The sequence below is a fragment of the Momordica charantia genome (assembly GCF_013281855.1).
Source record: "Momordica charantia cultivar OHB3-1 chromosome 10 unlocalized genomic scaffold, Mcharantia_2.0 BLBB01000010.1, whole genome shotgun sequence".
In the NCBI taxonomy this organism is placed as follows: domain Eukaryota; kingdom Viridiplantae; phylum Streptophyta; class Magnoliopsida; order Cucurbitales; family Cucurbitaceae; genus Momordica; species Momordica charantia.
Window position 1 is genome coordinate 22180288 of NW_028275158.1, and position 61033 is coordinate 22241320.

The 61033-nt window shown below is 34.0% G+C and overlaps 6 protein-coding genes across 11 annotated transcripts; 3 read left to right on the forward strand and 3 right to left on the reverse strand.

The window, feature by feature from the left end:
* Positions 1 to 8770: 8770 nt before the first annotated feature.
* LOC111014867 (zinc finger B-box protein) lies at positions 8771 to 11525 on the forward strand. Of its 2 annotated transcripts, none has more exons than XM_022289726.2 (4): positions 8771 to 8929; positions 9667 to 9809; positions 9890 to 10177; positions 10679 to 11525. In XM_022289726.2, the coding sequence occupies exons 2-4, from the start codon at positions 9669 to 9671 to the stop codon at positions 11327 to 11329; spliced, it is 1080 nt and encodes a 359-aa protein (XP_022145418.1). In that variant the 5' UTR covers positions 8771 to 8929; positions 9667 to 9668; the 3' UTR covers positions 11330 to 11525. The 2 variants fall into 2 exon arrangements, with proteins under 2 accessions (XP_022145418.1, XP_022145417.1); XM_022289725.1 differs by lacking the exon at positions 8771 to 8929 and adding an exon at positions 8936 to 9105.
* Positions 11526 to 12217: 692 nt separating this feature from the next.
* Positions 12218 to 16881, reverse strand: LOC111014848 (replication protein A 70 kDa DNA-binding subunit A). Its single transcript, XM_022289699.2, has 2 exons — positions 16373 to 16881; positions 12218 to 14865 (listed from the first exon to the last, which is right to left on the reverse strand). Exons 1-2 carry the CDS (start codon positions 16666 to 16668, stop codon positions 12615 to 12617), a joined length of 2547 nt encoding a protein of 848 aa, XP_022145391.1. The 5' UTR covers positions 16669 to 16881; the 3' UTR covers positions 12218 to 12614.
* A 1318-nt stretch (positions 16882 to 18199) lies between these two features.
* LOC111014820 (exopolysaccharide production negative regulator) lies at positions 18200 to 24893 on the forward strand. 2 transcript variants are annotated; one of them, XM_088118455.1, is made up of 5 exons: positions 18200 to 18606; positions 19156 to 19376; positions 22765 to 22890; positions 23053 to 23180; positions 24400 to 24893. In XM_088118455.1, exons 1-5 carry the CDS (start codon positions 18393 to 18395, stop codon positions 24710 to 24712), a joined length of 1002 nt encoding a protein of 333 aa, XP_087974581.1. In that variant the 5' UTR covers positions 18200 to 18392; the 3' UTR covers positions 24713 to 24893. The 2 variants fall into 2 exon arrangements, with proteins under 2 accessions (XP_087974581.1, XP_022145339.1); XM_022289647.2 differs by having other exon boundaries at positions 18207 to 18606; positions 19156 to 19286.
* A 709-nt stretch (positions 24894 to 25602) lies between these two features.
* On the reverse strand, positions 25603 to 34215 carry LOC111014835 (protein CYCLOPS). Of its 4 annotated transcripts, none has more exons than XM_088118447.1 (12): positions 33772 to 34215; positions 32742 to 32975; positions 31308 to 31360; positions 30216 to 30353; positions 29971 to 30019; positions 29840 to 29892; positions 28204 to 28898; positions 27566 to 27609; positions 27414 to 27459; positions 27020 to 27068; positions 26536 to 26664; positions 25603 to 26111 (listed from the first exon to the last, which is right to left on the reverse strand). In XM_088118447.1, the coding sequence occupies exons 2-12, from the start codon at positions 32925 to 32927 to the stop codon at positions 25988 to 25990; spliced, it is 1566 nt and encodes a 521-aa protein (XP_087974573.1). In that variant the 5' UTR covers positions 32928 to 32975; positions 33772 to 34215; the 3' UTR covers positions 25603 to 25987. The 4 variants fall into 4 exon arrangements, with proteins under 4 accessions (XP_087974573.1, XP_087974567.1, XP_022145368.1 ...); XM_088118441.1 differs by having other exon boundaries at positions 32742 to 33183; XM_022289676.2 differs by having other exon boundaries at positions 32742 to 33326.
* Positions 34216 to 38390: 4175 nt separating this feature from the next.
* On the reverse strand, positions 38391 to 43809 carry CLPP4 (CLP protease P4). The gene is made up of 2 exons (XM_022289660.2): positions 43319 to 43809; positions 38391 to 39087 (listed from the first exon to the last, which is right to left on the reverse strand). Exons 1-2 carry the CDS (start codon positions 43717 to 43719, stop codon positions 38604 to 38606), a joined length of 885 nt encoding a protein of 294 aa, XP_022145352.1. The 5' UTR covers positions 43720 to 43809; the 3' UTR covers positions 38391 to 38603.
* A 1212-nt stretch (positions 43810 to 45021) lies between these two features.
* Positions 45022 to 47668, forward strand: LOC111014872 (Ribosomal L28 family). Its single transcript, XM_088118644.1, is given in 5 exon segments — positions 45022 to 45181; positions 45281 to 45343; positions 45434 to 45564; positions 45566 to 45735; positions 46980 to 47668. Coding segments are annotated over 3 exon segments (666 nt in total). The 5' UTR covers positions 45022 to 45181; positions 45281 to 45343; positions 45434 to 45537; the 3' UTR covers positions 47449 to 47668.
* Positions 47669 to 61033: the final 13365 nt, after the last annotated feature.

Consider the following 61033-nt stretch of genomic DNA (forward strand, 5'->3'; position numbering starts at 1 on the left):
GATTATTAGTTGTAGCTACATTGTGACAACCTCGTTCAATAATTTTTTTGGGGCGGAGATGCATCTCCGAAGTTGAACCAAGAGATTCCTAATTTCCATTTTCTTTGGTACTCCATTATATTGAGAATTCTTTCATCCTTTTTTAACCTTTTATTGAAGGAATCTGAATGATATTTTTAATGATAGAGGGATAGAAAAAGGCATAGCATCCAATCCTAATTTTAATAACTTTACCAACTTGATTATCTGTTCAAAAATATTCAGAGGGATATTGGTGACTGAATTGAACGTTCAAGAGAACAAAGTTTCCAGAATGATGGGAGAGAAAAAGTTGAATTATAAATATATAGTCTTAATTTAGGATTAAGTAAAAAACTAAGACAGGTTAGTTTTTAGTTGATAAAAGAAACTTAGGGACCAATTGTAAAGGTTTGGCCAAAAATAAGAATCAAATTAAACCTTTAAAATATAAGACTAAAATTAGACTCGCCAACATCAACTTAGCTCAACGATAATTGACGCATGCATCTGACCAAGTAATCATAATTAGAATTCTTTAATACAAAGTTAATGACTAAGTTTAAAAAAATTTAGTGCGTAAAATGTCATGTTAAATTAGGATCGAAACAAATAAGATAAAAATAAAAATGAAGGGACCAAAATTGTCAATTTTTAAATGTACCTGAACGAAAAATTGATGTTTCGAAAGTACAAAAACTAAAATAAACCAAAGTTGAAAATATATTGACCAAAATAGATATTTTAAACCAAAGTCAAAACATAATAGTATTTGAAGTTAAACAAAAAAATTAAAAAGGATAAAATACATTTCTCGTACCTGATGTTTGGACTTTGTTTTTATTTGGTCATTGTTCTTATCGAAAAAGTCGATAGTCACAATAGATCCTCGAGAACACTCTAGAATTAAAACCTGCAAAAACAAGTCAGCACTCCAATGATCTAGTCAGTCTTTATGCTTAAAAATAATAGAAAAGTATGTCTTTACCCGTTTTTGCATACCAGATTTATTTGTCTCCATGGTATTTATAAGAAAATGGAGAAAGTAACCGTTGTGGATTATGATTCCCCATTTGAATATAACGGTTCCAACTCCAGAGATATAGGAAAATTGCATGTTGAGTGGGAGAACAGTTTGACCACCACGTGAACGTGGATAGCGGAATAATCGTTCGGCTGGATGCCCAATTCGGTTAAACGTCTAGTTCGATTGTGATTCGACCTAATACGGTTTACTTCCACTGAGTGTTCTTCCTTGTGATTAAGTTGACACAGTGACGTGTCCTTGGAGACCGAAGGTTAAGCAGTCACTTATTTTAAAAATCCATCATTTTTAGTCCATACCAAATAAAAACCAAAGTCCAAATATTGATTAGAAATGTATTTTAATTTTTACCTAGTTAAAAAAAAAATAAAAAGTTTCATGAGAGAGATTGGCACGAGTAACGAGCAAGCGAAGGTTCCTCCGGAAGGTGGTGGCACCACGTAATTACTACTTTTAGGCACACGCGTCGCCACTCTTTCGAAATCAATTTCTACACTAAAGTTTTTATTTTATCAAATTAAACATAAATTCAATAAATGTAATACCAAAAAAAAAACATAAACAATTAATTATTGCAATTTTTAACTGTCTTTTTTTTTAATATCAACTTCTTTCTTTCTTAGAGTACTTTAACCCATGTACTAAAAACTTTAACCCGTTGTAATTTTTACCTTCTAATATACTTTCATTCAAATAATTAATAAAATATATACATATAATCGTGTGCATTTAATTAATTATTTATATATGTGTGTCCCAGTTTGAAGATACCAAATTTTTGAAGGGAACATAAACAGTTTGAAATTTCGTAAAGGTCAAACTGATATAATGTCGTTGGTCGTCGAGAACTTACTAAAGATTGAGCCAACAAATGAAGATCTCAATAGCTCACCCTCGTACGAGATGAGCAGAAGGTCAGTGTATTGTTTGTCACGAACCTACAACTGTTTATCCAACAACGCGTCATGATTTATGGGGCGGTCGTAATCGTTCCTAGGTGATGTCCTAAAACTAAAGCCTATAAATAGAGACCACCAGTTCATTTCTCAGGTACGTTAAATTATCCTTACACTGAGTATAGATCATATTTGAATTGACTTTAGCATCTAAGCTTTTTCCTTTATCTATGTAGGTTTCGTCGTTCATAGGCCATACCTGAGTCCAAACTTTACATATTTGGCCAGTTTTCTAATAATATATATCGATATATATAATTTTTAAGTAAACATCCATTAATATTTTAAACGTTGAATTAACGTTGTAGAATATGTAACAACTTAGCAATTAACAACCCAATTTTACCTTAAAATGTCTTCTTTCTCCATTGTCTACCCAATTTTATTATAATCCCCCGTTTAAAAACGATAGCTTCTTCCACATATCCTTTCTTTTTAAATTTGTCAAGCTTCCATATTAATTGTCAGGTAAATCCATATTTTTTTAGGTCAGCTTTTCATTCAAAATATTAATGAATGCTTGTTCAAAATGTATTTTTAAAACGTTTAAAAATGATCAATGGTAGTATTGAAGCTTTTACAAGGAGGTTTAGGACCCACTTTATTACCGAGTCTCATATTTAATTAATTTAAAATATTTGGAAGTCATGGTTCCTAATTTATAAACATTGATGTCATTGAAAATTAGAGTGGGTTTTGGAGTAGTTTTGATTCTTTGTCATTTTTTAAAATCACTTTTATTTTATTGTCAAACATTAAAACATGTTTGAAAGTGATTTTTCATGATCAAAATCATTTTTGTCTATCATCGAAATTGTTTTATTTAACATTATAATATTTAACATAATATTTGATAATGTCTACAACAATACAAGTTATTTATAATGTTTTTGAAGTGACTTTTTCTTTATAGCAAGTTTTTAAGTGATTATTATTCAATAATTAACAAAATGCATATTGGAGTATAAATGAATAATGATTTAAATCATCTTATTTTGCTTATTCAACTTTTAAAACCTATTTCCTTTTTATTTTTGAACTTTTAAATTTATTCAACTTTATTCTATAAACTTTCAAAATATAGGTTTAATTTAATTCTTACCGTTAGGTTGCAGTCTCGTTGGATCGGTGACAAGTGAGATTACGTTAGTCCTATCTTATTTTTAGCCTGAACACGTGTTTTCCTTGACGAGGGCCACATGACGTGCCCTAGTCTTACTCCTAACACTTACTGTTATTATACTTTTTAACAAATAGATTTTGTGACTTCCAAGGTATGTATTAACGTGGACAAGTATTTAAGTCGCATAGGTTGATTGGAGAGAGAATAGTATGTGAAAATTTTTAAAATGACTAAAATAAATATTTTAAAAAATCATACAAAAATAATTATTTTAAGTTTGTAAGTTAAAATAAACATTTTGAAAGTTCAAATCGACTAAAATTATAATATCTCCTAATCTGAAACTAAAATGAAAATATAATCCTCCCATAAACTTAATAAAAGCCATAAAGTAATATTTTATAACATACGATACGTAGTTATGGAAAGTAGTTATTGATAGAAATATTACATATTTATTGACATAAATAGCATCAGTAATGAAGACCATAAAGAGATTTATCTGGAGACGGATTCGTTAGAGATGGAGAAGTTGTTGAACAACGCCGACACAGATATCATTGAAATTCATTGGATTGTTGATGAAATTAAATCCCTCGTAATGGAAAAATTGATGGTCTCTGTCATTTTCATCAGGAGGGAAGTAAATTTTTTGGTTCACAGGATTGCTCGTCGGGCTTCGACAATGAGGGTTTCTATTTGGCGTGGAATTACCCAACTTCCCAGGTGGTTGAGGTACCCCTTCAACATTTAATTTTAATATGTTTAGTTCCTTTATGTCAAAAAATATATATATAAATATAAATATTACAAATGTGAGATAAAAAGTGAAAACAACCATAAAAAATATTATTAACATTTTAACAAATTAAAACTATATTCTAAGTGACGTCTCCCTAAAATTTAGGTTTTTGTTATTGCAGTCTAATTTTTGTTTACGTTAGTTTAGAAATAATATTTGTTAATATATATATAATATATATATATCTATATATGTACACTTTTTTTTAGCCATTGTTAGGGTGGAAAGTCAAATTAACCTTTAAAATTATATTTAAATATCTACTGCACTCGAGCTATACTTAAATTGATTTATATATAAGTAATTTTTAATTACATGCCTATTTTAAAATAGAAATAATTTTGATATTTGTCCAAGTAATTCTAACAACAGGAAAATATAGTTTCATACCATGTCCTAATTTTAAATGCTTTTATGTTATTTAATTGATTATATCGTACTATGCAACATATATGCTTGTGAGTTTGGTGCGTGCCACGTCATGGGCAAGTCAATTCCAACGGTAAGGATAAGCATCCTACGAGAGGATAATAATAACAACAGCACTTCCTTTACGAAAAAAACTAATAATAAAAGCACTTCTTAGCAACATAATAATAATAATAAAGTATAAAAAAAAAAGATAAAATACATTTTGTATCTCTCATTTTTTGAATTTAATTCCTACGTGGCCCTGTTACTGTTATTATTTTTGATACGTGAGATTTAAATATAGTTTCAAATCGATAATTGAAGTTTTAAAAGTGGCATATTCGCTATGATCAACAGATGTGCTAACTGTCATATCTCATTCTATTTTTTTTAATAAAGTGGTAAATTTGACTTTACTATAAAGTAATTAGGAATATATATAACATATAGATTTGACATAGCAACTACTTGAATTTCATAGACCATGATTACTTTTTAAAATTTTAAACTTAAAAAATATTTTCAAAACTCTAACCAAAATGTTAAAATCAAGAACTTTCTTGTAACGATATCCAGATTGAACTTACAACATCTTGATTTGAAGATATATGCCAATTACAATTGAGCTATGCTCGTTTTAACATCTTCATTCTGTTAGATCAACTAATGGTCGATTCAATTTAGAGACAAATTAAAAAAATCAAACTCAAATCTTATAGGGATGAATTGAAAACCAAATTCAACTCTCATAGACCAATTAAAAATTCAATTCAAACTTTAAGGACCAAGTATGTCACTTTTGATACTTGATAACCAAATAAAAATTGAATTTAAATCCTAAGACAAAAAATGATGGGGTTTTAAAGTCAGAGAACTAAATTAAAACAAAGTTTAAACGTTATGAACCAAAAATATAATTTTACCAAATAAATTATCATATCTTCTCGTCCTATTATGAATAATATTTACCTATAACCTTTTAGTAGAGACCAGGAGGGAGATTTTATTAATTAATACAGTCAAATTTGCAATATATGTCTACAAAATAAAATAAAATATCACATAATAAGGACAGTGTGCATACCCTGGTGTAGGGGTATAAAGGTGAAATGGACGCCAACTCCTGGATTATAAAAAAAATATATTAAATTGTAAACGGAAGAAGTAGGTAAGAATAATACAATAACATTACTTGCCACGTTTATATTTAGCTTTTTCCTCAAATGAAAATATAAAATAAAAAATAGTTGAAATACTAGTTTGGTGTATACAATTTGAGTTTTTGTTTTAATTATTAGTACTAGAAGAGGATTTAGAAGAAAAGTAATTCTTGTGGGTGAAAATTACTTGAAAGCAATTTCAACATGGTTTCGGTGCTGCATTGTATGCTTGTCACTTGATTCCCAAAGTTGACACAATTTCGAATTCAGGTGTGCACTCACCGAAACCGAATGAAATCGAAAAAACATGTCCATAGAAATTTGTTCAAAGTTTTTCATCGTATATCTCTTGAAGAATAAGACTCGATTTAGTTTTAAAAAGAAAAATAAAAAATATTTTACTTGAATTAATTAATTAAAACGTAACAAAATAGAATGAATTAATTAATTATAACGTTAAATAATTAATTCAATAATGTTTAAATAATTAAGTAAAACATAAATAAAGTATTTTCATTCAAAACTTTAAAATATAAGCAATATTATCTTTTTTTTAATATGCATTTTTTCTTTTGTCATTCCCCACATTAATTTTAATTCTAAAAGTTTCAATTTAGTCCATGAACTTTTAGTTCCTGTCTATGTTAATCATGTGATTTCAAATTGTTTGTTCTAGTAATTATATCTCCATTTTAGATATTGTATTTTTAAAATGACAATTTTGTTCGGTTAATTTTTTTTAAAATATTTTTTTTAGTAGAATATGTGGAGTGAGTGTTTGAATTCATGAACTTTTGGTGAGAGATAGATGACTTATGTTCAATTTGATTTTTTTTTAAACGTTGAATGAATCAATAACTCATTACACATATAATTAAAATTTCAGAACTTATAAAACACAATTTTAGAGGGACTAAATTTGTAATTTTGAAAGTTGGGTGTAATTTATAGGTACAACCAAAGATTTGGAAATGTTCTATTTCTAATCTTCACTCCAAAGATATGATCACATTTGGTGGTCCACCGTGTAACTGCCACCACTTATTTTAAAAAATTCAACTTTTCTTTTTGTTTGAATTTGAAAAAGAAAAAAGGCACTTCAGTTAAAATATTTAGTTTCATTTATTATTTGCCAATAAATATCCACCACTCAATTTGTAGACAATATAAAATTTATGTGAAAAAAGAAATAAAATCTATGTGAATATTAAGAATAACAAAATGAAAATAAATTATTACAAATTTAGAAAATCACACGTTTTATTTCTAAAGAAATGAACGGTTAATGTGACGGGAAAATGTTTAAACACGTGTTGCCCGAACCCATTTTCGAGGGGGAAAAAACAAAACAAGAACCAAACATGATAGCTCATTTTGGAATGTTTTTATTTTTTTATTTCTTACCCTTTTTTCATTTCTAATTTTAGAAATATAAATATTTAGAATTGTTTCTATTTCCTGTTTATAAAATATTTTTAGAATGATAACAAAAATTTTGAAAACAATAAAATCAAATTTATTGTTTAACAATAAATTTTAGTTTGTAGGTTTTTTTTTCAAGCATGGATAAAAGTTTTTTTTTAATCAATTTTTACCTTAAAATACATAGTAAATATAACATAAAATTTCAAGTACTTAATTTTAAAAATAAAATTTCATATAAAATTTTTATTTTTTCTAATTTATAATTTTAGAGAATAGAAAAAAAATTATTAACAAGCATGTTTTTGTTTATTTCTTCCATAAAAACATAAAAAAAACACTCATTTATGTTTTCTATTTATTAAAAAAGAGATAACAAGAAACAAATAGCAATAAATGATAAACAATAACCTTAACAAACGGAACCCTAATTTATTAATCAATAATTTACTGATTTTATTTATTATTTTATAGTGTCTACTTTAGGAGTCTTTTCTTATTATTTTAAAACTATTAGAATAATATCAGAATAATGAGTACATAATAGCCACTCTTTTTAATTTTATTTTATGAAAACCATAATAGCCACTTTTAATATATTAAAATCTTACAAGTTTCTTAATAATCAAGTGTTGCATGGTCATCCAATGGAAATATAAAATTATAAGAATTCAAATGGATTAATTGTCCGTGGCTACCTATCTAAGATATTAAATTCTACTAATTTATTGACAACTAAATATTGTAACATTACACTCCTACGAGATTTAATGAGCTTAAGCCGACCCAAAACTTAGAGTAAAAAATGGAAATAAATAGAAATTACCTGAAAAATCTATAGACATTACAGATCAACTTGAAAATAAGCTCTAATTTGTTAAGGCACATACTCGAAGTTGGATGTTCAAATCTCTACTCACGTGTGTTGCTGAGCTTTAACAGAAAAAATATATTATGGAACATAAATTAATGAACAATACTTATATACTTACGAGTCAACACTAATCTTCTATCTTCCTACTCATTGTTGACCCGCCACCAAAATATTTAGAGGACTTTATTTTTAAAAGATATTATATACATATTTCATGGGTTTTTTTTTAAAAAAAATTTGTTAATCTCTATCCCTATATTGTGCCAAGTCGAAAACAAAAGGTTTAAAAATACATTCGGCTTATGTACTTTCACTAAAGTGATGATTTGGTCTCGAAACTTTACTTTGTAATGATTTTGTACTTTCAAATTAGCAACAATTTAGTATTTGAATCTAACAATTTAGTTCATATAGTTTAACATTTGTAACAACTTAGTCTCTACTATGAAAAACCTCATCAAAATTAAGTGTTGTTTTTATCATATAACAAACACATTTGGTCATTAATCGATTTATCGATCTACATATATAATAAATTTAACAAAAATTTCCACCTTATGTACTAATTCGTGACAAACTTTAAATTATTAAATATTACCTATCAAAGCTTAGAAACTAAATTATCACCCATTTAGAAGTATATAAACTAAATTGTTAGAAACTAAAATTTAGGAACTAAATCGTTATTTCACACAAACCAAAGTATCCGTTGACTCCAATAAAATGTCGTTGAACCATATGGTCATTAATCGATTTATCGATCTACATATATAAAGAAATTTAAAAATATGTACTAAATCCCGATAAACTTTAAATTATAGGAACTAAATTATTAGTTATCAAATTCCGAACACTAAATTATTACCCATTTAAAAGTAAACGAACTAAATCGTAAATAAACTATAGCCATAATGAAACGGCGTCGTTGCGTATCATTAGTTAGTTGCACATCAATTATTGGGGGTGGTAGCCGTAGGCGGGTATTCTAGAAGAGGAAAACGAAGAAAAACAGGACCGTTCGTCTGCGACCGTGACCACCACACGTCTGAAGAACCAGCTCCCTCTCTCTTCTTCGCTGCGATTTTCCGCCTTCATCACTCCAAATTTCACTTTCTTCAGTATTTTCTCTCCTTCCAAACGCATCGAATTTTGTCTTTCCTTTAATTTTTTTAATTATTTGTTTTCGATTTCGTATTAGGAGCTTCTTCAATTTCTAGCTCGAGAAAATTTTCGATTTGTAGGGTTACGTATGATCAGATACTAGTTTTCCGAATTCTCCCGCTTCGGAATTTCGGTGTGTTTCTTTTCTTTGTTATTATCGCGATGATTGTCGTGAAATGTGATGTGGAATTGTGGATTACTCTTTTGTTGCCGGAACATGCTGTAATTATTTTACTGTTTGACAGATTCATGCCGTCTTGTTCTTGTTTTTGCCGATCGGTACATTTCTATTGAATTTTCCAGATCTTATTTCCGGTGTTTGGTTAATGATTTCAGAAGTTTAATTTAAATGTTTGCGGAGTTCCTTATTTGGTTATAATTGTCTACCGGCCATCAATTATAATTGTCAAATTTTGATCGAATTAGTCTTTTCGATGGTGCATTTTTTTCTTTTAACGAGTTTTTGAGCCTGTATTATCCTCCTTGAGAGGGCGGGTATGCCGTGCAATTTAAAAGGATGTAATTCTAACATCTTCTATCTGAAGAAGAACTATAATTTGAAATGAACTAATATTTTATTTTTTTGCGTTGTCTTCGTTTATTAAGTTTCCATGTGTGTTCTTGTGTTCTAAAATATGGAAGTTTATAATTCTTTAACCTGGATAGCATTTTGACTAACCTTTTTTTTGCGCAGCAATGGAATTTATATTGAAAGGAATGAATGATGAGGCATCTGAGTGCTCCTCTAATGAAATGGACATCCAGAGATGTCCTTTCCTGAGGAATATTAATAAACCAACCTGCTTTTCCTTCTCCACCATGAATTTCACCTTCCCGGTACTTACTTATCTGCTCTCTAGTCTCTACCACTTCACGATCGCAATGGCTTATCTGATTTATTATTTCTGTTTTTCCAGGTTCGTGGAGCGAAAGGGCCAATTTTTGAGGATGGTCCCAATTTTGACACTGCGTTTAACCTGTTTCATGGTAAAGATGGGGTCGTCCCACTATCTGAGAGATCTGGTTTCCAGAGCAAATTGGCAGAACCGGAGACCGCTCCTCATTTCAACCCCTTGGCAGCGAAAGCTGCAACCATCAGTCTGTCAGCTTTTGGACCAGGAGGACCATTTAGCTTTGGTAACTTCTCTGAGAAATGGAAGAAGCAGAAGTCTGAGTCTTCCAACAAGAAAGATTCTTCGTCACAGGTAGATTTGCATTCTCCTTAAGCCTTAGACTTAGAACGCAGAGTTGGATCATCCATATCATTTTTTCTAAGAGATGGTTACTTAAATGGAGACTCAATTTCAGAATTCAGTATAATTCACTCTCAAAATTATGATTGTTGTTGGCTTTTGTTGCTGGGGTAATATTTTGTGGGGAGAAAAGGAAGAATTTGAAATCTTTAATCTTGCATAGTTGTGAAGGAAAGCTTGAAAATATGGGACTTGGTTACAACTTGTAACCACAAGAAAACAACACATGTTAAATCGCCAACCCAAAAGCTTTGAGCTAATGGATTCCGGTAAATTTAACTATTGTTTCATAGTTTCAACACATGTGGGAGGAGATTATCTGATAATATGATGTTTGGAAGACTTATTGTATTATGGTTGTCGTGTGCTTCTGCTTGATTGATATCGGCAACCCTTTGCTGAGGGGCATTTTTCCTGGTTTTATTTCATTTCGCTTTCTTGCATGTTTTCCAGAAAAAAGGAAGTTCATCTAAGCATGAGGCCCTGGGAAGTGAGTGGTTGGAAACAGGAAACTGCCCAATTGCGAAGTCTTTTAGAGCTGTTAGCGGAGTCCTTCCACTTGTTGCATCAGCTCTTCAGCCACCACCTGGTATGAAGCTTAAGTGCCCGCCCGCTATAGTTGCTGCGAGAGCTGCCCTCGCTCGTACCGCATTTGTCAAAAACTTGCGTCCTCAGCCACTTCCTTCAAAAATGCTTGTAATTGCGGCCTTAGGCATGGCAGCAAACGTTCCTCTGGGTATATGGAGGGAGCACACTCAGAAGTTCTCATTTTCATGGTTTGTGGCAATTCATGCAGCCGTACCCTTCATTGCCATGCTTCGAAAATCTGTCTTGATGCCGAAGACAGCTATGGCGATGACCATTGCAGCTTCTGTACTAGGGCAGATTATTGGCTCGAGGGCCGAACGTATGCGACTGAAAGCTGTTGCTGAGAAGGGAAAAGCAACAACAGTGCTACCTACTGTAGGTACCAGTCCAAGCTACGAGTTAACCCAGGTCGATACCATCGTAGCAGGCAGTCGATGTGGTACAGAGACAATGATGTTTGATCCTCTCCAGAAGGATGGTCGGCAAACATCTTCCCCGGCGAAGATATGCTCGTAAGGCGACTTCGTATAGGTACAAGCGTATACAATGAAATAAATAAAGTGCCATTGGCATCGTTAATGAAACTAAACCTGATATGGAATGTAGATTTAATTGGAATTAAACCGGTGGCATGTAAATTGTATAATGTTATGCATTATGCTTTTATTATACTCTTTTGCTAAATATAAGATTAAAAAAAAACCTTATTAAAGACTGAGTGAAGAAAATCTAGTATCTTTATGTTATTTCACTACTACATCTCTCTTAGGGTTGTACACATAAATAATCTCCTTCACAAATCAAACATATTTGACGGTAAGCACATCTCATGTCCTATGGCCTTTGATGGCAATTGATATTCATAAATTAAATTGATCAAACCCATCCATTTAAACTTTTGAGTTGAGTGGTGGTTTATTCATCCTTGACATTATATTAGAGTTGGAGGTCTCGTATTCGAATGGTTTATTCATCCTTGACATTATATTAGTATTGGAGGTCTCGTATTCGAACTCCTACATTGTTGTTTCCTCTCCATTTACTATGATTTCCACTTGTTGGGTTTTGTTGCAATTTTCCAAGCCCACAAGTGATGGAAAGTGTTGTGATAATCCTAATAAATGAATGAAAATTTTTTTAAGGTAATTGTTTTTCGCCTCTCTTAAGCAATAACAAGCATAACAGCCCAATTGTTTCGATGGAGAGGAATTAATTTTTTGGAAAATTTTCGAACTGCCAACCTCATACCTTCTTTGACCGCCAACACTTTTGCCAGGTTCACATTCGGAATGTTCGTAATTTGCCTTATGATTATAAGTATAATCTAACCATTTGAATCCCTAATGATAATACACAAACTTGTAATTAGAAATTATGGCCGATAGGAAGCATTCGTGTTCAATAAGCAAGCAGAATTTTCACCAACTATTTATTTGATCAAGACTTTCACGAACTGTGACTAAAACTATATACCATAGAGCATTTGAGGTAAGAAAATACAAGCAAAAGAAACCTAAAACAGTTTAAAAATATTACGTTAACTTATCAAAAAATAAAGCGCAGCCATCAACAGAAAATAACAGGAAAAAAAAGTGGGCTAAAAAAAAACTATGCTTACAGATTGTCTAAGATGCAAAACACAGTTTCCAAGCAACAGCTGTACAAGAAAATTTCAGTAACTGAGGCCCCAAAAACGGCTAGCAAAAGTTTGTCCAAACTTTCCACCTTGGTGCTTCTCTTCTCCTGCCATATATTTTCTTATGAAAAAATTAGGCATTCAGAATTTAGAAACTTGCCTGGATCACCTGGCTGTGAATCCACTGCTACCATAAGCGGGAGGGACAGAGGCCAAACCAGGGCAATCCCTAGCCCAGTGCCCTGTCTGATGGCATTTGAAGCATTCACCAGAGGCACCACCAGTAGGGCCAGAAGCTCTATTTGAATACATCCCCCCTCCAACGGGATGCGTAGGACCGCTCATGATACTCGGGCAGTTCATAGAGCTGTGACCGGAGCTCCCGCAGCTGTTGCAGTACATGTTCGAGTTAAGCGGCATGGATGGAGTGAGCCTAGAACTGTTGTACTGGTTCCCGAGCTGAATACCTTGGTTTGGAGTACCATATTCTCTGCCAACATTGCTACTATTTCGAATGGGTGACACGAACTGTCCACCGCCAACATTCACTGCTCCAGGGTTGTGAAGTCCGGGTTCTGCCTTTGGGGTAATAGAACTAGGGTTCTCTGCCCTATGCTTTTCCATCAAATCTAGGAGAAACCTGGACTCTGTTGAAAAATTTACACTATCTGCTTTCACCACTGTTGACTTTACTCGCGATTCATCACTGAAAGTCTCTTCCTTTATTTTCAACTTCATAATGAATTTTGTAAAGAGGACCTTACGGATGATTTCTGCAAATTTCTCATCATCTTGCTCTTCGTATTTCAAAAAATACAGTCTTTTTGCAGGTATGCCCATGATCTCCTCACCGCCTTCTTGAAATGCAGTTACCCAAGTTAAGCCAGTATGGTCCTGTATTTGTAGCTGGAGTATGTACCTGTAGTCACATTCCTCAACGGACTGATCACACCTATCACATCTCCATTTTCCATCTCCATTATTCGCAACCTTTTTGTTGCATTGTCGGTCCCCAATCAGGATAGGACATGCCGTGTAACAGAAGCTGTCGACCTTGATGAATGAAACAGTTGCACTAACAGTAATCCAATCTGGCTTCTCAGAGGTTCCTAACCTCTCATCTTTGATTTGAGATATGGTCTTACGGACATCGGTCCTGCCCACAGTAGAAACTTCCCTCGATAAAGAGACAGAAGGAGTACTCCTCCCTTCCTTCTCAAACCAGTCCCTCAGCCTACGAGCCTCGGGAAAGTCTGGCTCAACAAAAAGCTGACTGGTTGAAATGGTCCCCACTGCCTTCCCATTGAAGTCGCTCACTCTACTAGATTTCACAGCCAAAACTGGGAACAGCCCCGAGTCACACATATTCTGCAATCTTTGCCCTTCTGCTTGACAGAAGTTTCCCCACAGAGTTAACTCAACACTTCGGCCAGACATATCCTTCAACTGAAGGGATCTCTTCTGAGTCTCAATACCATTTTTTCTCATTAAAGAAGTTGAAGGATTAATGGAGGAAACAACACCAATTACATCTACAACAGTGTTGCTGTCCATGCCTTCAATCTCACTAATCTGACGGAAATGGAACTGTTGTTGGGGGATTGATTGGTCATCCTCAAAGCAAGGTTGGAGTGTTGATGTGCTCTCAAGAAATATTTCTAAGTCGTTTTTTAGATGATTAAAGTTCTTTTGAGCAGGTTTCAAAGTTCCATTAGAAATGAAGTAGATTTTACCAGATTCGATCTGGTTGTAAAACTGATCGGCTACTGTATTGAAGCATGTTACCCGTATTTCTCCACCATAGGAATCAAGAAGATCAAATGAAAACACTTTCCCCTCCCCACGAGGATTATTGTAGTGCTTAAGTTCTTTTTTTGATGTAACTCGAGCCTTTATTGTCCACCTTCCTTGGTAAGGGTTCAGAGCAGCAATAGGCATTATCCTTGGGGTAGCTTCGTTTTTTGCTACTGGTCCTCTATTACTGTACATTGGAGGTGGCTGCTGATATGTTGGCTGAGGACGGGAATAAGCATTTAGAGGAGGCCTTGGAATATCTGATTCATTGTTTTGATATGCCATCTTCTGATCACCATATGACCCACTTAAAGAAGATGGCCCGTTAAACCTTGTTCCAGGATCCATATTAGAGTAAAGAGGAGGTGCAATTGATGCAGTGTATCTTCCAGACTCAGGATTGTTAGAAAAAGAGCCCACATGCGATTGAATCACGTTGGGCTGTTCAAAAGACACACCAGATACATTCGTCTTACCAACCATTCCACCGTTGGGTGAAGGACCCACAGAGGATTGGGGATTTCCACTTGCACCTGCTATTACTGACCTCGTTGCTTGTACAGGCTCGCCAATAATTTCACACACATCCACTAGAACATCCAACTTGATGACAATTATAATCCTGCAATCAATTGATAGCAACATCATGAAGAGTTCCAAGACAAAGTTGCACACTATAACTATCTAACAGAATCAGACAGCAACAAAAAAATAAAAGGATAAAACCCAAATGTCTCATTGCATTTATTAATTTACACACATACGCAGACAAAGATAAAAAAAAAAAATTAAAAATTAAATAATAAAATAAAATAAAACTAACATGAGAACGAAAAGAATGGACAATGACATTCAAAGGTTAGAGACGAAACATATGTATAGATGCAGGGAGCAACAATGGTTAATTTCATGAGCTCGAAATAACAAAGAGGCCAAAAGATCAATCCATCTCTAATAAACTTATAGCAACTTTGAGTGAGTGGGTTCTCATTTTAATGCCAATACCTAAGGAACAAAAAAGCAGTTTTATTCACTAATCAAATTTAGAAACAATTGGTACAAGTCCTTCAAATATTATTTTCCATAAAATAAAATGTGACATGAACCACTATTTTTAATCCAATACATGAAGATAGGTCGAAAGATCCTTAAAAGTACTATCATTTTCATTATTTATTTTACAAAATTTACAGATAAATGACCATGAACAACCCAAACCAATCCAACCTGCATTGTAAGGTTGGGTTGAGTCATCCATCACCTAACTAGAGTCATTTGGGTTAGAAACTCAAATAGAAATGTTCCTCTTCTTTCCAACTGGAAGTGGAGATTTACTTGAGAGGAGAAAAGCCTTTGGAAAAGAGTAGCCGTAGTATTCATGGCGAACACACGATACCATCAATCAATTTCCAAATTCTTGCAGGTTCATCAAGGGGCAGTTAGCCTACTGTTAGTTTCAAGATGATGATGAAGGAGACCTTGCTCAAGCTAGGAAATGGATTGAGAATCAGGTTTTCTGAAGACAAGTGACTCCTTCACTTCCCACTTAACATTTATGTCCCAACATGTTCTTCCTCACGAACTCAAAGAAGATCTTGATCGGTTAACCAATAAGTAGGTCGGAGGTGGTTTTGAACCATAACGAGACTATACAGAGTGGATTTTTTATACTTTGAAGGTTATTCTTTAAGTCTTCCTTTCCTTCTCTCAATGACTCTTCCATAAATTAGAGAAGTAACTCGCTGGGCTAATTTGGATGGAGGAGGCTCCTAAAAAGAAATCAAATTCCTCATGTAGTCCCTAGCGTATAAAAGTTTGAACACACAACATAGAATGCAGAGGAATCAATAAAGAGAGATTTCTTATCTGCTTTGTTGCTTCTCTGTAACTCCTCTTTATATATATATAAAAATGGTTTCTTTCTTATCCAAATAAATAAATAAGGTAAAAACAGAAGGGTAAACTTCAAGCATACATGTACATGCACTCAATTCATTCCCAGAAATCAAATTACGAAATCATGGAAAATTGACTTCCTGCGCTTTACACTGCACATCAATTCTAAACAATCATATGTCGAAAGCAAATAAATGTCGAAGTAAACTGATTCAGTTTGTAGTAATACGTACAGGCGATCTTGAACGGGGTTACAAACATACTGCTTCAAATGAACGACAGAACCTTTCTGTAACTTCCCAGATTTAACCAATCCATTGAGCTGAGTGCCCAGCATTCCTTGTTGGAAATGGGTTCCATCAGAAAGCAACAATCTATACCTCTCGTTGCCTGACTGCTGCGAAGTGTTAACCAATTTCAACTCAAATACTTGAACAATCGGCTGGAACATCTCTGCTGTCGGCTCCCTCTTGCAGATCACCATCACTGCTCCGTCCGTCAGCTTATACGGCGCCATTAACGCTGCCATTTCAAGAAATAGTAACGGAACCCGAACACTCTACGAAGAATTTAGCTCGTTCGTTGAAGATGAAACTTCGATCGGAAGGGGAAACGAATCCGAGATTGTGGAATCAGCGGGAAGAATAAGGGGGAGAGAGAGCGAAGGAGCATCAGTTACAGAAATTTAAAAAACCCTAAAAAGAAAGTGGGAATTGCTATGATTTTGCGAGGGAAACCGCGAAATCTATTGAAATGGCAAAAATAGCGTTCGCTTTTATAATAATTCCCAGTGTATCCCTTCGGCTTCCACGATACGCCTCTCCACCGTGGTCCCACGTGGCACGTACTCAATTTCTGAGCCTTTTCTTTTTGTAAATTATCAATCCATAATTGACTCCATCATCACAAAAATTAATTAATTGGTCCATTAATTGACCCGTCCTCATGAATCGTGATTCAATTATATATTTATCCAAGGAGTTGTAAGTTGGATCTCCCATCCCACATGTTATATTAAAAAATGACATTTTATAATTATAATTTTTTTATCACGTAAATAGTTTGATCCAACTGTGGTATTATATTGAGATTTTTTTAAGCATGTGATTGTGGACTAAAGTGTAAAATTAAAAGGACGCAATCAAATCTAGGTCTAGACTCAATTTGGTAATTTTAATTTTTGTAGGTAAGATGCACTTCTTGTCCCTCCAATTTGATATTGGCTTCTATTTGATCATAAGTTTCAAATCCCATTATTTTTTGTCATTAACATTATATTTAGTTTATATTGAGTCTCACGAATTGATTGATCAAATGAAATAATGATGTGACAATTAATATATGTTGATTAGAAAGCGAAATATCTATCAACTAATCAACACGAACGCCAATAAATCTAGTTGGCAGTCGAGTTAACATATGTTAACTCTTACAATATCATTTCATATGATCGACTTGAGGGAACAATTAAAGCCAAACCTCTTAGACAAATTTAAAACTAAGTTCAAACTTTATAGATCGAGACATGTGACTTGACTTTTGTAATGTTTTTTTAGTACAACGTATGGGAGTGGGGATCAAACTCACAACGCTAAACAAAACGGTAAACAAAAATAGGAAGAATTTTATTTTTAATTTTGGAATCCCAAATATAATTATAATTAACTTGAAAATTTTATTTATTTGTATAATCAATTCATACCTCAGACGATCACTAATTTAAAAGAATAACTAAATTGGATTAAATAAATGTAATAGGATCAAATAAATTAAGGATATTTTGAAGACAAAATAATATTATTTTAGTACTGAAAATCTACCAATGTAAAAAATTAAATTGGTGAAATATCATCCCTGTTTGTTTTAGAGCAATTTATGTACTTTTTTTTTCACCCTAAAATTAGAATAAAAATTAATTTTAAAAGCAAAACATATGGGGAAGTTTGAAAAAGCCACGTGTCTTTGCGGATTACAATATGTAAATAAATATCTTATAATCCACTGTCCAAACGTCCAGAAAGAAAGTCAAAAAAATTAAAAAAATTAAAAAATAATAAATAAATAAAAAGTTGATACTTTCCTCTCTTCTCACTCTCGCAGAAAAATAAAATTTCTTCGTTCCTCTGGTCAAGGAGACTCCGATCACCGGATAGATGTTTCCGGTGGCCGGAGCTATCGTCCCTTTTAAACCTAAAAGTTCGTGCCGTTCATCCAAGAAACCAGAGTGATTAGCCTGCAATTTCAGTATTCTCGATGGATTCTGTGGACGACGAGGTTTCTACCTCTGAAAGGACGACGAAGGGGCGTTATCTAGCTTTAATTGTGCGATGGTGCGCCGTGCTTATGCTTCCAGTAGTTTTATTCTTTGTTGTGACCTTATCGTTGAGTTTAGTTGCCGTTCTTGTCGCCAATTCGTCAATTCCTAATTCCATTTCTTTGCGCTCTCAGTGCAAGATTGTTTCCAGCAGTGAGTTTTTCTTTTATATCTTATATTTTAGTTCGTTTCAAATTTAATTTTGATATGTTTTTGTTTTCGAATTGGTTAGGATATGCTACTGAATCAGTTTGAGTCTATATCTGATTGATCCCTAGATGCTTTGTAACAAGTCTGGACTATAAATTTTCTTGTGGACCTAGTGACTACGAATGGGACAGTTTGTAAATTATGAACTTGTTCTCGTGTTAGTGGATGAAGTGATATATATACGAACTTAACTTCGAAATTAGAATTGATTCCAGTTTGTGGATCAGCTAAAAACTAAGTCGGATGTCAATGACACATAACGACTATGATAATATCATGAAATTAATTCATTCTCTTATTGTTTTTTTTTTCTTTTAAGTTCATCATTCTCTTATTGATTAAAGGAAGTATGAATTGAGTTTGGAACTTCGATGCATGATGTCTTGGTGCTTTAAGTTCCATCAACTCTCATTTTTAAGTATTTTTCTATTCTGTTGATCTTCTCTGAGAAAAGGAAAGTAAATCTAAAGAGGTCCATCTTTCTTTTGGCAGGTGTGGACCTTAGGTCATCTAAAGTTTGTGAACTTGGACTACTGAATTATAAAGCCAAGAATGTTTTCTACCCCTATGAAAGGAATAAGTTTAGATGCCGTTACGACTACTACTGGGCGTCTGTATTCAAGGTTACAGTGATTTACTCCCAGCTATGTATCTTTTGGCACCTCCCCTTCAATACCCAGCTTAATACTTATGTCATGCCAATAACCCAGTGGGTATTGCAAATTAATATCTTGAGATATCATAAAATGACATTAAGTTTTTCTAATAGTGTTGAAGATTTTGTGTTGTTTCTTTTCTTGCTCATGTTCAGGTTAGTCTTATCTTCAAAATCATGCTATAATTCTTCTGGAAACCAAATCCTGTTTATGATCCCCATCAGTATCTGTGAGATCATTGAATCTTGAAGGATATATTTTTGTAATTACATTTTTATATTCAATGCGAAATGGAGGGACTTTTTATAATTCACTTGGCTCCTTTAGGATGATTTCTTATCACCTGTTGTACTTTTTGAAGTGATCAAGGAAATTTTTGTTTTTTTATTAATATATGCATGTGTATGAGGTCTGAAATGAAATTTTTTATGTTTTTTACAATGGGGTATCTCTGTTTTTTGTTTGTTTATTTGTACTTATCCATCAATATGGTATGATAGATTTTTAAGCATAGGCTGTGTAATTCTTAGGTGTTTTAATTCTAGGGTAACCTTTTCTTTACACCGTACTTCACAGTATTTATTGTTCAATAATATGCTTTAATTTATTTCTTTAGATGTTTTGAAATAATCCTTTATGGGCAACTAAGAAATGTGGACACAGACATAGGACATAGACATGACACAACACTGACGCAATTTCATGGCATTTTTCTAAAATATTAGGACAATGGACACATGCACAACAAAGATACAAACAATAAATATAATTTTCTAAAATAACTTTTTTACACGTTACGCACATTGTTGCTTTCAAATATTCTCAACTATACAGCTTTAAGTAAACCTAAGTATTGTGAGGTAAATTATATTTCTCCACAGACTTAAAGCATTGCAACATAGAAAGAAAGTCAATTGTCGCACAAAATAAATAAGTCTTTGAAAAAGAAAAAAGGAAAAAAACCTGTATCTCTATCATCATTCTCACACTACTTCATTAAATTTTATTATGTGAAATCTATTCACTTTCTCTCCCTTTTTAGTTTAGGTTCCTTAGGTTTATATGCTTTTATATCTTAGTTCCTTGTGTAGATATTCAGTCTTGATTTAAAAACTATCATGAAAGCTTGGTTTTTCATCCCTTCCAAAAATGAATTGACCTTCATGGTGGAAAGTGGCAATCAAATTCCCTTTTGAGTTTTGGGTGGATAAGTGGATTGATGATGTCTCTGTGAGAGATTATTTTCCTAGCTTGAATAATGTTGTTAAATGAAGCATTGGGAACGGTATAGAAGTTGGGGAGTTCTTGCTAATAGCTAAGGATGGGGAGTGAGGAGGCAGCAAAAGGAAAGGCCGTGAACAGCATTTGGGACAAGGCGTACAAAAGTTGGAACCTCATATTCAGGAGGCTGCTAAATGATAGAGAAGTTGAGGATTGTTTGAAACTTCTTTCTAAGTTGATTGGTTTTTGTAGTAGTATAGCAGCTTTAAGAGGAGACAATCCACCAATTTATTACTGGTGCAATCTATGTAAAAGGGATAATAAATTGGTGGATTGTCTCCTCTTAAGATGCATATACTTTAATATTTGGTAGAGGCTGGACACTTTTGGGATCAACACAGCCCTTTCATCCTCTACTTGTTCCTGTCTAGATCTATTGATTTGCTGTCGAAACCTAAATTGGAAGGCAATAGTGTTGTGGTTAAATGCAGTTAGAGCAGTTTTTTTGGTAGTTTCAGTTGGTGAAGTTGGAAGATTTTCCAAGGTATATTAAGAAAAGACAGTAAATTTGGGATATTATTGTCTTTGTATCTTATTTTTGGAGCACTCTTTTGAAATCCTTGTGTCAATTGGAGAGTCTTCTTGTATCTGATGGGATCCTTGGGTCTTCCATTTTTGTAAATTCCATTATTCAATAAATTCTTTTTTTTTTTTGATAAGAAACTTAATTTATAGGAAAAATGATAGACAAAATACAGCCTAAGGGCAGGGGGAAGAGGGCTCCCCCTCCCAGAAAACTAATGAAGTAAAGCATTCCAATCTTGCATAATCGACGAGAGGCTGTAATTACAAAATAATTTTCTATGCCTAGAACACCACCAAGAAGTGTGTAACTGTACTGTATTACAAAAAATTTCTAACGTAGAGGACTTATCTTCAAAAATTCTATTGTTTCTTTCCATCCAGAGGTTCCAAATAAGGGCTCTAGCAGCACAATTCCATAGAATTTTTGCTTTCCCTTTAAAATGCCACCCCCGAAGAGCTTCATTCAACCACCTATCAATATTCTGAGGCATGCAAGTGGAATACCTAAAGATTTGCAGCAGAAAGAACCACCAACGAAGTGCAAAATTACAGTGAAGGAAAATATGGTCCATGGTTTCCTCATTCTAATTGCAAAGAACACAAACGGAAGGAGAAAGAGCCCAATTTGGACATCTTCGCTGGAGTCTATCTGCTGTGTTTACAGCACGGTTGGCTAAGGTCCAAAGGAGAACTTTCACCTTCTTTGGAACAAAGAATTTCCAAAGAAGAGAAGTTAAAGGGGAGTTCATAATTGGGGAGTCTTCACACAAAATTTTTAACCCCGATTTAACCGTGTAAACTCCAGAGGAATCAGGAGACCAAACCACTTTGTCAACTCCTTCTCCAATTCGAATGGTGTCCAACCTGCTCATAATATCAATCCAGCCCCTAACTTCGCTATCAAGCAGACCCCTTCTTATGCCTAGGTCCCAAGCTAGTTGTTCTTCTTTCCAACAATCAGCAATCGTGGCCTCCTTTTTCAAAGATAAAGCGAAAATTTCAGGAAAGTCATGGGCAAGAGTAGTGTTCCCCATCCATCTATCTGTCCAAAAACGGATTCTGTCGCCATGTTTAGCTTTGAAAGATAGAAATTTAAGGAAAAGGATGCTGTTCTTTTCCTTAAATTTCTATCTTTCAAATTCCTTAAACCTAGAATTATTCAATAAATTCTAGGTTTCTCACAAATAGATACTTCTATTATTTTTATTACTAACTAATTCAACTGAAATAGTGATTCAATTCTCGACACATAACCTCCATGCCCAAATCACGTAATATGATAGGTAAAGTACTCCATTGAGAAGTTTGAAGTAAGATTGGAGAGGCTCGGGCAACATCAATGAGATGGTTAGAATGGACTAAATAAAATTTCATGTTCAATGTAAGTAAGTAAGATCAAGCTGTCTACTGTATACTGATCCAAAGGTTTTGATATGATGAGATTTGAATGCTTGCATGTTGCTATCTCATATTTTGTCATCCTTTGTATCATACACTCCTTAATTGGTACTATAATACTGTTTATCCTGATTGAATGTTCATGCATGGACATATCTAAGTAGTTTTGTTAATACTTTCTATTACCCTTTAGTAGAAATATTTTCCCACTTTGTTTATGTTTCTTATTTCATAATTTTAGGTAGAAATGAAGGATCATTTTTCTGGCAAGGCTCGGATTGGTTTGGCAGAGGCTCCAGATGAGGCCCTTCCTCATAAATGCAGGCCTAATTTCGGTGCTGCATGGTTGGCAAAAGATAAATTCAAGGTGCACTAGCAAAGGATCTCACCCATGATTGATTTTACTTCATAAATTTGAAGTCCTTAGATTATTCTATTTACAAAGGACGCAGATAAGGTATTCACCATTCTTAACCAGTATCTGTTATAATCTACTTCTAACACACTTCCTATGTCGTTCTTTCATTAGGTGAATGAAACATACGACTGCTGGTACTCATCTGGCATTTCCAAAGTGAGCTTAGACTATGATGGTTTCTCCAGTTGTCAATCTCAAGAGCCTACAAAAGTCGAGATGATTAAAAGATACTACTTTCTGTAAGTCATTTTACCAACTTCTTCCAATTTGACACGTATTACTTTTGTCTTTGGAAGACCTTTCATTTCCGCAGATAGTAACGACTTCTTGTGCTTCTTATCTTTTTTCACCTTTTGAATGCAATTGTTAATCATATAGCTTAGATGATGTGTATATTGCAGTCTGTCACTTTTGTCTTATCATGGCGACATCTTGAATAGTTACATGTATTCCCTTCTGTAAATACTTTTTCTCCCAACTTGGTCAAGGGGCAAACGTGAGCTACGCTTGACTGGATAATGGGAAAGAATCTCCATTACTAAGCCAAGCTCTGTTTACTCACCAAAAAAAAAAAAAAAAATCCGAGCTCTGTAGTTGACATACTAGATAAACCATGATCGCATCTTTTTCTAACAACATTTGGAACTGCACGCACCATTTGACTGGAAAACTTGTGCTTCATTGCTTCTTGTACTGTAGTTTTCACTCTACATGCGTAATGATGGTCAATTTATGCTTATTATCCCTTTCTTACCTGTAGAAATCTTGATACATTTAATTCTGATTTGATAACCATTTTATTTTTGGTTTCCTGTTCTTTTTTTTTATTTTATTTATTTTTTAAAATTAAGCTTAAAAACACTACTTCTACCTTTGTGTTTCTTTGTTTTCTTATCTAGTTTTTAAAACTATTTTCAAAATCTAAGCTAAATTTTGAAAACTAAAAAAACTATGTTTTTAAAAACTTATTTTTTTTTACTGAAATTTAACTAATAATTCAAATGTATTTTTAAGAAAAGTAATAAACATACCAAACAAACTAGGAGGAAGTAAGCATGATTTTTAAAAACAGAAAATTAAAAACAAAATCATTATCAAACGGGACTTATGAATTCCTTGTATTTTTGCATTTTTGCTGTACTGAAGGCATGTTTTGTCAAGTATTACATTTTATAACTGCTGATGATGGTTTGTTTCTGCATAATCGGCCGGAAGATTTAGCAATACACTATTTGCACTTATTTTCTTGTATCACACGTCAAACAACTCACAGTTCCTAAAAAAGGTTTGGGATAGTTTAATACCCTCTTGGTCTAGTACTTAAGTGCTTCCCTCAGTAATCAAATATCATTGTGTACTGAAGTTTCGAAGTTCGTTATTTCGTTCTTTCTTTTATGTTCCTCAAAGAAAGCGCGGTTTCTTATAAAAAAATAATAAATATCATCATTCTACTGTCAGGTGCACAAAAATATTGCTTTCTTGGCATTCTAGCAAGGAAAGAGCCATATTTTGGAGGTGGGATGTGATGGCTGGACTTATGACTGGTTTTTCGACTTCATTGATCGCCATTACTGTCTTAAGGATCCTACAGCCACTGATTCCTTGGATGCTTAGGTACTTCACAGCAAGATTTTTTATCCACCTGAATCGCGGTTGTTTTCTGGTAGCGTACTTCTCCTTTGTAGGTTGGTTAATTGTCCAGTATGGAAAAAGGCTTAGCCTTCCTGAGATTTTCAATATCCTGAAAACTAGGTTGTGGTCCTCAAACTGAAACAACAGAAAGAAAGTAAATGTAGCATTTTTTTCCAGTGAATCGATGTTAGAATTTATTACATTACGGCTGTTTGTAGAAAGATGTATGATGTATTGATGAGATGAAGCTGTAACTTCCATTTATGTGAAAATTTGATACAAGAAGAAGAAATGGATTTACATACCTACAGAAACTGCTATTTCATGAGTTCAAGGTAACTTTTGGGTTGTCCCATTTGTGCATCTTCTAGCTTTATAGGATGGTAGCATGGACGAAGATACATTTTTAGCTGCAATTCTTCTTTACTAGGAGTATAATTTTTCTTCTAATTTCGATTGCTTGGTTCATGGGTTAGTGTTTGGCTCATAACTTGCTCAAGTGGAAAGAAACGACATTTTTATGAACGACACTTTCTCACCAAATAAACTTCTTTCTCTCTCCCATCTGTCAAAAACTCCGTGGTGGACAGTAAGAATTCTTGCTACCCGAAAGTATTCTTTTTATTGATAGAACATAACGTATGTGCATCTATAAGGCCAACACTTCATCAAATGACAATGGCTCATCTAACAAATCCATACATCCTTTTTGGAACTTTTAGTTGAGGGAAAAAAAAACATATGAACAAGGCATACAAAAAAATCAGCCCTAGAACAAGAGATGGATAACTTTTAACTGATAGTTACGAAACAATTTTGAGACCAACCTCGCTGATAGAGGTATTAAGTCTAATTAGCTCTCAAACATACTCTATGAGGTGAGTGGATCTACTAATGAAGGCATTACCAGCAGCATTTTTCTTCAATCATGACCTCCTCCCTAACTGCAATATGTTAATAGAATGAATTATGAACTTTCTCTACAACAAAAAATTCTCTAGCAAGTGTCAGCTTCTCTACTGCAATGACTTTTCAAATAATATCAGTTTTCATTTCTAAATGTATGCCAAACAGAAACTATTGACTTAGAAAATACAGCTGATCGTTAGCTTTACAGTATGCCAGCTGATCGAAATCATATACACTCATCAGTCTATACTTGTCTCTGGTCGCTGAATGTTTTGGACATTCGTACATCAAGAAGCAAATAACCAATGTTTGTGAACTTTCTGAGAGTTACAGGTACAAGGAGTTTTTAACTCCCAAAACTACCAATGCAAATCGTTGTTAAGACGAGTCTTCTTGAAGTTTTACTTATGGCTTGACACAATTTGAGTGGAGGGAGGGTCAAATATATGATACACGAGAAGTCTAGCATATCGAGTCTATCGACAACTAAGTATCAATATAGCTCTTAAATTCTGCCAGTTTCTGAGAGAATCCTCTCAATCTCTTCTAGTAGGCGTTCTTTTTCATATGTCAAGTCCTCATTCTGCTTCTGAAGATCCTCTAGCTGCTTTGTCTGCTCAGAATCCTTCCTGCATTCAGTATCAAGCACTTGGTCCATAAATCTTAATAGTTCGGAAAAATCGAAAGCAATAGATGAGATAAATGAAGCCAATATCTGGAAAACTACGTAGTAATCAGAACCAATTAGCTTTTCTCATAGTTGATACATCAGAAGTCTGTCTTCACCAGGTCTTAGAAAACCAAATCACTATTTGACAGAAAAATACTGATAAAACTTCACTCAAAATAAAAATTTTCAGCCACGTGAATGTATTTGCTTTTAGTATGGTCCTGAACGGAAAACAGAAACAATTTATTATGGAAAATTTAATCATCCCAACTTAAAAGCGTTTTTTTTTTTTTTTTTTTGGGGATAGGCATGTTAATAAGCTCAAACACCACTAATTTTCTGCCGAAGCCTATGAGGCTTGTTAATGTAATTGGTCGCATTACCTATTCATAAAGGACAGATTGAGTTTTAGTGACCGCACTTCCTTCTCAAGATTCTCACAACGCTTCAGAACTGATTGCATATCTGATGGAATAGTTGGTGTCATATTTCTCTCCTTTGCCTCAGCCATTCTGCAGTACCAGTGTATGAGAATTAGTTAAGAGTTGAAATTTTCAAACAGTTAAAAGTATAGAAAAACTTGTCCCTTTCCCCCAAGTGAGTAAAAATTAACTTTGCATCTTATCAATTATAACAAATTGAATTCTTGCAATGTTTGTTCACGCAGATTGATAGGCAGACTGCAAGCATCAATAAGCAAGAGCATGTGCGTTGCTCTAGTTTCATAATAATATGCGCTTTATTAAGCCCAATTACACTAACAATATTTCTCATCAGTATAAAGCCAGCAAAGGAGACTGAAATTCTAGAAATAAAATGGGAGGAAACCGAATACTGTCCCTCAGTATGAAAAGATGTGTTACATACTTTCGTGATCGCTCCACCCGACGCTTTTTTGTGGGATCCCCTTTGTCCACTGCCAGACTTTTATTGGTTAGAAAAATGGTATGGCTGCACTACTAATCAATTATGACTTTAGAACATCCAATAAAATATTAGGCAACTATACGACTAGAGAGCAATAAAAGTTTAGCATATCATCATTCTTAAAGTAATCCAAGTTTTTTGCGAGTAAGTTGAACCGAGGAAGGAGATTGTAATAGTGGATCTCTAGATGATACTAGATAGAAGACTACATCAGTCGTAGCAAAATAGAATTCATTTAGAATGATTCATTAAGACTCATTTGTTCATCATCTGAGGTGTATAACAGGACACGCATTGGTATATACCATTGTAGTTTATAACATAAGTAAATTACCTGAAGCAGCTGATGTTACAGACCCATAACGAACTAGGTGCCCCCTCTGCAATAAATACCAAAATAGAGCAAAAGGAACTCATTCTGACTATAAGCTTGTAGGTAAAATAGCTTATTTATAAAGGTTTCTACCATATTGAAAAAGAGCGCACCTTTCTATCGTCTTTTAAATTGTCTATTATTCTTTCTCTGAAATCTGCAGTTCCATAGAATGACACTTGTATTACAAAAAAGGAAAAAGGAAGAAAAAAAAAAGCTTCACTTGTTAATAATAATAAACAAATTGAAATATGTTTAGGTGATACTGTGTACTAATCAATGTGGCCAAGTGACTTCAACTTTTTCGCCATTCCTGAAATTGGAGGGGTCGTACTAGTATTGTACAAAGCTATCATACTCAGTGACTTGACTTTGTGAGGCTTCTACAAATGCATACTGTCTTGTTCATGGAACGGCATAAGATAATTGATGGATCCATAAGCAAACTAAACTTAGGAAAATTTCCATTCACTCATGACTTGAAACATATATAATTCCACTACAATTGAAGAAATCATCTGATGACAACCGCATATAAGGCAATGAATGATTTATATGACTAGGCTGCCAAATATGTCTACTATTCAGAAATCAAGAACCTTCTTAATCATAGGCATGAACTAAAGGGAAAATCTAAATTTATCACTAGATATGCATCCATGTACTAGACCAATGAGGTAAGATTTCAGATCACGGACGACAGATAACACAACAGTAAGTTTATTACTTTATCATTGGACAGATTGACTACCTTTAGATCGAGATCCATTTTCCAAATTCCGACTACCTCCAACTTGTTTCCTTGAGCTCTCACCATTGCTATGAGTTTGAGTTGAGTTGCTAGGACCATCACATGCCTCAAACCCAGATGAAACCACTGCTGCTGCAGCAGAAGATTCACTTTGAGAAGGTTCTTGAGAAACTCTGCCCAACTGAATAGGATTTATGGGATTAACAAAAGCTTCGAAACCAAGATCTGCTGATTCCTCAACCGTTTGTAAGATTCTATAATCCTCGACTTGAACAGGAGATAATTCCTGAAGAGTGTTTGGTATTTGATGTATATAATTGTCACTACTTCTATTGAAACTAAGGTTGCCAATATTTTCATGAGCGAAAAAATGTGCGTTTGTACTGTCCTCCAGCATCTCTTTATCAATCTGGTTACTTAGCTTCTTTCGTTCTAATGTGCCCTTTAGCATGTTCACAACAGAAGAAATTTTATCTACATCATACTTGTTAGGAGCATTGAACATTGATGACGATGAATTGGATGGGGATGCAAATGTTACAGGCTGGTTGGGAACCTCACGAGTGGAAAGGTTACCGAAACTGTGTGAATTTGCAACATCTTGTTTCATCGAGTTGACTCCATGCCCCGACAAGTCATACATGGACTCAATACCGAATGGGCTTTGGATGCCTTGCGTTGCAGCATACCTCCTCCTAGAAACCAATCAATAAATAGAGTATTGAAAAATAGACAAATTATAAGTTCATCCACATAATTGACACTGCATAAGTCTTGACAAAAGGAAATGTCAAATATATAGATTTTAGTTCTTAAATGCAACCATAAATGACGCTAGAGTATAAAAGCTGCAATGAATAATTCGAAAGGGATAAATTTCTGGTAAGGAAAACACCATGAAATAATCTGAAAGCTTAGGGTACGTTTAGTTGGTAATCAGAAAACAAAAATTTGAAAACAAGGGATTCAATGAAAACCAGAGTTGTATTATTTGTTTTCAGTGTTTTTAGATATGTGTTTGGTAGTAGATTTGGTAACTATTGAATCTCAATTTAAAAAATTGTTCAATGTGTGTTTAGCAATATATTAGTAAACCAGAAGTATACCAATTAAATTTTAGTTTAATCTAAACTTATATTAATAAATTTATTAACCTTTATTTATGAATTTTGTATAATTATTATTTTACAAAGGTTATATAATTTAGAATACATTATATTTTACATGTTTTAATTTTAACAAACATAAAATGAGTTTATAATATGAAGGAATATATTTTATCAAAATTTTTATCATTTTTGATGTAATTTTGCATCTTAAAAATTTCAAATTCTGAATATGAAAAAACTGAAAACATAAAAAAGTCGTTTTCAGAATTTCTACTATTTGGATCACAAAATCCGAAAACAGTTTTCAAAAACGAATTTCAAAATCCTAACAAACGCGTATTCGATGAATCCATTTGATTCAGTGAATCTGAAAACAAAAAACAGAATCCGAGTTTCCAACCAAACGGGCCCTTAGCTTTTCCAGTGCTTTAAAGAAAGACAATTAGATTGTAGAAAATCATAAAAGCATCCCTGTATGTAAACTTTCAATATCGTCATGATGGAAGACTAATCCACTCTATCATTACCTTAGCTCAGATGATCTACTTCTTGTCATAGGTTGAGAACTATGAAACCACGCCTGCATAAAATATAGATGTTAAAAAGTTGTGATGCTTTATTAGCTAAGCTAAAGTTTTGAGGTGAAGATAAACAAAACCTTAGCAAGATATAGGTTACTACCTGGCACTTCACTTTCAACAATATTCCTGGAAGAAGTTCAAAAAGTTAAAACATAAAAGTCTTCCAACAGAAAAAGGGAGGATGCTGAAACTTTTATGTTCTTTTAACCTTTTTCCAATGTAAGCTAACATTGACACAACAATTTTGAGGTACAAGAAAACTCCATTGAAAGGATAAGAATACCAATAGCACAAGAGCTGTGGTTCAAAAAGTTAAAGAGACCTGAATGCTTGTTGATCGACTCCTGAAACATCATCAGCCACGGAAGCATTTTGTGGATGTAAAATATCATTGCTTATTCTTTTTTGATGCTTTCCCACATGCTGAGGACTAGACAGGTCAACAATCTCAGAGGAAATCCTGAAAAAGGAACGATAATAATGATAAATAAAAAGACTTAAGTACTAAAAATGTCTGAACACGTGGTTTGTGCAAGGGTATGTAAGCTCCCCTTTCAAGGACACTCTTTTAAAGCTTGAATTGTGCAACTTAATTGTCATCATAATTTGATAGACAACTACACTTGAAAAATGAAACAGCTATAACAGAGCCGTGAATGTGGGTGGGTAGGTGTACTATATTCAAGGAAAAAACATTTTCCACTGGTACGAAAAAATTTGCCGCAAAGTTATTTAAGACTACAAATAATGGCCAATACTTGAGAAGATAACATAGACATGGAATGATCACATATTACTTTTATTTACATATACTTATTCTTCATAATTCTTTATCTAAACTGTATGACAGTCTCAACTTGCATAGTTTCTTCCATCTGAAAAATGGAAATCAAAAGAGAACTGTTTTACACTTTTTCTCTTGAAAATATATGAACAAAACCCTAATAAGCAATTGGAGCCCGAACCCTTTCTCCCAGACTATAAACTGTTGAGATGTGTATACGTACTATGTTCTTAGTGCAAATTTTACAAAGATTAAAGTTATATAAAAGTTTAACAATGTTAATTTGCACTATTTGGAACTCTCGCTTTCCTTCTGATTTTATATTTAGAACTCATATTTTGGTGAGTTTATCTCATTCGATCCCCAAAAAAAAAAAAAAAAATCCATGTATCTGAGTCTGTTGAACTCCATATCCAACAGATCTACCAAATTTGCACAGTTCAAAGTGCCAGGTGAATCCAATTATAACCATCCATGATGCATAAACGAGTCCATGTAAATCATTATACAGGTCAGCCGCAACCATAGAGATAAAAGGAAGTTCTACTCATTGTCCAAAACGAAAAGACAAGGCATCTGACATATTCACCTCGACAGCCTTTTATTGGTGTACTAATTTAACATACCAACCTTCTTGACGCCTGTCGAGTGCGATAAGCTGGGCCTGATGAGTTGTTAAAATTCTGAAAAAGTAAATAGACCAACAAAAATATTCATACTAGTTCCCAAAATATGGATGCTTTATCTTTAGTCAAGAAAAAATATCTATCAAGTATAATAAAAACGATATAGAAATGTTAGTGTGTTATACTTACAACGACAAACTATAATGTTTTTCTTACTCAACGGTTGCAAATATTGTTCCAGCTTATCAATGATATGCAAATAAATTGAAGTAAATTGTCTGAAGACAGACAGCAATACTCCATTGATTGAAGAAAAAATTTTACATCATAATCATCATGAATAATAATCTGTCAAGATTCGAAGTTACATAGATGCATTTCCATTACACTAGGAAGTCTAAACATGAAGTCACATCAAGAATCAATTATCCAATAGCTCATTTTGGGTTTTTGACACATGAAACATCACAAATATGATCTTCAAAATGAAAAGTTTGCTCATTCATGCCACTAGAGTATCTAGTATTGTCTAATTCCTTAAGAACTGCAAAAAAGTGAAGGTGATGAAAGATCTATTTTATACTTTTATTAACTCTCAGAAGCTTTTCATCAGAGCGTAGAGTGTCTGCAAAATAAGGATTAAAGAAAGAGAGAGAGAGAGACGTTGTAAATAGAGGAGTCCTATCTTGATAACAAAATTCTTTTCTTGCAAGAAAAGTTCAGCTAGAGAGTTGCATAGATTTCTCAGGGCAGGTTTATGGTCACGTTTGGAGATAGGCATCTTAACCAGTTGAGCTACGCTCAGGTTGGTTTATGGTCACGTTATTGCAGCATATTTTTCCATATTCAAGATCCTCCATGAATCCTGTCTTCAAAACACTAGTGCACACCACAAATGTATGAAGAAGGTGAAATTTACTAAAATGTCATTCTTAAAATGTGCATAATGAGCACAAACAGAGAAATATTGATATATCACTGTTATATAAGATATAATCCAAGAGGCAAATGAGCTGGTAGCATAGAGCATAACAAGGCAGAAGCCCTCAAGCATACAATCTGAATCTGCTGTTTTGTCTCGTTTTGATGAGGTTGCTTTTGTATGAAACTTTGTTTTATAGTGTGAACAGGGCAAACTATAATTGAGAGCCCTTCCATTTGGTAAAGTTTTTTCAGAGGAAATATTATCATTGGTACTTACTAGTCTTTTTTTTTAATAGGAAAAGACACTGCATTAATGTGACCATATACGAAAAGACACCATCCAGGGGGATTAACCAATCTATTATCATTTCCATTACCGTTCATTGAACCCAGTAAGGCTTGATAAACCTAAGCATAATATCAGCAAGTCTCAGCAGTTCTTTAACAAATTAATGCTTGATATTTATTTTCAACCAGATGTAAACAAAGCAAAAAGGGTAATAGAGCTGCTTGCCTCTCCATTTGTTAGCCAGCTTTTGAAGAGTTCCTCACTATCTGTACGGAAGCCCTGAGAAAGATTCTTAAATCCCATCATCTCCATGGTTGGTGTCGACATTCCGATTGAGTTTTCCACCCAAGATTTAAGAAATAGCTCTTCACTTGTGTTTCTATACAATTCGGATACCCCCCTTCCTTCCATCTTTATAACAATATCTACTCCAATCTTTGGATCATTTCAAGACTGAAACTGAAAGAGGCCAAGATTCTATATCTAAATGCTGGTCTTAGAAAAGAATCATACGCAGAGGTTAACCTTCGAAATTCTCAAATTCAAAAAGAATCAAAAACCACAACTAGAGACAGGCTACTCTTTTTGCCGTTAAATAATTCTTTCCAAGATGTTTCAACTCTGTCTTCCCATAAGAGTAACTGGAGGCTCTTCAAGCCCGTGGAATCTGATATCCTCAGAAGAATCACGACACTTGAAACTATAAGTTAGAGATCAAAAACCCGAAAAGGAGTGTTTGTTCGACCAAAAAGTTATGATTGAACATATCTCCACAATAGCGGTAAGGAAAATAAGAACTTCCCCAAAAGCCTGTCAAACCAAAACCATTGACTTCACATGAACTTGAGAGTTAACAACCATACTCCAAAACACCGTCCAAGCAATATCACGACCAGATGGTCAAGAAAAAACTTTAAAACTAAAAGCAGACGTATTCAAAATATTTGTGTCATATGCTGCAAAAGGATATATTATTGCACCCATTCAAACTTCCCAATCAAATGGTAGGCACATAGATATGATATAAAAAAGATTGAGGCATCAATTAATATTGGGGTTTTGTTGAAGATTCCAATGTCATTGTTTTGTCTTTTTACATCTATAGTAAGACATAATTTCTTCCCTTATTGCGCGTAGTTGTAATTGAAAAGCTATGTCCAATATAAAAGCCCTCAATCAACCAAGCAGAGTGGACTTATTCAATCAACAAAATTAAAAAATCAAAAAGAATAATGAAGAAATTTAGAATTCTTACGAGATAGAGCCAGCTCGTGATAGCGACTTGAAAAGGGCCAATAGCAAGTGTCTCTATATTCAAATATGAAGCCGTTGAGATGGCGTTTTCATGGATTAGCGTAGGCTGCAGTTGGAGGATCAGAAAGAAGCCAACCCGTTCGATCGGCGAGCGAATTACGCGGTTTCTGGTTCAGATTCTTCTCGTCGTCCTCTGATCGAGGTTTTGTAGGTTTCATTGTGATTTTTTTAAAAAAAATAATTTCAACACCTCTTTTTCCTCCTCGAATAGAATGTTGCCGGATAGAGGAAATCTTGGCTTTCGTTTTCAGTCGTGTAAACAGTTGATGAGTTGAAGCCATGGCGGCAAGAGAAGCTTTGAATAAAAATAGCGATGGAAGCTCGAGGAACCAACAATGGAGGCCTCACTCGCATAGTCCACATGGTTACAACTGTCTCTTCCACTCGCAGCGTCTCAAAAAGAAAAATGAATTTTTTCTTTTTTTTGATAAATAAAGAAAAATGAATTAAAAAATAGATTTTTTTAAAATAAAAAATAGACATTTACATAAATACCATAAAAAATCATGTGTAATTTTTTTTTAGAATATGTCAATTACCATTATGCTCGCCTTCGCAAACACATATGTATTTTTAAACCTAACCTCACATTTTAAATTTTACAAAATAGTATAATCTAAATTTAATGTAATATAAAATATATTAAATAAAGTGATACTGTTGTATTTTAAAAAATGAAAATTGTGATCATCTTGAAAATACATTTTACACTTTATGTTATAGAAGTTTCTGGGTATTTTGTCTTAAAACTCGTAATTTTGTAAATAGTAAACATTAATGTGAGGTTATTCAGACTTGTTAAATGAAAGTGAATTTCTTTTTTAATAACTCTAAATCCAATAAACTACAGACCTTGGCTATTGTAATGAGTAGTTGGACTTTACGTGGAGATATAAATTGGATCAAGTTCAAGTAAATAGCCTAAACAGTCTAGTACATGGATTAAGTTGGATACTTTTTCCTGGAGACAATATTAAATACGACCCGCTTTATGATTGTTACAAATGTTGTAAGGTGTCATAAACAAAGTGATCCTGATTCGTTCATGTAGAAACATGTGAGCGGGGGTGTTCTACACAATGAGATTGTGTAAGGCTGACCCTGAAATAATCAATGTTACGCATTAACACCGTTTACGGATAACACTGATTAATATCGTTTATCGATGACCTAGATAACTTGATTTAAATCCTGAGTCATCTATGAACTCCTATTTATTCAGGATTCTCCCTTGATCTGCATAGGTGCGACTAAGCTCATCAGCGCTGCTCGATATGTCTCCCATTTCAGGGATAAAATTGGGTAGATAGCTGGGGACATAGAATTTGCAAGACGGAACTCACTCCTACCCAATTTAGGGATAGTCGAGAGGCTGTTCCCTTAAGGGCAGCCTCATCCTCTCACTGGCATTAGAGGAATTGGATTTCGTGATTTGATCATAAATCAATTGTTCATTAGAGGGATAGTGGTACTTAAGGAGAAAAGATGTAACTCAGGGATAAAACGGTTTTTTGACCAATCTGAGGTTACGAACGGCCTGTGAAAGATCAACTTATCGATGACAGTTATATCAAATGAACACAAATATATCTACAGTGAAGTGCATCTACAGGCTATAGTGGACAGTCATGTTAGTTAACGAATGTTGATTAACTAAATTAAAGAGTTTGACCGATTAGTCTCGAATCGTTGGAGCCCATGATCTGTAGGTCCATCGAGTCTCCATGTTAGCTCATAAAGGATAAAATTGATGAATTAGGTGAAGTAAGAATTTGAATTGTTCAAATTCTGTTTTGGGAATATTGTATTTTATATGAGATATAATATATAATTGAATAATTAATTGAGAATTAATTATTATGGAAAGTATGACTTATTTAAATTAGCTTTAAATAAGTTTAAAGCATGAAAAAATGTTGTAATTTGATTAATGTGATTAATCAAGCTTAGGTGTCAAAGACCTATTAATATGAAATATTAATTTGGCTTGGTTTTTATTTTAATAGAAAATTGATATTTCAATTTTTGGTTTTATAAAAGTTTTATTTAAAAAAATCAAGTTAGTGGGAAAATCCAACTTACTAACTAGTAGTTTTTGAAGTGTTTCTTCAAGGCAATGACACTTATCTTTTACATGTTAGTGGGTTTGAGGTGGAAGGCATGCAAGATTTGTTCTTGCATGCATTTGGTCTTTATATAGGTGATGAAAATCATTTGGAGAAAGGAAGCATAAGTGTAGAATTTTTCCACTCAAATTTCTATTGTAACCATTAGTACTTTCCCTTTGCTTTCACTCACAATTCGATCCCACAATCATGTTCATCAACCCGAAAATAGCACAGATTTGCCGTGGTGGTCCTATTGAGTTGGAGAAGAAGTTATAATAGAGATCTTCAAAGGTATAAAGTTAATCACTTCCTCTTTACCTTTTTCATTATATTTTCCAGCATGCTTATTTTAGTTAAATTGCTTCATTAAGTGTATTATGATCTTTAGTTTCTTCTGTGCATGTCTAAAGTTCCATCAATTTCCATGTAGTTTAACTCTCATTTCAAACTTTAGAGCTGTAATGTGTTAAAATTCATTTGATAAATATTGAATTATTTATTAGATATAATTTCAACGTGAACATAATTCAATTCGAATTTTCCACTCTACATTATTTACACACAAAAAAACACTTTAACTAAAAATGAATATATATATTTGTACTATATTAAAAGTCAATAATCTTTGTAAAATATTTTAAGACCATATTATCCCTTTTATGTTTACATAATTACAAATACATCACTTTCGTGTAGACTATCTTACCCTTCAAGTTAAGATTATTTGTTAATTTGTAAATATATATGACAAGAATCTTACCAGATGTGTCAACAAAAATATTTAAAATTATATTTTTAGTATAATAAATGTGGAGATCGGAAATTGAATTTCTAAATATTTGGAAAACGAGCAAAATGATATAACGTGGAGTTATGCTCACGTTAACACAATTAAAATTAAATTGTTTGGTATATTTCACTATAATGTTATCTAATAGATATTATTTCAAGTATATAGGGAAGATTTGAACCTACCTCCGTTGAAATTATTATGTTTAAATTGGTATTTATTTTATGTATCAAATTATCGTATGCTAATTGAATCAACCTATGATATTAATATTTAAGTAACAACATTAATTGGGATTATTAATTAGAATCAAAATCATAATTGAGGTCAATAAACTTAATAGCCAATAGCCATCATCGTCACAATTATTTATAATATATATAAAAGGCCGTCGCCTCTCTTTCATTCTTATTATTGTAGAATTATAATTTTGTGACGTGATTGATTAGCTCACTCTCATTTAAAATATCAATAATTTGTAAAAGGTTAATTTTGTCATTTCGTTTCAGACGAGGGATCTATGATTATGTGGAATTATTGACCTAATATATTTATCATATAATTAAATAATATTTTGTTCCTTATACTTTCTACTTTGATTTATTTTGGTCAATACACTTTTGAAAGGTGAATTTCGATCATTTTAAAAAGTATCCATATTAATCAATTTATTTTTATTTTATATCGTTTTTTTCTATCCTGATTTTAGTATGATACTTCATTCAATAAATTTTTTAAGACATATATTTGTATTAAAAGATTTTTATTGTGTATAAATTTTGTAGACAGAGATCATATTAGTTTCTTTTTAAAAGTACACGTACGAAAACAAAGCGTGTTAATTGTAAAAAACTAAAATTAATAAAAGTTTAAAATACAAGCATCAAAATAAATATTTTGAAATTGGAGGAATAAATTCAAAAGTTTAAGAATCAAAATAGCATTTAAATCTTAAAAATAATTAAATTTTGATCAGATGGAATGGTTTGAAGATAATTATAAATTTACGAGGTAATATATATTGGAAGCAACAAATGTCATTAAATTTATGATTACTATATAAAATTTCAACCAAGCAATGATTTAATATTGGTGATGCATTTTCATTTGCTTGTAATTTATTTGATCTTAGCCAAATCAAATTTCAAGTAAAAGAAAATAAAAATAACTGTTTGCTATAAAGACGATGTAGCACTTCATTATCCTCCATTAATGAAGTTAAAAAGGTTTCGCACAAGTTTTATTTTCGTCTGGGATCAAGACAATTAAAGAAAGGATTTTAAATTTTATGACTTGAAAATCTGATAAATAATTTTAAATGATTTATTTTTGTGTAGAATAAGAATAGTTTGAAAGGAACATAAACTTCTCCATTTGAATGTTCACAGGAAAGAAAATGAAAATAAAAAGTTACTAATACGAGCTTTATCTTAATCCAGGTTAATTTATAAAAATATCCCTATCCTTTCAAAAATTTCAATACTACTATTGATCTTTCATAGACATTTAAAAAATACATTTTGAGAAAATATTTGTTGATATCTTAAATAAAAAGTCAACGTGACAAAATTTGAAATGCGTAACAATTAACAAGGAGATTTATGAAAAAGGAGGAAATATAGAAAAATAAAGCTATGAAATATACACTGACAATACAAAATATGATTCAATGCCAATTTTTCTTTTCTCAGAATGCTCATTTGAAAATGTCAAACAAAAAAGGTACAAATTCACAATACCTTTTACTTGAGTAGAGAAGTTTTGATACCTAAAGGTATTTCTGATTTCCACTCACCATGAATTGCATACATAAGATTCTACATGTAAATCATATAAATCAAGGGCCTAAAGAAAGGTCTACCGAAACGCCGAAAACTAGTATATCTCGTCGTCGGGGACATCTGGTGTCAAAAATTTTCTGGGATCTTTACTAATTTCTTCATAATTTAAACTTGCCTTCACTCTTTCTGGCACTGGCATGAGAGGTATAATGCTATCTTTGTCAATAACTCCATCAATCAATCCATATTCAACCGCCTCTATGGGCGACATATAACGATCCCTATCAATATCTTTTTGGACTTTATCAAACGGATGGCCAGTGAATTCGGAGATAATTCTCGTTACGTTGTTCTTGTTATGCATGATTTCACGTGCTTGAATTTCCACATCTATTGCTTGACCACTCGCCCCTCCAAGAGGTTGATGAACCATAATACGTGCATTAGGCATTGCGAGACGCTTGCCTTTAGTGCCACCGCCGAGGATTATGGAAGCTGTTGAGGCTGCAATGCCTAGTCCAATTGTGGAGACATCAGCCCTCACGAGCTGTACGACATCGTAGATTGCCATTGTAGCACTAACGGAAATGACATTAATAAAAGGAAATCAGTCCGAACAACAAATATTATGCAAAAATGCTAACGAATTTGATGCAAAAATACATGACATCAGGTGGTCGCTCATTGAAGGCTGAATGAGCAAAAAATACATGTTTAAAAAAGCATATTCAATCAATATTTCCAGCTTCAAATAAATAATGACAATAAAATTCTTTTTTCCTTTTCATAAGAAAGAATATGTATTGAAAAATGGAGAAAAGGAAAGGAACAACAGGGACGTGGAAGCCCCTCCTGTAAGAAGACGTATTAGTTTGTACACTTTCACAAAAGACATCAAAAGGACGAGCCGTGTTGTTGAAGACTCGTTGATTTTTTCCCTTCCAAATGCTCAAAAAAATATTACTAGTACCAGAACTCATACCCCAAAGGATTTTAGCTTGTCCTTTCAAAAACCACCCCTGAAGCACCTCGAGAACCGAAACATCCATATACTCATAATAGTGACACTCCCGGTTTTTAAATTTTTAGTCCTTGAAGTCAGAGAAAACAAAGAGAACCATGTACTCTAGTCTCCCCCTCTGCCCCTGGCCTGATCTAGGCTAAATGTGTTGGTTTTGTTAGAAAAAAGATTTGCTTTCTAAGCTGGGAAACAGGCTTAGAATTAGATTCTAGGAAGATAACTGGTTTATGATCTTCAACAATATTTACACCGTTGCTAATACAAAAGGAGTGGTAGTAAGTGATTGCTCGAAAGAAAACACCCAAGCTAGGGACATTGGGCTGATAAAGAATCTGCCTGGTAGAGAATTGGGAGACTGGGCTCAGTTTACTGCACAGTTGAAAGATGTGTTCCTAAATCAAAACGAGGATAAATTGATGTGGCACTTAAAAACATAACCTTTTCTGACAAAAGAACCGACCTAGGCAGAGTACATCTTCTGCTTACACTTCTCACATTCATCCTTATGTAGTTAAATAGCAATATACATTTAACAGCTTACGATTAGAGTTGTAAAAGGTGGGAAACTCTCAGGTATGGTCCTAAGGGAACGAATTTACCTAAAAGTAGTTGTGCATCAAAGATGGGGAGAAAAATCAGGAAAAGATCATCCATTAGCCACATAAATATTAATTTACTCAAGAAGATATCCTAACGTACAAAGAGGCCAGCAAACCATGGAAACAAGAATAAAACGGAGATTAAATAAATAATCAGGGAAGGAAGATATGTATGTGTTCCCACAGTTTGCTAATCTTTCCATTCATGTAGAGACATAGAGTAGATGAGTACATTCATTTCCAGACAGTAAAAAGTCTTCAAATATCTCCGGTGGTGGCCCAAAAGGCACATCCCCTCTCCAAAGGAGAGAAGAATATGAAAGAGACAACAGTTCTTTTTTGAAATTTGAATAGAGATATTGAGTTCTGATTCCAATGGTTGTAAGTGATTGGTTGCATCATTACATGTAGATCACATGATTCAAGATATTTTGTACTGCTGTAGCACTAAGTTTGATCCAGAGCAAAGTAAACTTGATACAAATAGAATAAAGTTCTCTATTAGTATGGAGATTATTTGAAAACATACATTCTGAATTTATAGGGAATTATCCGTGTGTTTAGACACTTATGACTCACCTACGTATCAATTTTTTTTCGTGACGCCAAGAAACACATTCAAAAGATACCAGGCAAATAGACCCATCACAGCCATACTTTAGTAATTACGGAAGCTTGGGTATCTTCACACTTCCCCCACCTCTATGCATTTGCCACTGAGAATGTAATAGGGAAAGAACAAGAAATATGGATGTTTATTTATTTTTTTAAAATATTCTGATTTGGCGAATGTGCTTGCTCTTTTTGGAGTGTTAGTCTAGTCCTTGCCCTATGAGTATTTATTTAGGAAATTGGTCATTATAGAGATTGGGATTCTTCGCATGTAAATCCGTTGTGGAACATATTGCTTATAAATTCCCATTATAAATTTTGTTGACATGATTCACAAGGTTTCAACCATTAGGTTAACCTCTCTTAGGAAGACCGATACCAATGGATTGTGTGCCAGACATCCATGATAGTATCTTGACTCAAAAAGGTGACTCATGGGAAAATTTTGAAGAATATATTGTTCTTTTTTCTTGAGCAGGGTGATTAATCATTGGATATCTTTGAGTTTAATTGACTTTTAGGAGAATGAAAGACTTCTTGGAAGATATAATAAGAAGCTATAGTGCTAAGGAAACATCTAAAATCATTTTTTTATAGGAACCAAGAATTGAATTCAGCACAAGAAAGAAGCAACCAACCTAGGGGCCGGGGTAGAGAAAACCTCTGCCCAAGGATCTGCATAAAAAGCAAAGCCTTCCCATCGTTGCTAATCAAGTGAATACTATAGTTACAAAAGGAATTTTTTGTGGTTTGAATACCATCTAGAGGTTTGCCGTACACTATTACAAAAAGAATCCACTGGAGTTGCCTCATCTTCAAAAATTATTTGGTTTCTCTCTCCCTTCAAGAAGCCAAAGAGTAGCTCTTTCCCCACAATTACACATCTAAAATCATTAAATCTGCCTCAATGATATTCCAATTTGTAGATATTGAATGGAAAGAAATACCTCTAGAATCATTTTTGTAGCTTTTATATAATCTTTGTGAGCTAAAGTGTCTTATAGGTTTCTGTTCTTCTTTACTTTAAAATCAAGATAAACTAGAGAGGTTTCTTCCAAATCTGCCATTGTCCTTTTGTAAGGCTGGGATACCCATCTTGTCCTACAACTTTCTAAGCCAAAGTACCCCCAATCTAGGTTTATCAAAGAAGCCTTGTAATCACAAAATTCTTGGAGAGAACTCCACGTAGTTGCACTAAACTATACAGTCTCAAAAAAACATCAAAGCATATACCTATCTTAAAAAATTCTGTTGTTACTTTCCTTCTAAATATACATACCACAGCAAAGCTCCAGAAGCATTTGCCAACAAAATTCTGGCTTTTTGCAAAAACACCAACAAGAGAGAATTTCATGCTACTAAGTGTTTATATCTTTAGAATAGCACCAACAAAACCAAACGTCTGAGAGTAAGCTCCATCCCTTTTACAATTGATAAACAAATGATCCATGGTTTCTTCATTAGATAAGCAGACAGGTCAAACAGAAGGATATAAAGCCATGGAAGGAATCCAATCACAAGTGTTTAGACTCTTGTAAGCCATATTTCAAAGGAAGAACAAAGTCTTTTAAGGATTGTTTCCTCCCAAATCAAAGAAGAAATGGTTTCTCCGACCTGCCTTCTCTACTATTAAGCTGAAGGTTGGCAGATTTGCAAGGAAACAGCCCAAAGCATTCAAACTTTCAACAAAATTATCTTCACCATGATTTAGCCGATTGCTTTCCATCTTTCAGAATAAAGATTAACCATTCCTCCGGCTCTTTATCAAAAAGATTTCTCCTGAGCTGAAAATCCAAATTTGGACTGTCTCTTCCAAAAATTTCCCCAATAAAAAAACAACAAAAAAAAGTCACCAGAATTTGAAATTGAGAAAATATTTAGAGAATATGGCTTGGACAAGAAGGATCAAGCCAAGCGTCTGTCCAAAATTTAATCCTCAGACCATCACCAAACTTTAAGAAGACACAGTGGTCAAAGAAATCCATTGTTTTAGCAATGTCGAATCTTGGACCAATGAATTGAGCTTCTCCAAAGGTTGCCAATCCCATATTTACTCTTGATTATGCTTCTTCAAAGGGCGTTCTTTCTATGCACTAATATGCACATCCACCTTGAGAGGATGGCGGTGTCTCTAGTCCTCACATTTACCAACTCCTATGCCACCCAAGGAAATAAGAGCACAAGCCCAGTTCCATCTAACAAGGTAGACTAACTCTCATGCAATCAGTTCCTTCCAATTTTAAATATGTTTACATAACTGTAACAGACTTAAATTTACAGTGACCTGACTCGTCACCGGACTACATACACCCACCCGTAGGCTAACTGTTTGCGGTACAGGTGAAGATGGTGAGATCTTTATATAGGATTGCGAGAAGCAGAGTTCAACTATCCGTCTCTTGCATTCAGCGCTAAGGAAAGCATATTAACTCATTCTATATGAAACTTGGGCACAACATCCATATTCATAGAAGTTCAATTATCCAACTGATTTGGAAAAAAATAAAGAAAAACCTGAATCTCATATTCCATATCTTCACAAACAAAATTATGCACCAAAAATCAGCCCGTGCATACCTGAGAGAGCCGCCGGGGGAATTAATGAAGAGCCTGATATCTTTGGTAGAGTCCTGAGCATCCAATAGCAAGAGCTGGCTGATAATAGCATCGGCCACAAAGTCATCGATGCTATTCCCTAAGAAGACGATCCTCTCCCTGAGAAGCAGTCCCATGGCGTCAGTCTCGGCGCCTCTCCGGGCGACATCCGGCGTCTGTGGAGCCGTCATGAGGACGGAGCACGGCGAAGCTAGAGTTCTCGAGGGTTTAAGAGCGGTTGCCTTGAGGACTGAGCAAGCGGAAGGAAAAGAGAGACTGGATTTGAGCTTGGGATAGAAATTGGATGGCTTTGGATGAGAATTAGGAAGGCTGAGGGAAGATGCGTGAGGAATGAGAGTAGAACATCGTGAAAGAAGCTCCATGGATTTACAGCACTGCTCTGCTTCAGCTCTGAAACCAGGAAGAAGCGGAGAGACGATGGCTTTGGGGGATTTGGTTGGGTGAGCTATACAGGAAAACGTGTAGAAACTTTGGTAATTTCAATAATCCACCCATGTGTTTGTAATAATATTAAAAATGCCCCAAGTTCTTAACTTTCATACCAATAATCCACCCATGTGTTTATGGTAATTACAAAATGTCCCAATTTCTTTTAATTTTCATTTGAGTTAAATTATCACTTTCTCTTTTTTTTCTTTTTAATATAGTAAACTTGAGGATGAGAAATTCAACTAACCTAAAAAAAAAATAATAATGAATAAGATATCTTAACGGTTGAAACTCATGTTGTTAAATTATGAATTTATTCCCTACGACTTTAACCTAATTTTAATGATTCTCGTAGTTTTAAAAATTTCAATTTGATGGTTTGTAGTCAATTTTAACTTAGTCTCTATCATCTTGTTAAACTTCTCAAATCAATCTTATACCGTTTTTTACGAACTAGAAAACTCACCTATTTTTTTTTATCTATACTCCGTTCTAAACATTAATATAGTCAACTAAATTAGCTAGTCAAACAAATAAATTGTTGTCAACATGAGCTTAGTTCCTCAACGATTAAAGGATATTGCTCATTCCCCTAAAGATCGAAGGTTTAATTCTTCATCATGCATTTGTTGTATTCGAAATAAATAAATAAATATACAGATAACTCAAAGTGGTGTAGAAACTTGTGAAGAGAGTTAAAGATTCATGAGAAACCTAAGCGTGGATACATAATTTCCATTTTGGAATCAAAACCTAGTTTAATATGAACTTTATATCTTATCATTTATTTACTTTAATTTTGTATAAAAAAATAAAAAAGTAAGGGATCATTCTAATATCTTAATTTTACTCTTAATCTTACTTTTTCGACCATATTACACTTAATATATTTGAATAAATAGTTTATATGGGGTATAATTTATATTAAAATTTTTGAAAACAGGTTTAAAAATGTATTTGGGAGTGATTTTGATCAAAATAATTTTTGTCATTGTCAAAATTATTTTCCTTCCCAATAATATTATTAATCAATTAAAAAATGGATTTTAAGAAAGCTTTTTCTGGAACCAATTTTAAGATAATTTAAAATCATTTTAAATTAATCAAATTATCTGGATAATTTTAAAAATCAATTATACTTAGATAAAATTGGAAATTACTTCAATACCTGCTCCGAAATAATTAGTTCTAAAAGAAAAATAGTATTTTAACGTTAATTTAAATTATCATTTTTAAATGAAAGAAATAGAAACCCTAGGTCATCTTCCTCTCACCCTCGCGTGTTCTTCCTCACGTCGGCTCCCCCCACCATTTTAGCAGCTCACTGCCGTTTGTGATGTGCTTACTGTAACTGTCCGGCGATTAAGATCCCGATACTGATTCGTGGTAATTAAGGTGAACGACGTCATTTTCTGTTTGTTGATAGATTTTTCTTTTTTGATTTTCGCTAAGGTTTTTGGCTGATGGATTTTTTCGTGTTGATTTGCTTCCTAGGTATTTAAAGAACCACGAGCTCAAACAGAAGGATTTGAATCGCAGCCATTGTAGAAAATGAAGGCACTCTTCCTTCTCTAATCTTGATGCTCAAATTACAAACCCCGACCCATGTCGCTTGAAATTTAGTTGAGCTTGGTTTTCTCTACGCAGTGCTTTCGTTAAAGGGAATCAAATTACTGTTTCTACTTCTGGTCGTATTTTTAGGCGTATTTTTGAATCACAGCTGATTCTGAAACTACAAGAGAGAGTCGATAATGGCGTTTAGAGGAAAGGAAATGATGAAAGAAGGTATTGAAGAAAGTTGGAGAGATCAATCTGGCGCCTGGAGTGAAGGAATCGCTGAAGAAATGTATACCGGACAGCAAAGTGGTGATGAACAGGGCAAAGCGTGGTATTTTCGCCGGCCGTCACATCCAGTTCGGTAACCGCGTCAGTGAAGACGGTGGTAACAAGTATGAACCTCGCAATCCTTTTTCTTTTTCGAAATCTTTGGTCGATTCAGATTCTCTCCGAGTTTGGATGCACATCAATGATTTTCCAGATTATATGGTGTTAGGCTGTCAGTCCGTTATAATTGATTAGCTTGATCTTTAGTTTGATGATCTTAAGTAAAGACGCCCTAAATAAATCTATTGCACTCTGAATTCTGCTCTGTAACAATGTACTTCGGCAGCAAATTCTCCCAGATACTATTTTGACACTTTGGCTAAATACTCCTACTTTTGATTTTTCTTTTCTACTATGACAAGATTGTTGCTTCTACATTTAGCTGGAGGAGTCCTTGAATCTAATGGGTTTCTGCTCTCCATTCACTTTGTGAATAGCCATGTATAGAAAGATGAATGAATATTCATGATTTAGTGGATCTCTGTGATAGCGAATTATTGCCTTGCCAGTTTAAGGTGATTTTGGTCTGCTTTACTTTTGATGTCTTGTTATGATGGCTGTTCGGATTTGGGTGTGGGGTTAGTACGATTCTGTTGTGCTCTGCCAGGACTCTTCACGGTCCTGCTTGAGTTGTAATTGTTGATATTATTGAATCAAGTGGAGATTTTATTCTGACCATGTCATTTGTTTCCGAGAAATTTTCTTACCCTCTTTTCTATGACTTGAAGATTTGTCTCTATGGGGTTTAATGTTTAGCAACAACACTGCTCTTTTGATCCTCTAGTTAACATTATAGAATCAAGAATCAATATGATGCATAAAGTTCACTGAGAGTGCCCCCCTCTCTTTCAATTTTTAGTTTTGATATCAATCTGTATACGCTTAAAAAATGAACTTTGGTAATTTTGAAAATAGAGAATGAACTTTCAGTTGTGTTTTCTCCTCCACGGGACCTCGATTGCTTTTTGCTGTTTATTTGGAGTCTTTTGATATACAAGTCTAGGGTATGTCACTCTTTCTCTGGTATTCAGAAACTTGAAAGCTTGATATTTTTCTTATATCCATGAGTGGTTTACGCTCACTTCACCTAATCTCACCGAACAATTGTTTAACTCTACAAGATTAAGAGCACAAGATAGTTGTTTCCTTTCTTTTGTGGTTGTTTTATGCTATGCAGTGGTACAATGCCATTTTCAATTCTTTTGCTCGCAGACCTTCATATTGGCTTGATCTTATACTGTTTCATACTGTCATGCGGAAATTGTTCAATTTTGGAGCATTTAACCCTTTACGTGCTTCTGCTTAATAGGTCAAGGAGGACTTGGAAACCAAATGTCCAAGAGAAGCGACTTTTCAGCTATATTCTAGATCGCCATATACGAGTTAAAGTCACCACTCACGCCCTTCGATGCATTGACAAGGTTGGTGGCATCGATGAGTATCTGCTGAAGACCCCATACCACAAGATGGACACTGAGATAGGGCTGTTTTGGAAGGCAAAGATAACGAAGCTGTATGAAGAACTTGGGCAGATGGAGGTTGTTTTCTTTTCACCCGAGGACGAAGCGAAATTCGAACAGGGCTTTAGAGAACTGAAATTGGCCGAGAGGGCAGCTCGAAAGGAGGCGAGAAGACAGACGTATGGTAGTTCAAGCAATCACGATCAGATCGAAGAGGGACGAGCAGATCGCCATGGAACTGGCAAGGAAGCTGCAGACGGTTCTGAAGGAGGCTCACATGGTGATGATGGTTCTCAGCAATGGGTTGCCAACGCCTGATTATTTATAGGAGACTTTTTTTTTTTTAACTTGGGAGTTCAAAGCTTTGACTCGTTCATTCCCTCTTCCAAGATTTGTTTCATCATTTTTCACTGAAATCTTTTGTAGCTTATTTGTATTTTGTTTAATGTATACAGTTAGAAATGAGAATTGTTTTTGGAAATTGAGATTTTAGAACTTACTGCTTAATAAGATGCAGACTGAACAATTTAGTCTATAATGTTTTGCCATTTTCGTTTCTGTTAAAAGTTCCAAATATATTATTTACTTACAATTTAGTCTATAACTTTCTGTTTGTTTACTTATAATTTTTTTTTTCCGCATATTTTCATCTTTTTTCTAAATCACATTTACATTCTTAGCAAAAATTTCAAAAATAAAAATAAGTGTGAAACTAATTTTTAGTTTTCAAAATTTGACTAATATTTTAAAAGCGTTCTTAAAAAGCATGTAGCAAAATAAAGAAATACATCCAAAAAAAAAAAAAAAAAAGAAAGTTATCAAATGAGACCTTAGCTATTTCGTACTCAATTTTCTGTTTTCTATTTTAGAAAACTATGCATGTTTTTTTCAATTTCATTAGTAAATTTGTCACATCTGTTAGAACCATATTTGAAATCTTAACCAAATTTCAAAAACAAAATTAATTTTTTGAAAATTAATTTTTTTCTTTTCAAAAGTTGACTTAGATTTTGAAAATGTTTATAATAACTATGATAACAAAAAAAAGAAGCAAATATCTGGAAGCATAAATGTTTCTAAACTTTGTCTTGAAAACAAAAAAATATAAATCAAATAGTTATTAAACAGGGATATTAATATTTGCGATTAATTCGTTTACCAGTAGATTTTGTAAAAAATATTCATCTAAATTTACGTATCATCATACATGAAATTGCATAAGTTATATGAATATTAAGGATCATATGACAACTCAAACTTAACTCAACTAATTATGACACCAATTGTGAGACGTGATGTTGTATTAAAAATAATAATAACTATAAATAAATAAATATTAAGGATCATATGACAACTCAAACTTAACTCAACTAGTTAAGATACCAATCGTGAGACGTGATGTTATATTAAAAATAATAATAACTATAAATAAATAAATATTAAGGGTTATATTATATGTCTTGCTCAATTCCCGTCCGAAATGAATGGATAATTCTTTCTTGCCTAGCAAGCTTCTGGATCTCGTCTTACGGCAGAAACAGCGTGTTGACTAACTGACTACCGGGAAACTACCTAATTTGTTACTTAAGTTTCTCAACAAGTTCCAGAACGTTCCCCTAACAGAATCTGTGATGGAATATTTTGACAAAGTAGCCTGTAATATGTTGCCACGTATATAATCTGTACTTTAAATATTTTCTTCTAAATATTCTTTCTGATATTTTCTTGAAACCCTTATTCGTATTATGGGTTCTTCGTTCTTGTATGAAAATAGAGCACTGCTCTTATCACTTACGTTCTTCTCTTTCTGATTTTTAATTTTTTTTTAAAAATAATTCTTTAGTTTCTTACCTTTATTCCAAAACTCATTGTCTTGTTTCAAGAGTTTCGATAGACCTTTTAAAAATATTTTAAACTTATTGTCTTGTTTCAAGAGTTTCGATACTACTTTTGACCTTTTAAAAATATTTTAAAAATTAACATGACATAATATGAAACAATGTAGTAAATTTTTCATTGTTATATACTAACTAATTAGTAGGTTATATAATAATATATACCTTTTTTTTTTTCTTATCGAGGTATCATAATAATATACTCCTTGTTGTTGGTCTGAGGTTTAAGGTTTAAGGTTGCAGAGAAGGAGGTTTGGTTGCTTCACCAGGTGACAGTATATATTTATAGACTTTACCAACGGAGTATAACAGAAAGTAAAACTCCTATAACTGTACACAAACAGAATAACAAATGATATGTAAAGCTACATATAACATTCCCCCTCAAACAAATGCAGACAAAGCCAACTAAAAGAGAAGATAATCGGGCAGCAGTAAGCGGCTTTGTGAACAAATCAGCCAGCTGAGACTCCGTTGGAATAAAACGCAGTGAGATATCTTGCCGAACAACTCGTTCTCGTACCTAGTGAAAATCAATTTCAATATGTTTTGTGCGTCCATGAAATACCGGATTTTTAGCAAGGTGTATAGCAGACAAGTTATCACACCAAAGCACGGGAGGTTTGGTACCAAAAATATGAAGATCCCGGAGAAGTTGTCGTAGCCAAAACAATTCAGCTGCAGTGGAAGCTAATGACCGGCATTCAGCCTCTGTAGAACTCCGTGAGACTGTAGACTGTTTCTTAGCAACCCATGAAATAGGATTTTGTCCCAAGAAAACAATATAACCAGAAGTAGAGCGTCGATCTATGGAGTCACCAGCCCAATCGGAGTCAGAAAATGCAGTCAAACATAAAGGATCAGAATAACTCTTGCGAAACAATAAACTAGTATTCAAAGTACCATTAACATAACGAAGAACTCGCTTAGCAGCAGATAATTGATCAAGAGATGGAGACTGCATAAATTGAGATAATCGACTAACAGGAAAGGCAAGATCAGGACGTGTAAACGTCAAATAATGTAGTGCACCAATTATAGACCTGTAATGACGAGCATCTTCTAAAGAACAAGAAGCAGATTCATCTTTAGAAGACTTCAAAACAAGTGGTGTTTTACAGGACTTAGCAGAAAGCATACCAAAGCGAAGAAGTAAGTCACGAGCATACTTTGTTTGATGAACTGCAATACCATTTATTGTTCTGTTAATCTCAAGGCCAAGAAAATATTTCAACGTACCCAGATCAGTCATGTCGAACGATGAACGGAGCTGAGTGACTAGAGAGTCAATATAGGAGGTGGAGCTTCCAGTAACAATAATATCGTCAACATATAAGAGGAGATAGGAGATGGAGTCAGTCGTACGCCGTATAAAAAGAGATGAATCGGCTGTAGAGGCAACGAAACCCAGAGTTAATAAGTGAGAGGTGAAACACTCAAACCAAGCTCGAGGAGCTTGTTTGAGGCCATATAGAGACTTCTTAAGATGACAGACATAGTTTGGGAATTGTTTGTCAATGAAGCCCTAAGGTTGTTGCATATAAACTTCCTCACGAAGATCCCCATGAAGAAAGGCATTTTTAACGTCAAGTTGCCTAAGGGACCAATCGAACTGAGAAGCCAATGAGAGAATAATTCGAACTGTGGGTTTCTTTACTACTGGACTAAATGTCTCCTCATAATCCACACCTTCCTCTTGATGATACCCTTTTGCCACCAAACGAGCTTTGTAACGGGCGATGCTACCATCGGGATGTCGTTTTACACGATACACCCATTTGCAGCCAATAGCACTCTTGCCCGGAGGAAGAGGAGTGAGGTGCCATGTATTTTGTTTAACCAATGCTTTGTATTCATGAACCATAGCTTGCTGCCATACCAAAATTGTGGAGGCTTTGGCAAAGGAAGTTGGTTCAACGGAGTCATCTGGAGGAACAGATACATGAAAAACCTTTTTCTTGGAGATGCCAGATTTACCCCTTGTTTGCATAGGGTGACTGTTATGAACAAAGGGCATAACAGGAATAGAAGCTTCATTAAAACCGAGTCCTGTTGCATTTGATAGATGTATCAAAGATAACAGGTACAGTAGACTGATTTGACAAGTCATCAGCCGTGGAAAGAGGTTCACTTGCAGGGATAGTACACATAATATCAGTAGTAGGTGATGTACCATGTGCATGACCATCATTGACATGAGAAGGATCACTTGGACAATGAAATGTAGTATTAGAATGATCTGTTGTATCCAATGGGCAATTAACACCATTTGAACCATCACCACCAGCTATTGCATTAGAATAAAGAGGAGGATGAAGAACCGAGGCAGTAGTGGGTGCAATTGTAGGTGAATCAGAAGTATTGGAAGAAGGAGATGACAAAAAATAGGGTAATAAAGAAAGAACAGAAGAAGATGAAGAAGAAGGTGAAGATAATGGAGAAGAAGAAGAGGAGGGCACAGGTGAATTGGAAAAAGGAAAAAAAGTTTCGTAAAAAATAACATGGCGAGTGGTATAGATTTTGGCATTACTCATGTCATAACACATATAGCCTTTGTAATCCAAGGGATAACCAAGAAAGACACACCGAGATGTTTTTGGCTGGAGTTTATGAGAATGATAGGGTTTAAGAAGAGGGTAACAGGCACAACCAAAGGTACGAAGATGTGAGTAATCCGGTAGCCGATTATAAAGACATTCAAAAGGAGATTTACCACCTAGAATGGAAGAAGGAAGACGATTAATAAGGAAAACAGCTGTGGCAAAAGCATAGGGCCAAAATTTGAGAGGCAGAGAGGATGTGGAAATTAAGGATAAGGCCATTTCTACAATATGTCGGTGTTTTCGTTCGGCCACACCATTTTGTTCAGGGGTGTAGGCACATGATTTTTGGTGGAGAATGCCATGAATATTTAACAGAGAGTTAAAATGATGATTAACAAATTCTCCCCCACCGTCACTACGAAAAGTCTTGATATGGGAGTTTAGTATGTTTTCAACTAAAGGTTTGAACTTGACAAATATATGAAACACATTAGATTTTAAGTGGAAAAAACCAAGTATATCGGGACATGTCATCCACAAAAGAAACATAATATTTGTAACCATAAATAGAAGGTTCAGGGGCAGGGCCCCATACATCAAAATGTATTATTTCAAGAGGATACAATGAAAAAGAAGTAGAACGAAAAAGGCAATTTTATCATTTTGCCATGTAGACAGTGTTCACAGACACATTTAACTGAACGAGAACAAGGTAAATTTAAGAGCTTCATAACAGAATGAAGAATATCAGAACCTGGGTGCCCTAACCGGTTATGCCACATGGAGGAGAAAGACTTAGTGTTGACATGAGCAACGGGTCCATTTGATGCAAGGAAGGCACTTGAAGGAGATGAACTATCAGATGGTGCGATAGGGTATAGACCATTGACACTAGGTCCTTGGAAAAGGATGTGACCCGAGACTTTGTCCTGTATTGTGAAATGAGTAGAGTCAAAAATAAGAAGACAATTGTTATCAGTACAAAGTTGATGAACTGATAATAAATTGGCAGCAATACTTGGAACATGGAATAATTTGAGAAGAGATAGGGAAGAGGAAGGAGTTTGAAGAACTCCGCAACCTGAATGGGTAATTGGAAGTGACTGTCCACTACCGACCGATACTTGATCTTCTCCATTGTATTCAGATGCAACAAACAAGTGATTTAAGTCAACAGTCACATGTGTATTGCACCCTGAATCAACAAGCCAGGGTGTTGATTGAAAAGCAGGTAAACCAGAAGCGAACTGCTGATTTTGTGAAGCAACCATGGCTGCAAGTTGCTGTGGAGGATGCCTGTCTTGGTAATTATAGTTCATGCGGTTATAACAATCAATAGCTGTATGCCCAGGTCGATTACAGATTTGGCACAAAATTCTGCCATCATTTGTGCCACTGGTTCGTATAGGGGTGAAAGGAAAACCGGTAGGATTACGGCCTCGATGTCCTCCTGAATTGTTAGTTCCATTAGAGGAGATTCTACCTCGACCAGTATGTCCATGAGTCGATCTACCACGAAATTGACCAGGAGCAAATGATTTTCCACGAAAATTGCGTTGCTGAGAAGAAGCAATCATTGCGGAGGGCTGTGGAAAAGGTTCATCGCGCTTATCCTGTTTTCCAATGGCAGATTCTTCGGACAATAACAATACATGTAATTCTTCGAAAGAGATTGGATGAGAACGAGTTCTCATCGATGTCCGAAACGTACTGTATTCAGTAGGTAACCCATTCAAAGTGTATATCAACCGATCCTCTTCATTGATTATAACAGAGACGTTTGCAAGTTTTTCTTTAACTTCTTTAATACGTTTTACATACTCACTGATTGACTCACCAGGTTTCTTGGATATTGTCTGCAAATCTGTCTTGAGATTAACTATATTCGTTCTGCTACTTGACGAATAATGCTTTTCAAGAACCTCCCATACCTCTTTCGAAGTTCCGCTGCCAACAATGTAGGCGAGTGCGGCATTGATTAAGGTCATTAGAGCTTGATCTTTTGCAATCCAATCATCAAAGGCCGGATTGAGTTGCAGTAGAATCGGAAGATTCAACCAGTAGATATCGACTTGGAAGAGGAACAGTTCCATCGATGAAGCCAAAAAGCTTGTGAGCCTTGAGAATTGCAGAAAGTTGAAATTTCCAGAGGACATAGTTCGAAGAATCTGATCGAATAGAAATTAGGTTGCAGATGTTCGACAACAAGAAAATTGGAGAGTTCAGATCGCCAATGGAGGAACTTCGATTTTGTGAGGTTCCGCTTGAAGAAGAAGAATCCACTTTTTTTTTCTTTTCAAGAAAATAAAAGCCCAATGAATGACGCGTGAAGTTCAAAGAACGACTCGTGGAGATCAGAGAAATATCGTTCGCTGCTCTGATACCATGAAATATTTCACAATCTTGTGAAATCTGATTTATTCATTGGTAAATTATAAAGTACTGTACAGTATATATTTATAGACTTTACCAACGGAGTATAACAACAAATGATATGTAAAGCTACATATAACACCAGGGACTGTTGTTAGAGGAGGAAGGAGGGGCTTATTGGTTTTTTTTTCGTCTAAAAAAATGGGGTGTAAAAATCATATAATATTGGAGGTACCTTAAATTGTTTTTTTTTATTTATTTGTAATTTCTTTATTTATTTATAAAAAATATATGAATATGAATAGTTTGATAATTTTCTCGCAGTCTTCTCCGTACTCTATTTTAGTTATTTGTGTAATTAAGTTCTCTAAATAATCTATGCTAAATAAATATGTGTTCAACCTTTAGGGACAAAAATTTAAATTTAGTGACATGAGATTTGTGTGATGTGATGAATTTATTGGATTAGGTAATTGCATTATAATTTCTCTGAGCATATATTTTTAACGGTCCAGATCTAATCCGTTTTAAATCGAGTGATTGTGATTAATTAAAACAGTTATTGAGTGTGATGCAGGTACAAATTAAGTTTGGTACATATTTCGTATATGTATATATTTTAAGATTAGTTCTGAAGTTTCTATAACCGCCACGTGTCCTGAAGCGAACGGTTGGGATGTTCCGGGCACGCACGGTATGAGAAATAAATTAGGGCCGTCCGATTTTCCCTTGGCGTCCATTTAGATGAGGTGTCGTGGATGAAGCTGAATATACAATGAACAAAATGGAATAGAGAAATGTGTACACAACACTTATAAATAGCGCGTCTTGTTATATTCTGCTCCATTCGATTTGACGTTTCCAAACGCAGAGAAAAATGGGAGAGAAGAAATGGGGAGCGCTGTTCCGCCTGAAGAAGGTATTGAGGAAATTCACGGTGTTGCTCCGCCTCCACCTCGCTCGCCGCCTACCTTCCCACCGGCTCCGGTCATCCGCTTTTGGCGATCGGACGGTGAGGCCTAGGCCAGTGCCGCCGCCGCAGCCACTACCGCCACCGCCGCCGCCGCCGCCGCCGCCGCCGAGCTACGGAATTATTGAATACGATGTCGATGATTCGCGGCCGCCGATGACGCAGAGCTACGAAATTGTTGAAGACGATGTGGATGAGCGAGCTCAGAAATTCATCGATGATTTCCGTAGTCGATTGTGGTTAGAAAGACAGATTTCTCGGCAATTGAGGTACTACTACAGAAGTAGCAGCTCTGAAACGGAGTATGAAGACGGATCTCCGCCGTCGCCGCGTTCGTCGATTCGGTGATCGGATTTATTTTTAAATCGAAAGGGATTCTTCTTCTCGTGTTGTTGAATGTTGAGTACGGTGATGGAGTGAGGCCGTTGTTTTCTCGCTCTGTTTTTGCTTTTACCAAATTGTTACTGTGTAGAGTGTAGATTACGCATCTGTTCCATTTCAAAAATCAAAAAATCAAAAAATCAAAAAAATCAAAAAAAAGGAAAAAGAAAAAGAAAATATTTGAAGTTTTTTGTGTTCCTTCATGACATCCGAAAGTTGTGTAACGTTGTGTAAAGTTTATTTGTAACGGTTTCTTAATTTTTCGTACTATTGAAATTTGGATGTATTTTGTAAAATACATATGAAATTTACTTTTCTTCTTTATTTCCAAATAACAAATTAACATATATACAGGTAACAAAAATGTTGTATTTTCTAGTACACCAAGAGTATGAACACTAAGGAAATTATAATTTAAAAAAAATATTATCTATTGACTATCTCAATATCCATCTTAATCTTTGACATGATAAAAACTCAAATATCAACACTTCTGTTTCACCCAGATATGATAAAGGTATCATTTCTATATCTAACGTTGATTAAAAAAAAAACAAGTTAAATACTGTCCTTACAACGATTTAGTCCTTATATTTTAAAATTTATAATAGTTTAGTCTATATCGTAATTTATATTTTAAGATTTAATAGAGTTTATTATACACGTAAATCAATAACTCAAAAAATGCATTCATTTTTATAATAATCTTATACTTTTTCTCTCTCTTCCTTGACTTTTTCTCCATCCCCTTCATATTTCTTCTTCTTCTCTGGTGAAACGTGCCGTCGCCGGCTACCACCGACCACCAACATTCGCTGCTCATCGCCCACTGCCAAAGCCTCCATCTGCGCTTTAGATTTGAAAAAAAAAATAACGTTTAGATTTGGAACTCTCCTCCTTCCCTCTATGACAAATCGTCGCTATCATCCATTCTACCTCATCACATATCGCAACCATTACATTCCAGATCTGAAACAAGGGCGGTGACGTCGGCACGCTTCACCGGAGAAGAAGAAGGAAGATGAAGGGGAAGAAATATGACACTTCATTTGAAAACGAACCCATCAACCGTCTCTTGTCATTTTTCCATTAGTCAACTAACAGGTAATTTAACTTCGTGGTCATTTTAAAATATTTTTCAAACTTCAAGAATTGAAAGTACGTAACTTTCGAAATTTCAGGGATCAAATAGACATCTATTTCAAACCTATTTTGTTCTAATTTTTTTTACCATTTAGGAATTTTCAAAATTTGTATTTGACCACCATTGATATAATGATATATGGTTCAGTTACAATTTTTTTAGAGTGTTTTTCGTTTTAAATAATTGAGTGTTCGGGCCAACTTAAAATAAAAATAAAAGAGTTATCAAACAATATCTTAGCTATTGCCATAACTAATATAACTCGAAATTAGGCTTGTTTGTACAATTTCATTGATAAGTTTTTGGACTCTTTTGAAAACAAATTTGAATTGTTACCTAAATTTCAAAAACAAAAACAAGTTTTATAAACTATTTTTTTCTTCTAAGGTTTCAAAATTTGACTAATATCTTAATTTCAAAAAATATAAATCAAAAAATAAATGGGTTATTAAACGAGACTTTAGCTATTTTAAATGGTTTATAATAACTAATATAACCTGAAATGATTTAAGTATCGTTTGAAAATCATTTTGTTTCTAGTTTTATGTTTAAAAAGATTATGTTTGTTTTCGTACAATTTCGTCAGTAAGTTTTTCACATCTCTTGAAAACATATTTGAATTCTTAACTAAATTTAAAAAACCACACATTTTTTAAAGTTACTTTTTCTTTTCTTATTAATTGATTTAGATTTTAAAAATGTTTATAAAAATTATAATAACAAAACAAATAAACATATATCTAAAATAATGTTTCAAAGCTTAGTCTTGAAAATAGAAAACTAATATAGTTATCAAACGAGATATTAATAATCATGATTAATTCATTTACGAGTAGACTTTCTGAAAAATATTCATTTAAATTTACGTATCATCATACATGAAATTACATAAGTCATATGAATATCAAGAATTACATGACAACTTGAATGTAGTTCAATTAGTTAAGATATTTATCTACGACAAAAAATATCGTGAGTTCGAATTTCCACCCTTGCATGATGCTGTATTAAAAAGATAATAATAATAAGAAATAAATAAATATTAAGGATTATATTATTTAAAACCAAAAACAATAGAGTTTTGTGCATACATTTTTAACCGTTCAGATCTAATGCGTTTGAAATCGAATGGTTGTGATTAATTAAAGACAATTATTTAGTGTGACGCAGGTAGAAATGAAGTTTGTTACACATTTTATATATGTATATATTTTTTAAGACCACTTGTGAAAGTTCCTATAACCGCCACTTGTCCTAAAACCGACGGTTGGTATTTGTTCTTGGCACGCAGCAGTACGAGAGATAAATATGGGCCGTCCGATTTTCACGCGTTGTGCCAAAGAGCAGATCTCAGTTGTAAATTGTAATTGTACCTATATTTTAAAAATTAATGTTTTTTAATCTTTTGGCCACGGTGGTTCGACGCGAATCTCCTCCGTTCGCCCATTATGATGAGGTGGCGTAAATTGATTGGAGGAAATTTGAATGAGAAATGAACAAAATGGAATAAAGAAATATGAGCGGATTATTTTAAAAATTACTCGCTCCACGCCCTTATTCCGCTACGTTTGTATTGCTATTAGGCCACTTACTTCTTCGATCCACTCCGCCCCGTCGATTATAAATACAGATTCAGCTTTCGAAAAGAAAAGGAAAAATTAAAAAGGCAATTTTCCTCGCTCTTGGTTTGGGTGTTTGTATTGCACGCGCCTCCGTTGGGTTCGACGTTTCCAAACGCAGCGACGATCGAAATGGGATCAAAGAGATGGAGAGCGGTGCTGCGCCTGAAGAAGGCATTGAGGAAACTCAAGGCGTTGCTCCGCCTCCACCTCGCTTCCCGCCGGCTGCTGCCATCCACCGATCTTGCCGATCCCACGGTCAGGCCAAGGCCAAGGCCACCGCCGCAGCCCTACGGCGTCGTTGGAGACGACGTGGATGAGGATTTCATCCACGATTCGTTGCGGCAAACCTACGAAATCGTGGAAGAGGATGTGGACTAGCGAGCTCAGAACTTCATCGATGAGTTCCATCGTGGATTGTGCTTGGAAAGGCTGATCTCGCAGAGACTGAGGTACTACTAAAGAAGTAGCAGTTATGGCACAGATGATGAAGACGGATCTCCGCCGGCGCCGCGTTCGTGGATTCTGTGAGAACGGATTTATTTTTAAAGAGAAATGGAAGGATTCTCCCTCCTTAATTGTGCTCGCTTTGGTGCGGTGTGTTGAATGTTGATGAGTAGAGTGATGGAGTAAGGCCGTTATTTTCCAGCTTTGGTTTTGCCTTTTTTTAACCAAATTGTTACTGTGTAGCTTGTGGATCACGCATCTGTTCCCTTCCAAAAAAATAAAAATAAAAAAATCAGAAGTTTTTTTTGTATTCCTTTGTGACATCTGAAAGTTATATAAAATTCTTAATGGTGAGAGTTAGTTCTGTTTTATTCTGATCTATTGTTTGTAACTGTCTCTTAATTTTTCGTACAAGTTTTGCCGTATTTGTATTTTGCAAAGTACCGTCGGTAATCATACATATGAAATTTACTTTTCTTCCTTATTTCCAAATAACAGACTTATATGTACGAGTATGAACACCAAGAATATTACATATTAAAAAAAAACTGTCTATTAACCATCTGGATATCCATCTTGATTTTTAAGCTCAATCAAAACTCAAATCTTAATACTTCTATTTCACAACCAAGACGATCAAATCTGTGCAACTTCAACAAACTTATAATTCAACAAATCCCAACGCAATGATTTAATTTGCTCGTGAAAACTTAACACCAATAAGTAAAATTCTAAAGGAAACAATCAAAAGGAGGAGAAAAGGAAGACGAGGAAGCTCGGATTTGGATGGTGAAATTGAAATGAAAAACCAACTAAGATCACCTTTTCCTGAAGATGGAGGGTTTCGCCACTCCTTTTGAGTTCACCACTGGGCGTGATGTATATTGTATTAAGAACACCATGAATTTGTGGGTGATTTTATATCTTTCAGGATGGGCCTACTGGGCTCTATCAATGGGCCTTCTGCTTGCCTATAAAGCCCATTTCATCCCTTTAGATTCGGTTAAAAAACATACTTAAATGGAAATAACGATTTACTATTAATCTAGGTAGATATTTTAGAGATTTACGTACTCGTGAATTTTCTCTTTTTAAAAACTAAAAACTAAAAATTGTTACCAAACAAGTTTTGGTTTTGTGTATTTTAAAAACAGAAACAAAAATATGTTTAAGAGACCATAAATGTTTTTGCTATTATTATTTTACGTGTGTTAGTGCTAGTCATTTATGACCCATTTGGTAACGTTCTTGTTTTAGTTTCTTTATTTTTAATAAAGAAAAATGAATTACATTGTCCCAATATCCATAAATTCAAGTATGATAAAATAATATTTTTATTTATATTTATTAGAGTCAATAAATAAGAAACGGAAACATTACCAAACAAGTCCTTAAAAATTTATGTTACGACAGTAATGATTTTTGAATTGTCTACATGAGAGTTAAACCAAAAATAGTTGCGGAGAAAATAGTAAAACAATCTATGATACATTATAGGTAATGGTCTTACAGAAGAAATATAAATTTGAAAGAGCCGTTATCCTAGTGTGATTAAAAATAAAATAATATTTCAAGTCTACATCTTATACCTTTTTTTTTCTATTTCTAATTTTTAAAATTTTTTGTAATTTAAATTTTGAATTAAAAAAAACCATTTTATTCCTATTTTAGTCCTCAAAATTTTACCAAAAGTAACCATTTTAATTATTGTTATAATTTTTGTCACCTAATTTTCACCTCCTTAATAATCATCTTAACCATGTGATTCCAATACACACCTATGTGAGCACTTAATACATATATTTGAAACTACATTACCAATTAGTGATAAAAATAAAAATAATAATTATTTTAAAGTTCATAAATTAAAATAGTCACGAAAATAATGTTAGAAGTCGAACACTAAAATATGATTTAAACCTAAAAATATTTATTTTACAGGTTCTAGTAACACTTTAAATAGATTGTCAAAAGATATTAATTAATTATTTCTAGTACTATAGTAGTATGTATACTACTTCTATTTATTATGATTTGTAATTATTTGTGGATGAGGTAGAATCCAACAATATTAAATAATGATTTATGAAGACGAATTTATAGTGGGAATGAAGTGAGTAGGTACTATAATAGTAGTAGAAACTTTATGGAAATTGGATAGTTTGATCTAAAACGTTTTTAACCATTTGTCTTGGATTGAAAAGGAAAATGTTTCTGCTGAATTCTGATCACTCGAGAGCACAGACAAGAAAGATAGAATGTAAGGAGAACCTGCACAGAGAGGAAAACACTATGCTCAAGTAAAGTAAGGGTTCGAGCTATTGGCGAGTAATAAGATTCAGATACATGAGCATGAGGGTTACTTCTGCATTTTATAGGCGTTGATTGATGGATCCCACTCACCAAACGCTTAGCATATGACGAGATTTCTAGCGTGAAACTTGTAGTGGTGGTGGTGAGTTGGCGGTTGAATAACGATTTTATGATTGACCTCAACTCTACCTTTATTAATTTTGGAAGTTTGGAACCTT

Bases quoted from the DNA above. Each gene is read 5' to 3' on its own strand.
- LOC111014820 (XM_088118455.1), top strand. From the start codon at position 18,393: ATGGATTCTGTGGACGACGAGGTTTCTACCTCTGAAAGGACGACGAAG. The intron at 18,607-19,155 runs GTGAGTTTTTCT...TTCTTTTGGCAG, and splicing joins GTGCAAGATTGTTTCCAGCA to GTGTGGACCTTAGGTCATCT. The intron at 19,377-22,764 runs GTATTGCAAATT...TCATAATTTTAG, and splicing joins TCATGCCAATAACCCAGTGG to GTAGAAATGAAGGATCATTT.
- CLPP4 (XM_022289660.2), bottom strand. From the start codon at position 43,719: ATGGAGCTTCTTTCACGATGTTCTACTCTCATTCCTCACGCATCTTCC. The intron at 39,088-43,318 runs GTATGCACGGGC...CATTTCCGTTAG, and splicing joins TCCCCCGGCGGCTCTCTCAG to TGCTACAATGGCAATCTACG.
- LOC111014848 (XM_022289699.2), bottom strand. From the start codon at position 16,668: ATGGCAGCGTTAATGGCGCCGTATAAGCTGACGGACGGAGCAGTGATG. The intron at 14,866-16,372 runs GTACGTATTACT...AATTGATTGCAG, and splicing joins AACCCCGTTCAAGATCGCCT to GATTATAATTGTCATCAAGT.
- LOC111014867 (XM_022289726.2), top strand. From the start codon at position 9,669: ATGGAATTTATATTGAAAGGAATGAATGATGAGGCATCTGAGTGCTCC. The intron at 9,810-9,889 runs GTACTTACTTAT...CTGTTTTTCCAG, and splicing joins CCATGAATTTCACCTTCCCG to GTTCGTGGAGCGAAAGGGCC. The intron at 10,178-10,678 runs GTAGATTTGCAT...CATGTTTTCCAG, and splicing joins AGAAAGATTCTTCGTCACAG to AAAAAAGGAAGTTCATCTAA.
- LOC111014835 (XM_088118447.1), bottom strand. From the start codon at position 32,927: ATGGAAGGAAGGGGGGTATCCGAATTGTATAGAAACACAAGTGAAGAG. The intron at 30,354-31,307 runs GTTGGTATGTTA...TTCCTTTTTCAG, and splicing joins ACTCGACAGGCGTCAAGAAG to GATTTCCTCTGAGATTGTTG. The intron at 27,460-27,565 runs GTGCGCTCTTTT...TATTTATTGCAG, and splicing joins ATTTAAAAGACGATAGAAAG to AGGGGGCACCTAGTTCGTTA.